The following is a 72,089-nucleotide window of genomic DNA, read 5'->3' as shown; positions in this document are numbered from 1 at the left end:
GGGGAGAGGCATTCTGAGCCATGGGTCCACCAGCCCCTCCCTTTGCAGCCCAACATTCTCAGCCCACATGTAACCTTCAGCCCCTGCCCAGAGCAGTCAGTGTGACAGTAATAACAGTAGTCACAAGAAAATGTAACCTCGATCATGCTAACAGCTTTTGAAAAGGAAAATGCTGGGGATATGATTTCAATTAAACTTCACGTTGTCTGACTTGTCTCTGCGCACAGCCAGAGTTCACCTCCTCATGCCCTCTTACCGCCTCTATTCAAAACGGAGCCAACAGAAGGGGCCACTTCAGTGTTTGCTCCCACCTTGAGGAGACAGGGTCCATGTGTACCACATCACTTCCCATTCCCCAGTCGGCTGCGCTCCTCCAGCTCTGGGGAATGGCCTTTCTGTTAACCTTTCCTCAAGAGACTCACAACATAGTGAGAGAATTGTGGGCAGATACAGTTTGAGTTTCTCCTTCTCCTTCCCTCTCTCTCCCTATGCTTTTTTCTCAACCTGTCCCTCCTATTTTTTTGGTTTATGAAAGAACAATTATAATTTAAAAATGGAAATGTTCCCAGACAAATGGAGCCTCATTGCTTGCTCTGGCATGTCTGTCCCCATGTGAAAGACCTCCATGATCTGCTTCATTTTTTACTTGAAGATGGCTTTTCCCAAATGGGCTCTATCAATAGCAGGTGTGCACCAGTCAGCCTGATAAAGATGGGAGAGGGCAGGCTAAACCAGCAACTTGATGCATACTGCTCAAAGCAACAGGATTTCTGTGGCCCTGGAAATCTCCAATGTCCATTTCAACAAGATACTGTGGAGTTGGCAAGTGAAGCCATTTGGTGTTAAGTAAACAATCAAACCTATACTTCCCTGGGACTCTCCTCCTCAGCTCTTACTCCAATAACACTTACATGATTTTTACCAAGCCACTCAAATGCTACCTGTACAGAAGCTTTGCCAAATCTTCAAAGGATCTCCAAAATGTTCTCCCGTTATGATTAGAGGAAGTATTCTTTGATGGAGTTTGATAATTGTGTTCAAGAAAGCAAAGTCAGTAACTGTTTCACAGAGGGTATCTGTCATTAACACGGGCAGAAGGGTTAACTGGGACTTTGATAGTCCAAGAAGGTTTTATCATTCTAATGGTATAATATTTCTGTTCCCCATAAGCCTCACATTTCAAAAATCCACACATTAAAGCAGCAGCAGGAAATGAGAGAATATGATATAAGTGAAGATTACCCCATATATGAAGCACTTACCAGAGTAGGACCAAAAATGCAGCACATATTAGACAATACAGTAGCAAAATCTCCGCTAACTTTGTTCCCAGCATTGCATTTATTCCATCCGTTGGGTCTTAAATCTCTCTGACTTGGCTTTAATTAACACCCTTTCCACAGATCACTCCTGAAAGGAGTCTTCATGGTCAGAGATCAGTTTCCTCAAAATTAATTATACCACCAAAAACATTCACAACAAAGATAACATTAGCTTTTTCTTTAACATTAGACAGATGTGTATGCATCATCTCCATTCATACTAATGAGCTCTCCAAAATAAGAAGCCTCTTGCAGTAAATGGCAGTTAGCATAGAGGCGCATAACTGGTCGCAATACAGGTAATAAGAGCCTGCAGAACGTCCAGCCCTAAGTAGGATATCTATGTCGCATCTGCTTCTCCCATGACTCAGGGATCACTGCTTGAAAGAAGGGGCAGAAAGACTGTAAAACCCATTGGCAATGGATGAGTACAAGGAAACAGTGCAGTGGACGCAGCCAGGCAGTTGCACATATGATCTCATGGTAGTTGTGACAGTTGTGTACTCAAGACCTTGCATTCTCAAGCCAGATAAACTTCTAGAGAGGTGGGTGAGCACACAAAGTCCCACCCTGACCTGAGGAACTGTTGGTAACTGGTAGCATCTGGAAGAGGGAAGTAGTTTTCCTTAAACTGGTGGCCTGTTTCCTACATGTCGACCATGCTCCATTGGAAAGCTGCACAGCTAAGAGTATATAGGCGGTGCAAACTGGACTTACTGGCTTTCTAAAGATAAAAAAAGAGCACATGAAGGTGGATGGGTAGGAAAGGGGATGTCTTGGAGAGCTTGGGGAGAGTTTTGAATATCATCAAAATACATGGTACAAAAATTCCTCAAAGAACAAAATAAGTCAGAAATTTTAAAAATACCACAGGAGTTGACAATGTCAAAACATAAAAGTTAGTAACCATTGTCTCTAAATAATACTTGCACTGAAATAGAGATGCTTGTAATGCTGTATTCTAAACTTTTAGAAGTAAAGAAAGCACTCAGGAGGCAGAAGCAAGAGGATCTCTAAGATCAAGGCCAGCCTGGTCTACAAAGTGAGTTCCAGGACAGCCAAGGCTACACAGAGAAACCCTGTCTGGAAAAAAAAAAGAAAGAAAAGAAAAGAAAAAAGAAAAAGGAAGGAAGGGAATGACAGAGAGAGACAGAGAGAGATAGACACACACACACACACACAGAGAGAGAGAGAGAGAGGAGAGAGACGAGAGAGACCACAGAGAGAGATGAGAGAACGAGAGAACGAGAGAGAGAGAGAGAGAGAGAGAGAGAGAGAGAGAGAGAGAGAGAGGTTAGCTCAGTTGGTAAAGCAAGTGCTTTGCAAGTGGAGAATTGGAGTTTGATCCCAGAACCCTGCTTTTGTGTCTGTTTTTTTTGTTTTGTAATCTAACACATAGTAGTATGCTTGTAATCCCAGCACTAGGGAGGCAAAGACAGGTGGATTCTGGTGCTAGTTGACTTAACCTCCTTGGTTAGTTATAGGCCATGAGAGATCCTAAAACAAAGGTAGACATCACCTGTGGTCAACATCTAAGGTTTTCCTCTGGCCCAATACAATCATTCCGGTCCTTACAAAAAGGGACAGGAACTTCAGAATCACAGAAGACGTACAGCGACAACCATAGATGTTACAATGACTGAGGACACTAGACAGTGGAGGAAGCTTCTATAAAAACAGGAAAAGACAAAGACATTGATTTTTCTCTAGCGACTCCAAAGAAATATAGCCCTGCTGAGCTTCGAACCTCCAGAACTCTAAGACGTAAGACTGTGTTGTAAGCCATTAAGTTAGCAGTGGTTTGTGTCAGTCTCATTAGGAAAGTATTGCAAAGAGAAAAGCCCCATGATAAGGTCATCTTGCTCACTTTTGCTTTTTCTGTTTATTGGATCATTAGGAGTCTCTCACACTCATCAGCTAAGGAAACATTTGAATAGTCTTCTGGGAGCATCCCACCTTAGGAGATGCTGGAGTTATTGCCACACCAGACATTCACATACTCGTGGTTAAGAAGAGCTCACACACTTTGTTAACTACTTAGCATAAACTAAATTAATCCTCTTAATTTCTCTATTAAACTCCAAGCTAAATACTCTTTGAAAGTGCTGCCTTGTTACCAAACGAGTCCCTCTAACTGTTGACTTAAAGGTCTTAGGATCAATTATGTTTATATAGTTGATTTGATGAAGTCTGAAGTGAGGTTTAGTGAATCTTGGAAGACTATTTGTTAGATTTCCAAAGCTGTGTGTTTCTACCTCCTCCAAAGACTACAGTGAAGACATAAGATAGATCTCCTTCAGACTGGGTAATCCGTAGGACCCTAACCTTCAAAGTCCTACCAGGGCAGCACGCAGTTTATCTCCTTTTCCAGCTGGGCCCAACATCCAGATGCCTTTATGCCTTGGCCCAGAAAAAGAGCAGCTTGCAAGAATATGTAAAACCCAACATACAACACAATAACATTCTCCAAAGAACTCCATGAATCTTCTACTAAGCCTCTCTTACACGAGCAAAGGAAAAATAAAAATGGTCAGAAAATTTAACTCCTCATGGAGAAAGCACCCAAGAGTCTCCTGAAGGTTCTCAAAGAGCAGGATTACCCATGAGAATACTGCCCAGATTTGAGCACTGCTTCAGTATCTTACCCTCATTCTTGGCAGGGGCAATTCAGCCTTTGGGTATGGGGATGAAGTACCACCATTCTCCCTGTTTCTGTTACCTTTTTAACACATCGCAAGATTGAAACTGGTATTCATAAGAAGCTTAATTAAGACAGCCCACCTATAGAAAGACCATCTTGGAAGACCAAAGGAGGATGTCATTAGAAACCCAAATGGAAACATGAGCTTGCAGCAAGAATCTCAACTGCAAGGCTGGTAATTTGTTTGAACTGCATGTCCCTCTTCCCCTGTGCACCAATCTCTAGTCATTGTGGCTTCTGACTCCCTAGTGATTTTGGATCCATCTTAAAGGAAACTCCAAGACTCTCATCAAAAGTTGGACATGTAAGCTCTTTGCTCATCTTACTCAGGAGAGCATCCAAGTATGCATTACTCAGTGCTGAAGGTTCAGGTTACATCTGTCTGAAAACCAGGGAATGTGGTGGATCGCCTACAACTATGGTGTCAACATCCCTTCTATTCTTCCAAGCTCGTGGTGCTCTTCTCATGCACCTCCCATCCCCAAGAAGCTGGCCGCCTTCAACCACCCAAATGTAGCAGCTGGCTAACTTCTTCTGTCTGTTCCTTGGAATCTACCCTCTAACTGAAGACATGCAAGGCAGATAATTGAACGGTGAGTGACCACATGGAGAGGGGCCAGATGGAGTTAAGCCAGGGTTCCCAGCCAGACCTGGGGCAAACAAAGATAGTTTCACAAAGCTTCAACCAAACCAGAGAGCTGGGAAATAGTAAGCTGTAGCTAAACTGAGTTTGGGGGTGATTTGGGGTACAGAAATTCAAATAGAGACTGGGGAGGGCAAGTTTTCTGAAATTCCTTCTTGTCCTAAAAGCCTCTGTATGTCACTGTTTTCCTTCCATGGTACTCATCCGAAAGAATAAAAACCAAGATGTCGGTGTTTCTGGGGATATGCTTTTACCTAGAGGGCCTCTGCGGGTATAACACCATGTTTGCCACTGAGAATTTAAAGGCAGAACCCGTTTATGTGAACTTTGGAGTCTGGCATCTTACCCATAAAATAGGAGCACTAGAAGGGTACAAGCAGCCTTGATACCGAGAGCTTTTTAAGCAGAGAAAGAAGGAAGAAATAGCCGTTATAGAAATATTGGGTGGGTAACCAAAAGAGGATTACGTTATAATAACAATGAGGATTGTATTTCATGAAGTCTTTAGTTCAGAAGTTCATGGCTAGAAACAGCGTCCCCCTTGAAACAGCAGAGCTCTACGAATCAAGCATGACTTTTACATCTCTGGTCTCTGCTCCGGTAATAAGCTCTGGTATGCAACTGCAGGCCACCTGAACAATAGAGAAAACATAACTTGGCCCAGCGACGTAGGAAAATGGTTGCCCACCTGGTGTGACTTAGAAACACATGGTGCTCTCAGCAACACCAGCTGAAGAGCAGAGGTAGGGGCTGCAATATATCTGGGCATCTAGAATGGAGCAAGGGGGAAAGGGAAATAGGTCAGATCCTGGAGGAGAGAGAACAAAAATGAGTCTCGACAAAAAGAGTTCATGGGAGCATTCCAGACAACAGCTCCCAACACGCGTTCACAGTTTAGATTCCAGCATTTAATGATGTCAGAGGTTCTTAGGCAGGGCAGGTTATCTGGCAGAGGTAGAAGGCCTGTGATTCTAATAATGGCAACCACATTGCTCCAGCTGTCCTTGCAAGAAGAACAGGCACTCTGACTCCAAGGAATCCACTCAAAGCAACCAATTTCACCTCTGGGAGGCAAATGAACACACTACAGTCACTCTCATCTGGGACAAACAGGTAACCTGTGCCCAGCTTGTTACTCCAGGAAGGACCCTCAAGCAGAAGATGGACTGAATGATCAGCCTGGAAACCGAGCCTAGACAAGTTTCCTTTGCTATACTTTGAGTAACAAATCCTTCCCGGCTCTGGGTCTCCATTCCTTCATTTGCAAAGTAAGAGTTGGGCAGAAAGACCATTAGAGAGACCTTCTAAATCCACACTTCTGTATTTTTAAAAAGCATTTGATATATTTTCTTCTTTCTGAAAACTAACGTGAAGTTGACTGCAATAAATTTCTACACTCCCCTGCTGGGATATACGATTTCAGATTGTTCCTCTTGTTTTGAAAAATTACAACAGCACAGAGCACAAAATGCCTATCCTCAAAGTCAAGGCCGTAATAGTCTGAGCGAGAGGCTAAGAGTTCACCCAGGGCCTCATCTAATGACTTAGTGCTTTATTGGTTGGTTTTTATTAGAGGTTTCGGTCAGATGCTATGCTGTGGTCAGGACACTTTCTGTTTGGTCCTGGGGGACATTTCTTATTGAGATGTTCTTTGTGGCATAGAGGGAGAATAATTTGATGTTTATGAGTGTTCCAAGGACACTTGAAAAGAAAGTACCTCATCTCCAAGCACATAAAATGGATCCCTCATGTGAAATTTCAGCTTGTTTTATACCCTCATCCCTTTGGCCTTTCCTTGTTTTTTCCCCCATCTCAAATTTTGTCATTCTCCACTTTGACTTCCATAAACTCACAGTGCCGCAGTTAAGCCTAGCGTGATTGCGCTATTGACTTTTTTCCTCCATCATTCTAAATTTAAGGACTTCCTGTGTGGATATTGTTTGTGGTATGTGAATCTGTAAGTCCATGTTTTCGTTGTTTGTCTCTAGCTATCAGTATAAGATTATCTTCTGGGTGTCTATAAATTTTTTGGACCTATTTACGTAGTTTTAATCTTACCTTCTACTTTATTTGATACCAAGGTCTGCCATCTGATTTATTTGGTTTAGGTTTGCCTACACGTTGATGCCCACTGATTGATTTCTCTTATGTCACCTTTCCTCACTGCATCTCTTACCATACACACTAATATTCTACTTAATTTAAAATATTCTCTTTTTGATTGATGTTTTTCATTTTGAGATAAAATTTATTAGATTTATCCTTGTTTCTGAGATCTTATATCTTATTTTAATAATTTTTCCTTTTGTTGTTCTCTTACCATCTCACTGCAGTGAACAATTTTCTTCTATATTTATTTATATTTATACTTGCAAGATCTTTCCTGCATCTCTTTGCCTTTTGGCATCTGTATGTGCATCTGATGTGCGTGCATATTTATATGTGTCTTTGAGGAGGCCATGTGCCGCCTTTGAGGATTCTCCACCTTCTAGACAGAAACAAGGTTTCTCCCTTGAACTAGCACTCCAGGCTGCCAGTTCAGCTAGTCTACCTACCTAGCTCACTCCAGGAAGTGCTTGTCTCTACCTCCCACAATTGGTCTCTGAATTCTCCTGATTTCTGCATGGATTCTGAGATCCAAATCCTGATCCTCATACTTGCAGGACATGTGCTTTGCCCATCAGCCCAGCTCCTGGGCCTCTTTACTGTTTTCTCTTTTAGGGGGTTTTCTTATGTATGGTATTATTCTGTAACATTTATTGCTAAATTTCTTCATTCTCTTATTTTCCTTCTCCTAGAAGTTCTGGAAGCTTTTCATGATCCTTTTTCATCATCCATTGTTTTCTATGGTGTCTTCAGCCATTTGCATTCAGAAACCATTCTCAGTTTTGTAACAAAGGACTTAGGTAAGACGTCTACCCAGCTTTGCTCCTTTAAGACGGTACTGTTCAGGACCAGGGCTTCCAGCTGAGACAAGGCATCATCAAACACTTTCTTATGTGCTCTTTTCTTGTGGTGACTTTATTTCACTGTGTCAGGTCTTTAGTGGCCTCTTCATCAATGCAGATGGTTCTGAAATGTCACTCATTTTGTCCTGCCCAGTCCTTCAGTGACGAAGATATGCCTTTTTACCTTGTAGCCAATAATTACTTTGCCGACTTAAATGTTCATGGATGCCTCTCAGAGCCTTCTGTGCTTACCCTTTAGCCCAGTTTCTTTGGTCAGATGCTGAAAATGGCTAAAATGCAGTTCAGGCTCAGTTGGGAGGGTTATGATAGACAAAACCACATAGATGAGGTGAAAATGGTGCTTGGCGAAAACTCGGTTACATGATTTCAAGGCTTGTGGGAACTGCTCCTTAGTTCTTGATTCCCTGTAGCAGTGACTTAAGAGTCTAACTATCCAGAATCAAATTATGCCTTCATCGTTTTCTCTGGAACCCATTTTCATCTTCATTTCTTCATCAAGAAAATAGTTAAGATACCGGCATCTACCTGATAAGATGACTGCAGGTCATACACAAAGCTCCCTATACATATTATACACAAAGCTCCCTATACATATTATACACAAAGTTCCCTATACATAGTATACACAAAGCTCCCTATACATAGAAGAGTGCCTAACGCATAACAAGAAAGATAACGTTACCTGATATTGTCTCATATTCAGGTAGAATTTCAATTAGGTTTATGAGAACCTGATCTGTCTGCATCCTACTTATGGAAACTAATAGAAGAAACTACAGATTAAAGAAATCAGAAGAGAAGCAGTAGAATTCAATTACCAATTCAGACAATGAGCGTTCCGGGTATAGAGAGCCAGGACATGAAGAGTCTATGCTTAACCATAGTTAAAGTTTCAGCTTAGGTTAGAGGATAGCAACAAAATCCCCTAGCAGGGTCGCAGGAAGATGCCATCACCTCCACCAAGACCTACTCTGCTCTGCAAACTGCTCTTGGAGATAAACTTCATGGTGGTATCCAGTCTCCACTTGGAGGACTTACACAGCGTTATCGGGAGTATTACTCAATGACTGTAGTCCCAAGAATATTGCTGAAAATAGCAATAATCTGAATCTAACCACATCAAGGGGATTGTAAGCATCCTGAAAGATGATAATACAATGAGAACTTTATAATCAACTATCCATGAGTACTCCGCCATCTGAAGAGTTCCACAGGCTAGTTTTCCTTGCCTCCCTCTCTCCACTTCTCTTTTTCCTTCACCCGCTCCTTCTTGTGTAGATATTTTCCCCCAAACCTAGCCTCCCAGATGGAAGGGGAATAGGAAAAGATGAAAAGTCCATACCTTGCAAATGAAGACTTGTTGATAATCTTTTAAAAAGTAAATAAGCAAATTATTCGATTGACATGCCTTAAATTACATATTTGTTTTGTTGTTTGCCATCTTCTATGACAACCGTGCATTCAGTATGAGAACTGTTCCCACAAAAGAAGGAACGGCGATTTTTGAGACAATAAACATTAAATAAAAATGATAACTTTCCATGCACACCTCTGACCTGCCAAATCAACAGCATTGACATTCAAACTATTTAACAAGTTCTTACTTGTTAAATATGGGCTACCAGAGCAGACACTAGCTAGAACAATAGACGGATTTGGGGAAGCTTCCTATTATACACAATTCTGTCATTGTATCTGCTGGCTTTAGAGAATACTGAGATAGAAGATACCTGTGTGGCAAGGCTAGCATGCTAGCACTTGTGTTGCCCCCAAAGTGCCTCTCCCCTAATCAATATGGACGTATTTGTTTTTACTCTAAGTTTGAGCCTTCCATTGTATCTGTGTGGTGTGCAGACATCACCCTTCAGTGTTCACTCTATTGGAAAGGTTTGGTTTGGCATATTTTCGCATAGTGTGTTCGCTTTTTAGGTGACTTTGAAAGGAAATAGTAAAAATTGGTTCTCATACTAATTGCTTGTCTAAAAATTTCTGGAATTTTTAAGATAATTTCCTTCATCGTGAATGAAACATTATAAATATCTGGAAACTCAGAAACAAGATTATTCCCTGCATTTGATGGTACCTTTGCTCCCAGAATGCCCAAGAGCACCAGCAAGAATTCAACATTTGCCAGAAATTATTCTGTATATTGTGGTCCACAGAAGTAAGCATCAAATATCTGATTTTGCTGTGTCTAAACTCTAGTGCGAATACAACGACGAGTGTCTTAAGGTTTGGCTGTGTTTGCTTTGTTGTTGTAGTTCTGGAGTTTTGCTTGCTGTTTAATCAAACTAAAAACCAGAACTGAGTATTGCTCATAAGCTCCTAATTGTTTTACAGACAAACCTTGATGTTCTTTCTTAATCTCTATTGGAGTCTGCCCAGCTAAAATAAAGCTCCATCCTTATCAATGTGGCTAAAACCCTCTCACCACACACATGCAGTCCCTCCCTATCTCCCAAATGATACATTCTTTAATGAAAAAGACCACAAGTAGTATCTCTAAGATATTTAGACTCATTTTGAAAGTATAGTACCCTTTTCTGGGATCATTATTTTTGTTTTCCTCTCTTTTTCACAGTTATCATAACTCTCTGAATCTTTTTTCTTTTGAATAAGCTCATTATTAAACTTATTACTAAGCTTAGTCTCAGAAAAAAAAGATTTTCCCACTGTGTTGAAGACTTTAGAACCAATTGATCTTGAAAATAATTTTAAGATATTTTTCATCAAAATTATGTACTTATAGGTTATTCAAGGAACAAGTAGAATTCTTACTTAAAACCAAAAGAATCCCAGAGCTTTTAGGAAACATTAAGATAGAAAAGAAAACTACATCTTCTGATAAGGTATGATCCAGTTCATTCTTTGCCTTTGTTGCTTTGTCTCTCTCTCTCTCTCTCTCTCTCTCTCTCTCTCTCTCTCTCTCTCTCTCTCTCTCTCTCTCTCTCTCTCTCTCTCTCTCTCTCTCTCCTCTCCCTCCTCTTCTCTCTACTCTCCCTCTTCTTTCTCCTCCTCGCTCCCCCTCTCCCTCCCTCCTCCTCTCTCTCTCTCTCTCTCTCTCTCTCTCTCTCTCTCTCTCTCTCTCTCTCTCTCTCTCTCTCTCTCTCTCTCTCTCTCTGTGTGTGTGTGATTGAGACAGATAGAGAAACAGAGGGAAACAGAGACTCACTGTGTAGTTCTGGCTGTCCTAGAACTTAGTCTTTAGACCAAACTGGCTTTGAACTCACAGATATCTGCCTTCCTTTGCCTCCTAACTGCTGGGATTAAAGGCAGCACATATCAAGTCAGGCACCTAGCCACACTTCCTTGAAAATGGCGGCCATCTTCCTTGAAAATGGCTGTCGTCTTTCCTAGAGCTATTCATAGATGAAGGTCAAGGTCTTTCCTTCTTAAGCAGCAGGAGGGAAATTCTTTGCAGACTACTCAATGACAAAGAGCATCTTTCCAGGCTCCTGAAGGCTAGATGTATACATAATAAGCATGTCCATCTTAGGATACATGTAGTCCTCATCCCACACACATGTACAAGGTGTGACATGCATAAAATCATGAGATTATTTGGTGCTTTTTAGCTAATGTGGCCATTATTCATCTTCAAATATTATTGAAACCAATATATACAAAATATTCCATACACTTGATTTTAAACATGGCAAATTATTATTATGCACTTATTGACACAAGAAAATTTTCTTGTGTCCTTTTTATAGTATATTTATTATTTGTGTGTGTGCCCGGTTGCATGAGTTTATGTGTGCCACATGTATGAAGAGATTGGTAGAGATCATAAATGTCATCAGATCCCCTAGAACTGAAGTTACTGGCAATTGTGAACCACTATGTAGTTTCTGGGAACAGAAGCTGGGTCCTTTACAAGAGCAGCAAGAGCTCTTGACCACTGAGTCATCTCTGAAGCCTCTTTCCCATATTCTTTTCCATAGCCTTCCTCTGCTTCATCTTTTTGATATGGCAATAATATAGAGTAATAAGTATTCATTGGCTTCATTGGTTTGCACCTGCCTTCTTCATCATCATCTCCACCACTACCACCATTGTGCTTATAACTGTTTTCCTCTTAAATGAAGTTCAAATGCCCTCTTCTTATCAAAGATTCTTGATCCTCTACTCAGATTTATACCATCCCCACAGTCTGCACACCTCTTTTCTCTGCTCATCATTTTTTTAAATTTCAATTTGCTTTAGAGGCAGTTATAACAAACAAACATTGTTATCATTGGTAGGCTCACCCATTAAGTGTTTGAGCTCTTTGAATGCAGGAGTCAAATCTAGTTTGGAAGAATACCTGTCCAAACTGGCAATGCTTTATGCTTTTCCCTAACAAGGGATTGGTTAGCATTGTTCCTTTTGTTATTTAATGTTTTGGTATCTGAAATTAGCGCTCTCAATTTTGTAGAAACTGTTCTTCCCATACAGAATGCATGACTATCACAGAAAATGGCAAACAACAATTCAAGGCAGGCCAACCAAGTAATTTGTTTAATTAATTTTTGAAATACAAGCAATCTTCAGTTTGCAATCTATAACCCTTCCGTTTTTCCACGTTACTTCCCCTACCATATGAGGGCATTAACTAGGGAGAAAACAATATATCAGAAGAAGCGAGAGCTAAAGAGAGGGATAGGTGAAAAGAAAGGGAAGAGAGAGGAAGAAGGGGAAATATCCTCTAGAAGTCTGCATATAATTGAGTAGCCAAGTTTGCTGGTTTTGTCAGTTAAAGTGGCTTAGAAAGTAGACTCTTATTTTGTTAAAGGTTTATTGCTTGATCTGGGCTTCTGATTTTTGTACTCTGTATTCATATTCTATAACTTACTCTACAAAGTTAAATGTGCTCACTTTTCACATAATTATTTAAGATAGTGACTCACAGACTTGCTAACAGTCAACAGAATGCTTTGACAACTCCAGAATAAACTCATGCAGCCATCCAGATGTGAGCTTCTTTGTATCTCTTCAGAAATAAATGTCTGGGTTGTGTCTGATATTTTCACAGACTATCCTCTGACCCCTAAATTAAGTTGAAAGTATTGTAGGAAGTAATGAAAGATTTGTTTGGGTTTCAAATCCCCAAACCTGACCCTCTACCTCTCCACCCCAAACTGCACAGGAAATTTCTACAGTAAATCAAAGCCAAACGTGTATTTAAGACAGAACCAGAGGAAAAAAAGAAAGTAAAAACTGGAAATAGCCAGTAAGTTCATTTTTATTGTGATTTAAAGATAATCTGTCAACACAGAGCCAACTCGGGGAACTCAAGTCATTGATTTCTTGTGGTAATGATATAAATTTTATAAGGAAACTCAGCTATTCCATCTTTATCCTGAGTTACTCAGGATACGCTCAGGTTCCCTGTTGCTAGAGCAAAGAAAAAACAAACCTCATGTGCCACTTTCAGGCCAGGGGATTAATGTCTCGGGGTCCAGAAACCAGTTCTATGCCTTCATTTCCCCCTTTTCTTCCAGTTCCTACATTCAGGCATTACCTTTACACAGTGAACTCTGAAACTTTCACTTTACAACCACCTTTGTCAAGACCAAGACTATACATCAGCTGAACTTCTCCAGATGCATTCTCCCCGAGAGTGCTGCCAAAGATCTGAAGCCCCAGCCAAAATCCAAGTTCCACTTGCATTAGACACCTGACTGGCTCCATCATCATCATATCAAATAGTCCATGTCTTCCATTTGAGAATTCCTTCCTTACACACAGTTACTGGCCATGGCTTCTAAATCTTGGACCACATTTCTCATTCAGTATATAATAGTCCCCTATTACCTGTTCAAATAACCACATATATAACTGCACTCAAACCACAACTTTGGTCATGGTATTCACCTGCCCAAGCATGTTCCATGTCTTCTTACCTCCTTCATCCAATCCTCAAGACTAACCAAACGGCTATAACCTTGTCTACATACAGTCTAGGTATAGTTATATTATACTCTTGTTGCTCACATGTTCTATGAAGTTGTAATGTATCCTATACCATTCACATCCTTTCCCTAAGCTTTGTATTTCATAGATGTCAGTGAGTTCTTGTGAATTAATTCATGTGCCAATCCTGACCTTATATCCTTGAATATGTATGCACCAAACTGAACCCTGCTTTCATTGCATACCACTTCATCCAGCTTCCCCTGTTCTAAATTCCTGATAATTCATCCAAAATTTAATCTTAAATGTATCTTGCAATAGCCACATGAGAAGTAAATGTTACCGCAAAGTAGCTGGAATGGTATACACTTAACCTATGTTTTAAAGACACTTAAAAGCATGGGTAAGGCCTTTTAAACCCAGTTAAGTGTACTTTTTAAACATTTTTACCAACCTAATTCTAAATGCATCTCAAGTTTATTGAGATGTAAGCCTAGTTAAATCTTTATAATCAGACCAATGTTATTCCAGTAATTCCAATGTGGCTTGATTTCACATAATTATATTCTTCATTCAGCTCCTCTATGCCCTTTGACCTGCTCCCTCATAGAAATTCTTGAGCCTATGTGACATCAAATTTCACTACCTTTTTGTACTTCATGTTCTCAAAAACCTAAAACTGAAAGATGAAGATGCCTCCCTAGAACTAACAGTAGTGGGACTCTGAACCTTAAAATTCTGCTGTAGCCTGTCTGTGCCTGGTAGCCCCTCATCTATAAAAGGGACAATGAAGATGTATTGCACTGAAGATCCAGTGTATCCATTGCCAAGTCATCAAACTCAGAAGCATTGATCTGCTTCCAAGCTAGACAGACCAGTTAACAGCATCACAGAGAGTAAATCTCTGCTCTCCTGCTTATGGCCAGTGGGTATACCTTAGGTGGTATCCACCTTGGATCAGGCTTTCCACTTCGACCTCAATTTCCCAGTGACTGATGTGACACCTGTTTTCCTGATTGTCGTCCATAAATCTCCATCAGCCACTGTTGCCTGTGACTCAAGAGCAGAGTAATTCAGAGAAGGCAGACACTGATGCTTGCAGACATCCTCAGACTTGTGGAACTGGTGTGGTCAGCTGTATGTCATGGGGCATTAATTAAAAATAACCTGCATTTCTTCAAATGTTGCCAGTGCTCACTCACCCTCCTTTATGGTCTCCAGGTCATAACCACACACACACACACACACAGAGAGAGAGAGAGAGAGAGAGAGAGAGAGAGAGAGAGAGAGAGAGAGAGCGAGGGAGGATGAGGAGAGAGAGAGAGAGAGAGAGAGAGAGAGAGAGAGAGAGATCTGTTCCTCTGTTCCTTTAACATCACACATATGACCATAGATTTTCCCCAATGTTCGTAAATCCAAACAAATAATGCCTAATTAATCTTTGCAGGAGAAAGGAGACATTTTCCCATACAAGTTACCACCTGAGTATTGTAATGCCCCACTCAATTTGCCTTACTAATCACACAACCAAGGAATTTGTGAAGAGACTTTGAGAAACCCATAATCCCTTGGAAAACAGCCACTTACTATCAAGTTACTTTGGCCTACATGTTGCCCCTCAGGATATATTATGTTGGGAAGGACTTTGGGGAGAAGGTGGTTAGGGACAAATGATGATCAGGACATGTTCATGCTTACTCATGTACTTCGGGAAGACTGGATGCATTAATTTCATTCTATAGATATGCTTTCTAATCTGTTCAAGGGCATTAAACTACGCATACAAGGCTGCCATTGAATAAATGGCCATCCTTGGGAAACTGCTGCTCAGTGTGTGAGCCAAAATGTTTTTTTTACACAGTGTGCATATCACTGCTCATCCTACCCTCTGGTTCCAATTCTCCTCTTCTTTATTCTTCAGACATAAGCATACAACCTACAATGACAGCTAGGTGAGGCCACATTTGTGTCATATACAGGTGTGGTTGAAAATCTGTACATGTAAAAGCAGGGATGGATGGAAGGAAAATCTCTGTAGCCCCTTCCTAATTTTGATGTGAATGAATAACTTTCATAAAAATAAACAGATCTATTTTAAAGTGTCCAAAAACCCTTATTGATAATAATTAAAACAGATATGTCCATATTTTTTACTTGGTGACAGATATTACTCTAAGTCTTATGCTTGTGTTATTTTATTTTTTATGAATCTAATTGCTAGTTTTATCTGCATCTGGCTGCTGCATAAACTTAGACAAGGACGAGTTTAGTTAGTTGCATAAGGTCAATAACTGAACTGTGTCCATCTATCTTTCTGTGTTTGTTTTCAAATACGTGAATGAGGCTAGCTTTGAACTCCTGCTTCCAGCACAGAAGCACTAGAATCACAGGCTTGCCCCACTGTGCCTACTTCAATTTTATTTCTTAGTAGTTGTCTTGGTCTTTTCTGTTGTTTCTGAGACTTTGTGTTAAACCTTCGCATGGGAGAATACTTATAATATAAAAAAGAGGAAGGTGCTTCAGAGTTTATCTCTGGAAGAACCTCGAAGCCCAGGAAAGCTCCTCAGTGCTTTTGTGGTGTAAGCTCTGTTCGGGGGCTCTGGTCCCTGTCTCCTTTCCAGAAGCACAAGAATCTAGTGGCAAAATCATCCTCTGTAGTATGGCCATAGCTGTGCTCCCCTAAATTACATTATAGGTCTGTTAATGACTAAATACGCCCAACTTTGGGTGCAAACTCTCATATTAAGGCAGCCTGAAAGCATCTTTTTGGTTTTTTGTTGCCATTTTTGTTTTAGGCTACAACTTTGTTAGGAACTGAGCATGCTCAGATATGTTCCTGGGTACCATCTTTAGGGCACAAACTGAGCCTGTCCAAGTGTTCCCAACCATCATTTAGTCTTGCAGAAATAAAGGAGTACCATGACCTAGAGCTAAGCACTCCCCAACATGTGTCTCCCGTCCTTCCTTTTTGAACTTTAAACTAGGAATATGCAGTAACATACTCCTTACCTGCACATACTCAGGAATGTTTTCGTCCCAAAGTGTTGGTCTATGTGAATATGTGTAGGATTCCCTCATTTAAAAAAAAAACACATTCCTTTGAGAAAGGTATTATTTTTAAGTAATGCCCACCCTCCCCTCACCTGCTCCACTTTCTCTACTCTTCCGTTTCTTATCTGTGCTTATTTTAGCTTCTTGCTCTCTAATATGTGAACCCAACTCATTCAACTATTGATCCAAAGACCTCTTACATAAACTCATAAATATATAGCACCTAAGAGGTTCTTTTTTTCCTGTGGTGTCAGAGAATAATAATTCCAAACCCAACTAATCCAGATAAAATACTATTGAAATATTGCTTGTGACTTCCACCTTATTGCCTTCCTCTCCTGCAGGTAAATACCTGTGAGCTAAACAGAAAGCTGTGGCAGCCAATACTTGGCTCAACAGATGTTTTTGCTAGTGGTAGGATTCAGGGGTAGGCTGGAATTTGGAAACAACTCTTTTCAAGGTCCTCGGGATCTCCAACACACATATGTGTGATCCAGACCAAAAGCAGGAAAAAATGACTCACCTATGACTGGATACTGGGTTCCTAAACATTTCAGTCAGTGGTTCTCAAAGTTCCTAATGCGTTGACCTGTTAATACAGTTCCTCGTGTTGTGGTGACCCCCAACCATAAAATTATTTCATTGTTACTTCTTAACTGTAGTTTTGCTACTGTTAGGAATCATAGTGTAAATACCTGTGTTTTCTGATGGTCTTGGGTGACCCTGTGCAAAGGTCATTTAAGCATCATAGGGGTCGCAACACACGTGTTGAGAACCACTAATTTGAGGAATTCTTCAGCAGCTCAGAAACAAACTAGCTGCTTCATTCTCCAAGTTGCTTCTGCATAGTTTAGCAAGTCACAGTAAAGTAAGGAGAGTAGAAGACAGGAGCAGAAAAGACAAAATTTGAGTCATAGGTCTTCCCAGTGGCAGCCACTTATACCGCCTTGGAGGGTTAAAAGCATCTGTACCAAGGAAAAGCAAGTACACCTAACTGCCAAGTTAGTTTCAAAATTCCAAGTTGTGGAAAAAAAGTAATATTGGGCCAAATATTAATTCTACAAAATAGAGATACCTCTCTGTCATTTTGGAGGTCATTGATGGAGGAGGGTCATCAGTATATCTGTTGTTTCACTGGTTAATTAACAAAGAAGACTGCTTGGCCTGTGATGTCAGAACATAGGTAGGCAGAGTAGACAGAACAGAATTGTGGGAGAAAGAAAGCAGAGTCAGGCAGACCCTTCATGCAGATGCCATAGCTCTCCTCTCCGAGATGGACGCAGGCTAAGATCCTTCCCAGTAAGACACTACCTCATGGTGCTACACAGATTACTAAATATGGGTTAAAGCAAGATATGATAATAGCCCATAAGAGGCTGAAACTAACGGGCCAGGCAGTGTTTAAAAGAATACAGTTTCCGTGTAATTATTTCGGGGCATAAGCTAGCCAGGCGGCTGGGAACGGGTCGGCAGGAACACAGCATGCCGTTCCTTCTACAAGTCATTTTCCTTCTGAGTCCTTCCATTGCCACCATTGTCAAGGACCACTTAAACTGTGAGCCCTATTAGTCCTGCGCCATTCTGGGGGGCTGGTACTATTCCTTATGCCCTGACTCCACCTGTCCACACCAGATTCCTTCCCCATCCTAAGCCTGAGGTAAGGACTTAGAACATATTCTTGCAGCAATGTATTAAGTCTAGAGATGTGAACAGTCTCTGAGCCCTAGAAGCTAGCCAGATGCCTCTGAATGCTGACTCCCATGAATCATTTCTTATGCCATTAAGTACATGTACTTGTGGTTCACAGAGGTCTGGGTCTCGATCCAGTTACCTAATGTAGCCAGAATTCTTGAGCCATTTGGGCATTACATTGTCCAAAAATATGTTTGTAGGATAAACAAATGAAGGAATAAACTATAACTATATCATGGGCTAGATGTGTCTGGAGAGCTAGCATCAGAACAAAACCCACATATGTTCCTGGGGAGTACTGTTAAAGTAGAAGCACAAAGAAAAGGGGTTTAAACAAATGACATGAAGAGAGAAAGTATATATTATGTAAATATGCAAATGTGGAAATGTGGAGACTTTGGGGAAAGAATGGACACTAGTTTATGAACATATATAGAGATAAGCACAGAGGTAGGGAGAAAAGGCAAGAGAGAGAAGAAAATCAATGATAAAGTGGAAAACTAAAAGGAAATATTTAGTGTTTATAAACAACCATGTGTGTCTGTGTGGAACTGGAGAGAAAGAACAGAAGTCTTTTACAGAACAAATGAAATGTCTGTTTACCTCGATTCCATTTATTTCTTCCATCGACGTTCTAATCATTTCCCAACTTTCAGTCTTCCTGTTTATTGCTTCAACTGTGGAATGGAACACAATAATTTACTTATTACTGATACAAAAATGACACCATAGCAAAATGAGGAAAAAATGCTGATAGTAAAATATTTAAGAAACAGGACTGCATCAGGATTGCCCAAAAGCTCTGTAAACCAATTCCTAGACACTTTTGACCATTGCTTTAACAACTGAAATCACCCAATATGGTTCAGTATCATATTTAATTACTTATCACCAAACTAAATCTATGGAACCACAGCAGAAAATGACAGCTAATGACTGTTAGTAAAAGTGGAATTAGCCTCTCTCAGGCTTATTGAGTTACTAATACAGAGTGGTCAACTTCAACATGATATATACCCACAAACAATAACAATGGACTCAAGAGATTGTATTTATAAATTCATGCATATACATGAATATATGGATATGTAAAGATAAAAACCAATGAAAGGTTACCAACTTGAAGGGGAACATGGGAAAGGCAGGAGGGTGGAAAGATGGGGAGAAGTAATGTAACTCTATTACAATTTAGAATACATTCAAAGTAAATAAATACTTTTTTAAAATCTAAACACAACCAGGTGAGGAAATAACATAAATATCTCTAAACATGTATGGGTACAAATGAGAATCAAGGCCAAGATTCCAAAGGAATCACTCACAGAGTAATGCTTAAGGCTGGATTCCCTAAAATATCAAGGGTTCCCAGACAGTAGGCATTTATAGTCTTTAGGCTTTTCCATTATCATTCCCAGTCCAGCTGAGGACAGGTTCAAGTGAATGGTTCACTCAGCTATGCCTGCATCACACGGCATCACATGAGCTGAACTAATATCAACAATTACATCAGGAAAAATGTATTTACCTTGGTTTCCTGCCACCGAAAATTGGTCCAAAATGATGTTAAACATACGCCTTTCATTCCTCCTTCTATTGAAGGACAAATAATTTAACAGGTGGGATTCAGAATTCCAAGGAGGGTTCTTTATTTTTATTTTATTTTTACAGTAGAGTATTAAACATTCCACTTTTGCTCAATGGAATCTGGAACTTTTCTTGACAACCCTCAATAAGCTCTATTTATTTTGCAAAAGCCCTCCTGAAGCTCATATTAGCAGTAAGTTGGAAAAGCCTGGTGAGCCAGACTGCTCTCTTTCATGTTATCACTACAATGTGCTGCTTCAACAGAAAGAACAAATTCTCTCACTCCTCCAAGAATTGATCCAGACAGCAAGGAGAGAGGAAATCCATTCTACTTTAGCATGGCAATTAGTCCAGACTTCATACAATATCATTTCAGTCTAGAATTTTCATCATCACTGCCAAAAACATCAATGGAAACATTGCGTGACTTTCACTTGGTTTTCCTTCTCAGAAGAATAGCCATCTTGTTCCAGGCCAAGGCAGAAAGAAGGGAATTAAATGGAAAGGCCAGGTATGGCATTCTTAACTAATTCTCACTGTGTTATTTCTTTTTCTTTTCTTCAGGTACCATGTGACTATTTAAAATTAATTTTTAAAATTATCATTTGTAACTCTTTTAAATTTCTTTTGACAATTTAGTATCCGTATACAATAAAATATGATCTTATGTACTTCCGTCTCTCCCCTCCAATTTAAACCATGGCCTTCATGACTATACTCCATTCCCAACTTCATTTCATTTTTTTTAAATAATTCACTAAGTAAGCCCTAAGTGCATTTAGTGCTGCAAGTTTGTGCATGGGTACAGGGTACTGAAGTCTGGGAAACTACCAATGGCCGCATCTTCAATAAATACTGTTTGTTTTCCATTGCTACACTAAGCACTGTGACCAAAACCAACTTAAGAAGGAAAGGGTTTGTTTGGCTTATGGGTTATAGTCCATCATCCAAGGAAGCTAAGGCAAGAACCCTGGTATTAAAACTGACACAGAAACTATGGACAAATGCTAATTATTGACTTGCTCCCTTTCTCAATGCCTACCCACATTTTATACAGCCCAGGATCACCTGCCTAAGCATGGTACTGCCTATGTGGGCTGGGCCCTCCCATGTTAAACATTAATCAAGAAAATGTTCCCACAGTCATGTCCACAAACCAGTTTAGAAGCAGAAAATTATCAGTTAAGGTTCCTTAACTGACAATATTTTTTTTTTCAAGTTAATAGTTGGAAGCTAAGTAAGACATTCTAAGCTACCACTCACTACCGATAGCTTCTAAGGCCTGGAGATCATCTGCTGTGTTTACACTTAAATTTTGGCTGGCTTGATCTTGTGAATGTCTTCTGCAGGCAATCATGGCTTCTGTGATTCATAAGCACAATGACCACCCCATGTCCAAAAGCCTATTATCCCAATAGCCTTCCCCAACCTTGGGATTTTATATTCTTTCTTCCTTCCCTTCCATGATGTTCTCTGAGTTTTAGCGGGGAAATGCTTAGCATAGCTGCTCTGTTTAGTGATGAGTACTCAGGGTCCTATTCTTAGCACTTTGACTAATGCAGTATGATTTCTAAGTTTAATGATAATTGTTAATGGAAAGACAGAAACTCCTTGAGATGTTGCTGTATGTTGAATACTGTTTCTCAAGCTAGGGCTCTCCAACCATGTTCCTATCGGGTATGGTTGTTACTCCTCTCTTTCTTCTACTTAACTGTCATATATAAACAAGAGATTAGTTGAGAACTGTGAAGTTTATGTTAGCTATTAGTTAATGAGTTACCCAATGATCTACATGAACTAGAGAGTGCTTTGTTGTTAAAGAAACTTTACTTAATTAGCAAGCCAAAAATATAATTTGCATTAATAATTTGTTCACCTAAATTCTAAAATAAGTGAGAGAGATTTACAAGCAAGTCTTCTACTTTGGATATAGAGAATCTCTCCACATGTTAAGTTCTCTTCTAGGGCCATGAAGCCCTCTTTATTTAACCAGTGCACAGAAAACCATAGAAAGACCAAAGTGGGCAAAAAAATACTTTAAAAACCCAAGTTTGGGAAGGATGCTGTGAAACAGCATCTTCTGGAGATGACTGGGTTGTTGCATTTGTGAAATCACAGTATTAGTCACTGCCTATAGGACACCTTCACAAGATCAAACCAATTAAAATTCCAGCATAAATATGTGAGGAGCCTACAAGGGCCCACTCCTAACTGAGGAGCTATTGGCATGGCTGGAAGAGCCCATTTATCTCAGGTATGTATGTGGTCCTGGGTATGTTGCCCATGCTGTAGAGAATGGTCTTATATGTTTAAGCATATGGACAGCCCTATTTAGACTCAGTAGGTTATAAAAAAGCAAAGTAAGTTGGGAGAGAGACATGATGGGTCAAGACTTAGGAGGAACTGGAACAAGGAATAGAGAGTGGATATAATAAAAAATATAACATGTCCATGCAATGAAATTATCAAATAACAAATAAAAAATATATTCTCAAAATATCAACAAAAAACTGCCCATGAGATTTCTAATCATGACCCATTGCTCAGAACTTAATTATCTGAATACAAAGAAGGCTGGGTAAATCAAAACAACTCTGAGATACCATCTTACACATTTTAGGATGGATAAGATCAAAAGTACTAAAAAAGAAAGCTTATGTTGGAGAGGATGTAGAATAAGATGAATACTCCTCCACTGCCGTGAAAGTGCAAACTTGTACAACCACTTTGGAAATCAGTACTGCAGTTTCTCACAAAATTGGGAATCAATCTACCCCAAGACCCAGCGTTACCATTCCTGGGCATACATTCAAAGGATAATCATACCACAAGGACACTTGCTCATAGCAACATTACTCATAATAGCTAGAACCTGGAAACAACATAGATGCCCCTCACCTGAAGAATGAATAAAGAAAATGTAGTACATTTACACAATGGAGCATTACTCAGCTATAAAAAGATCATCTTGAAATGAGGTAACCCAGACTCAGAAAGGCAAACACAGTACGTACTCACTCATAAGCAGATATTAGGTGTAAAGGATAACCAGACTATAATACACAGCTCCAGAGAAGCTAGGTAACAAGGAAGACCCTAAGAAGGACACATGGATGATCATCCAGGGAAGGGTAATTAGATGACATCTCCTTGGTAAACTGGGGACAAGCTTGGGGGTCAGTAAGGGGAAGGGGATGGGAGATGAGAACATGAGAAAATGGGATGGTAGGGGGCAGGGAATATGGAGGAGGGACAGAATGGGATACCAATGAAAGAGAGAGCCAATATGGGGTTAGGAAGAAACTTGATGCTAGGGAAATTCCCAAGAATTCACAAGAATGATCCCAGCTAAGGCTCCTAGCAATAGTGGAGAGGGAGCTCTAACTGGCCTTCCCCTGTAATCAGATTGGTAAATACCCCAACTATCATCATAGAGCCTTCATCAAGCAACTGACAGAACCAGATAAAGAGATCCACAACCAAGCACCAGGCCAAGTTCTGGAAATCCAATCAAAGAGAGGGAGGATGGAATATATGAGCAATGGAAGTCAAGATCATGATAGAAACATCACAGACACAGCTGAATCAAGCTCATGGAAACTCAGGAACTCTAGACTGACAACTGTGGAGCCTCCATGAAATTGATCTAGGACCTCCATATGTGGGAGGCAGTGGTGAAGCTTGGACTATATGTGAGGAACCTGGCAGTAGGACGAGGATCTATCCCTGATACATGAGCTAGCTCATGGGGGCCTGTTCCCTATGGTGGGATGCTATGCTTAGTCTGAATGCAAGGTGGAGGGGCTTGGTTCTGCCCCAACTTAATGTGCCAGAATTTGTTGACTTCCCATGGGATCCATTATCTGTTGGGAGGAGTGGATGTGGGTGGGCATGGAGGGGGAAATGGGGAGGAGTGTAGAGTAGGCTGGAGAACTATAGATCAAATGAAAAATGAAATTAAAAGAATAAATTAAAATTTAAAAAGAAGGATAAGGAACATTGCCTGCTTACAGGTAACAATATTTAGTTAACAATAGGCAGCCAACTAGGACATTCAATTACCACAAGTACTGAGTAATTATATTTTGTCTCTGTATGTATATGGGTATGATGATGATGGGAACATATACATACATTACCAAAATATCTGAACCACTATAGTTTAGCTTCAGAATCATTCAATTTAACATCTGTACTTTCAGAATATCTAATGAAGACAACTTATAAAGTATTTCCTACTATCTTATTATCTTACTTAACAGAAGAAAAGCATACTGCATATTGTTCATGAGTGTGGTGGAATTCTGCCAGGTGAGACTCAGAAACTGAGACTCATCACTCAAAGTACTGTCTATGGACCAGCAGCACTAGAAGACCCTGAAAGTTTCTTAGAAAACGCAGATCCTCAGTCCTATCCCCAACCCACTGTACCATATTCCCCATCTTAACTAAATCCCCTGGTGACGCCTACGTACAATAACCTATTCACTTGAACATCTCATGGGGGTAAATAATGACCTGCTATACAAGGAATTCCAAGGCTAGGGAGACAACTAAGGAGCTAAGTGCATTGGGTGTCTGTCCTTTCCAGGGACTCAGGTTCAATTCCCAGCATCTACATGGGGGCTTATAATCATTTGTAACTCCAGATAATTCAATGACCTCTTCTGGCTTCTACAGGCACTGCACATGAGACCTGCAGGGACATATATGAAGCCAAAAATTCATACACTTAAAATAATAAAACTTCTGTGAAAAATAAAACATTTTATTAAAAGGAGTTTCAATACACAAATAATATGACAAAAAACAGGTTAAAAAAAGGTCAGTGATATGTGGGGAAAGGCCATTCCCAGAGGAAACAGAAATGAGCAATAAAAATAATAAATATTCAACCATTCTAGCAGTTTGGGAAATATAAATTAAAGAAACTTAACAGTATCACTTTTAACCCATCAGATTGGCAAATATTTTAAAATGTGATAATGTCTACAACTTTTTTAAATGGTGGAAAGAAGGTGTGGTCTTTAAACTATAGGTCTTGAATTGTCATGAACTTTCCAGAAGACAATATTTAAGCCCCTATTACTTTTCATCTTACTGATTCTACTTCTAGGAATCCAGTCTAGAAAAAAATAGTAAGATGAAAAATGTCTCAGGTGGGCAATGGCTCTTCGCTGCTCCATCTTCACTGTAAAAGATGAAAGGAACCTCTGCATCCAGCTACAGAGAAATAGTTCAATACCTGTAACAGGAAGCCATGCAATCCGTGAGAAAAGCTAAGTGGGATGGACAAAATGGCCATCACACATTACTAAATACCTGAAAAAAATACAGACGAATACAATTTGAATATTCCTCTTCTGGAATGTTTGGGATTTTGGATTCTTTCAAACTAAGACTAATTAAGACTATTTGGCTATATACAAATTATCATAAGGGGGTCTCCACACAAAGACGACTGCATAGGAAGGAATTTTCTACTTGTAGCATTATGTTCTCACTCAGAAAGGTTTTTCTTTAGTTAAACTGAAGTACTTTTGAATTTCAAATTTTGATTAGGAAGGGTAGAGGGGGAGAGAGGGGAGAAGGGGAGGGTTGGGGAGAGCTTGGGGAAGTGGGATGGTCGAGATGGAGGAAGGACGGATATGGGAGCAGGGAAGGAGATATCTTAATTGAGGGAGCCATTTTGGGGTTAGCAAGAGGCTTGGCTCTGGAGGGATTCCCAGGAGTCCACGGGGATGACCCCAGCTAGGACCCTGGGCAGTGGAGGAGAGGGTGCCTGACCCGACCTTGTCCCTTAGTCAGATTGATGACTATATTGAATATCACCATAGAACCTTTGTCTGGTGACAGATGGAGATAGAGACAGAGACCCTCATTAGAGCACTGGACTGAGCTCCCAAGGTCCAGTTAAAGAGAAGGGGAAGAGAGACTATGAGCAAGGAAGTCAGGGCCACCAGGGGTTGGTCCACCCACTGAGACAGTGTGCCTGAGCTAATGGGAGCTCACCAAATCCAGATGGACTGGGACTGAACCAGCATGGGATCAAACTGGACCCTCTGAATGTGGCTGACAATTGGGGCAGACTGAGAAGCCAATCATAATGGCGCTGGGATTTGTCTCTACTGTATGTACTGGCTTTTTTGGGATCCTATTCTATTTGGATGCATACCTTCCTAAGCCTGGATGTAGTGGGGAGGGCCTTGGACTTCCCATAGGGCAGGGTACCTTGCCCTCAGGAGGGGGAGCAGGAGGGAAGTAGGAGGAGGGCAGAAAGTGGAAATTTTGATTAGTATTATTTATAAAGTAATAAAAAGGATAATATTACATGAAAGTAAAAAACATTGAGCCTGATTTTCTGAAAAATGACCATACTGACATCCAAAGGGGCTGTAGCAGCTTGCACTCCTACCAGAGTGTTCCCTTTACCCCACAACCTCTCCAGCTTAAGTTCTTATCAGTGTTTTTTATCTTGGCCATTCTTACAGGTGTAAGATGAAATCTCAGAGTTGTTTTGATTTGCATATCTTTGATGACTAAGGATGTTGAGCATTTCCTTAAGTGTCTTTCAGCCATTTTAGATTCCTCTGTTGAGAGTTCTCTGTTTAGGTCTTTACTCCATTTTTTTATTGGATTCTTTGTTCTTTTGATGATCAATTTCTTGATTTCTTTGTTTATTTTGGAGAACAGACCTCTGTCTGATATGGGGTTAGTGAAGATCTTTTCCCATCCTGCCGTTTTGTCTTGTTGACCATGTCCTTTGCTTTAGAGAAGCTTTTCAGTTTAAGGAGGTCATATTTATTGTTTCTCTCAGTGTGGTCTCCTGTGGCAATGTGTTCAAATGTACTTCACACTTTCTCTTCTATGAGGTTCAGTGTGGCTGGCTTTACGTTGAGGTCTTTGATCTATTTGGACTTGAGTTTTGTGCATGGTGATAGATATGGATCTATTTTCATTCTTCCACATGTTGATATCCAGTTATGCCAGCACCATGTTAAATATGCTCTTTTTTCCATTTGATATTTTTTGTTTCTTTGTCAAAAAATCAGATATTTGAAGGTGTGTGGATTAATAATTAGCATGATTCCACTCCTATCATTCTATATTATTTTAAAATGATATAGAATTAAATGTTTTAAAATCTCAATAAGCACTAAAATAATATATTTCATAAAATAAACTTTATTTTATGAAAATTATACCAAAACACAATTTATTAAGGCTACTATATAGGTTATTACTAATTCATTTGTTATGTATATTATGACATTTTTGTGAAGTATGCAGTTTTGTGATTTGTGTGTTTATGTATGCGTGTGCAAACACGCATACATACTCAAGTCTGCATTCTCAATAACGGATGATATATGTGTGTGTGTGTGTTTGCACATGCATACATATTCAAATCTGCATTCTCAATAATGGAGGATATACATATGTGTGTGTATACACACACACACATATACTCTGCAAGTGTCAGGACAAAGAAAAGGAATAAATTATATATTTTTCTACAGGCATGTATACATTTCATATTTCCAAAAGCACAAGGTGAAACTATCAATGAAAGGGGATAACTATTTCCAATTATCCTAAATCAATGTGGATACCCAAATCTAAATAGAAACCCAGCCTGCCCACATTTGCCTCATTAATTGCACAGCATTCTTTGTTTCCATTGACCAAGGGCATTTATTTAGAATCTGGTGTAAGAATCTCCATTCATTTAGCTGTCAGCATTACACACACCATGGCCAGACTAGTCCTTCATAAACATCTATCTATTATTTCATATATCACCACTGAGTATCCAGAAACATCAGCTCTGTGCCAACAATTCCATGGGAATTTGATAATGAAGAAATGTTAACAGTTCTAGCTCCCAGTCTTATCAGCCTCCTACTGAAAACACTTAAACTGTTCTGTACTAGGTAGCAAAATAAGTTTGTTATTTGGTTTTAAATAACTTTTTTCCTCTCGCTTCTTGTCCAGACTGGCCATAGTGGCCTTTATGCTGCCTTATGTAAGGTGCACATCTTCCTTCTGTGAGTCCACACACCTAAAATTCTACTAATTACAGCGTGCTCTCCTCCACCCAATGCATGCCACCCTCATCAGTGCTTTTGCCAAGCCCAGAAACCTCCAGCCAACATTTTTTTTCTTTTTCTTTAATTTTTTTTTGTTTTCATTTTGCATACCAACCCCAGTTCCCCCTCCCTCACCTTCTCTGGGCCTCCTCCATCCCACCATGCTAACCCCCATCCATTCCTCAGATGGTGTAAGGCCTCCCTTAGAGGGTCAACTAAGTCTGGCATATCAAGTTAAGGCAGGACCAAGCCCCTCCCCCCTATATCAAGGCTGAGCAAGGTATCCCACCATAGAGAATGGTCTCCAAAATCCCATTCATATACCCAGGAGAAGTCATGGTCCTGTTGCCAAGACCTTCCACCAACAGATCAAGACATGTAAATGTCATCCATACTCAAAGGGCCTAGTTTGATCCCATGCAGGTTCCCCAGTTGTCAGTCCAGAGTCCATGAACTCCCACTAACTCGGGTCAGCTGATCCTGTGATTTACCCCATCATGATCTTGACTCTCCTTGCTCATATGATCCTCCTCCCTCTCTTTAGCTGAACTCCAGGAGCTCAGTACAGTGCTTGTCCAGCCACTTCTATACCTTTATTTCACCTCATTGTGAGTCTGTCTTGCTTCAGCAAGGAGAGAGGGAGCCATGCCTCTGCATACTCTCCCACCGCCATGTGCCATACCAAAGCCTTACAAATGATTAGCTGAGACTGGGCAATAATTAATCACAATATAATTCATCATTTTTTTATTTTAAAAAGGCAAAAAAATGAACAAACAGGTTCTCAATACAAAGCCTTAACAGGGCCTGGAGCTCATTGTCCAAACCAGGATGGTCTTGAATGCAAAGATTTCTGCCTGCCTCAGTCTTCTTGGTGATGAGATCAAAGCCATGTACCACCATGCAAAGTGTACTTTTTAATTTTTTATATACTGAAGACGGTACAGACAATTTGGGGGTTTCCCCTATGAGGAGGTAGTTACTTGCCCTAGTATGCAGACAGAACAGCAGAAACTGGTGAACTTAACTGATTCTGTCAAGCTTACATGGCTCGCAAGAAGTAGTACTAGGCTTCAAACATATTTATGAATGTCTCCAAAGCCCATGCCCTTACTCTGTACCATATTGCCTTCTAACTTGCCACATCCATGACCTCATTTAATTCTCAAGTTGCTGTCCTGAGAACTATTTGTTGATTGATTGATGACATTTTCAGTAGCAATGTGGTCCAGGGAAAGGGTTCCCACAGCTAAATTTGATGAAAGGTTCCTGCTGTGCTCAAAAGAGCTAAAGCTGCTTCAAAATCTCATTTCCTCAGGAAAAAAAAATCATCTGTCTGAGTCCCGGGACTTGCATGATACATAATGGGAAGGTTTGCCTAGCTGTGAAGTCCAAATGAAGAAGACTCTCCACAGAGTACTGTGGTCAAGGTATCGAAGATGGAAAACAAACAATATCAAATCTGTAAAGGAAAATGGCCAGTTCATCTACAAAGACAAATAGGTGAGAATAGATAGCATCGGATCTCCCATCAGAAACTCAGAAGGCCTGGAAAGGATGGAACCATGCATTCATCCCATGGAAGCCACCAGCTACAACCATGATGACTAAATCCAGCAAAGCTGTCTTCTCAAATTGATAGGGAAATGGAACATTTGAATCAAAGTACAAGCTAAGGAATGGAATAACCAAGCCAGGACTTCAGAAAACACTTAAAGGAATACCATACATGGAGTCTCTACTGGAAGAGCATGGAAAGTAATACATTTTATTAGATAAAAATGATGAACAAGAAAGAACCACAGGAGAATTCATCGTATCTGTCTTAGTTAGCGTTATCATTGCTGTGATAAAACACCATGACCAAAAGCAACTTGGGAAGGAAAAGGCTTGTGTCACTCACTTTTTCCATCATCAAAAGCAGTGAGAAAAGGACCTGAAGAAAAGCAGGAGCCTAGAGGCAGGAGCTGATGCAGACGCCATGGAGGGCTGCTGCTTACTAGCTTGCTCAGGCTGCTTTCTTACAGAAACTAGAACCACAAAGGACTGGGGCTTCCCACGTCAATCACTAATCAAGAAAATGCTTGCTTGTGGCTAGATTTCAGGGAGGCATTTTCTCAGTTCAGGCTCTCTTCTCTCTAATGACTCTAGCTTGTGTCAAGTTGACGTGTCAACTAGGGCAATGTGTGAAACAGTAAACCAGCAACCCCTCTAATAATGTTTGGGGCATAGGAGAATATAGAACAATAATAATTCTACCAGTCAAGTAATACAACAAACAAAAGAACAGAATTCAAGCTATCAAGAAAATTGGGCATGAAGACAACCTGTTATAGCTACTATAACTATATAGTAGATGTCATGCCACAGTAAGCCAAAGAGATAAATGAGACTACTACAAATTAATAAGCAAAAATCATCAGGAATATATATTAATTTTAAATATATAGCCACCAAATTTTAGGGTGTTCACTTTCATAATTTTGTATCCAAATCACCAGTAGATACAAAAGTCATACAATCCCTGATAATTATAGTTTATCAATACCCCATTTTTATCTTGAGATATTTCATTCAATTAAAATCAACAAGTAAAATTCAGATTCTAAGAACATCATTAGTAAGCCAGACTTCAGAAATAACTACAGAATATTACATTCAACAGATATGAATATGCATTATTCTTAGCAGCCTGTAGTACCTTCTCCAAAACAAATTGGGGTAGAGAGGAACAAGACAAGCAGGTGGGGGGGGGGGCAGTGGAAGGCAGTGGAAAAGAGTAGATGAGAACAAGGTATAATGATGTATATGAAAATCATAATGAAACCCATTGTCTTATACGATAACCTTAAAAATTAATTCCAAAAAGGAGGAGTGCTTCATGGTGACCCAGGACATGTAAGACTTTGCCTCAAACCTAACAACCTGAATTGTTCCAAAAGTTGTCCTCTGATCCCCATGAACATCTGGCCACACCTATATACATACATCACACATGCACAAATATCACACACAAAAAACATGCATAATGATAATTTTTAATTCACAAAAAATACCTGAGACTGAGATACTGAGAGTCCATCCCCAAGCCCACAGTGAAGATAATGCGCTGGCACCCTCAGGTACTCTGCTCTCAGAACTTCCATCAGTTAGTCACTGTGACACATGAGCCATGTGCTTTCTGGAACATTCTGCATTGACTTCATCTCCTGAGAAACATGAACCACCGGGATATTGGAATAAACCACTGAATTTCCTCAGAGCCCTGAACACCAGGATGTTACTAGGCAAACACTAGTTGCCAGGTGTTGCCAAACTGAGATCCAGGCTACAATGGCTTAGATCTGAAACATTCTCCAAAAGCTCGTGTGCTGAAGATTCACCCCGCCCCACGCCCCCCACCCCATGCAGCAGTATTCGGGAGCAGAGCCTCTGAAAGGTGACTGGATCACAAGCAATGGTTTCAGCCTTTCGTGAAATCAACCCCTGAGAGGTGGTGGAAACAAATACACGGGGCTCACTGGGAGGTTTAGGTCCTCAGGGTCATTCACACTGGTGCTATATTCCCTCTTCCTCCCTCTCCTTCCTCCTTCCCCGCCCCAGTCAATCCTCTCCCTTTTCCTTTCTTCCTTCTTCCTCCACTCTCTTCCTTCCTTCCTCTTTTCTTCCCTTCCTTTCTCTGTTCTTCCCTTCCTCTCTTTTTCTCTGTAAGTCTCCCTTCCTCCCTCTCTCCCTCCTTCTTCCTCGCTCTTCCTACCTCACTCTCTCTCTTCCTCCTGCCCTCACTTTCTCTCCCCTCCCTTCCTCTCTCCTTCTTCCTCCCTCCATCTCTTCCTCCTTCTCTCCATTTCTTATTCTTTCTCTCTCTTCCTCCCTCTCTTTCTCTCTCTCTTCCCCCCTCTCTTTCTTCCTCCCTCCCTCTCTCTCTTCCTCTCACCCTCTCTCTCTGCCCCCACCAAGGTTGCTATCATTAGTGACTCCTCAGTCTTGGTACTCAGGGCATCTTTCCTGCTGCTATTTGTTATTTTTAATTCTATTCTTATCTTTAATTTCTTGATTTAAATCTGTCTTGGAACTTCCATCTAGCAAACACCTTAATTAGGGCCAATTTGTTTTCATCCCAATAAGTTATAGAATCTTAAAGTTGATAAGAATTCAGGAATCCAAGTCAGTCTACAAGCTTCAGATGGGGGTGGGGATGGGGGCGGGGGCACTACCAAGACCATACAAGTAATTGTGAACAGAGCCAAGCTAACAAACTCGGAGCTCCTGGCTTTTCAGTTGATGCAAGCCCTTTGCTAAATTTCTGTTTCTCAGCTAAGATAGATGAGAAAGTACTGCGTTCTTCTGTCAGTGCCATGTGAGGACAAAAAAAATCAATTTTGCTATAGATATTGTGCTTTCCCACATTTTAACAATAGCTAAATGATGGTCTTCCTGGGAAATCTTGGCTAGGTTCTACCATGCCTCAGAACATGGTGTAATGTTTACTGGTCCAACCGAATTAGTACACTTTGAACTGTGAGGTTCAAGGTTGCAATTTGTTCTCTGCATTAAGCTGTCCAGTTAAGGGGCTGGTGAAAGCCGATTCATCTGTCAAGTCTGAGGCCACAATTAGAGGCTGAAGATGACACAGCAGAGAGAATAATCAGTCACTTTAATGCCAAGACTAGTCCCTTTTTTGTGAAATAGACAGGAGTTAATTAGAGCTAAGTATTAGAGGAAACCCAGAAGAGAAAAAAATAGTCTTTATTGATATGGTAATATGACAAAAGGCTGAGGGAATACTGCAAAAAGAGGCACCCAGGGCTCCATGGTCAAGAAAGAGGGCTGAGCAATAAAATACTAAAATTGAAATTTCAGCATATCTAATTACTAACACGATGAATTTGAGCAAGCCTTAGCTTAGGTTCCTCGTGAGGAAAAGCAGACATAATAAGAGTATCTATCTCATAGGGTGTGCCTGAGAACTCAATTAGTCAATGTAAATTGCTCAAAACAATGACTAGTTTGTGGTTGGTTCCCACAAAAAGCCAACTCCTTTTCCATTAGTGCAAGGAGAGAGCGTTTGGCTTCGTGGTGAAGTTGCAAGTGTTGAAGCAGCCTGAGTCACTAAGCAAGAGCCGCAGAAGTTTGCCACCTCAACTCCAAGAGATGAGAGAAATGTCCCATTCTTCTTGGAGCATCCAGAAAGAATGAGAGAGACTCGGGGACTCTTGAGAATAGCAGAATGATGTTTGGCAGTTTCTATTCAGAAAACATCCACCTGCCAGTGAAAGCATCCCAAGAGTAGTGTGGGTGCCCTGATGACCTCACTGAGTCATTTGGCAATGGCCAGCCAGCTTTGCAACCAGTAACATACTCCTGCCTCTCTCTTCACCCTTACTATGGAGCACTGTGTAGTTGCTCAACCTGCAAAAGGAGAAAGTGGCTTAAATGACACTTTGCTATTTACAACTTAGCTTTTCTTTGAAGTATTCTGTTTAATTATATTTCTAGAGGAACTCATATGTGCCAGGCAATGGAAGATACCTAAGAGTATTCAATTTCAATAAATGACAAATGCCCAGAGCTCCCACTCAGAAAGATGAAATTTCTTAGCTTTCTCAGGCAGGTCTTCCTAGACCACAAGTTAGGCATAGAAACAATGAAACCAGGCCTTTCTTTCCATATTTCGTTCCATATTAACACTCCCCATATTAGCTTTCACTGGAGTTTATCACAGATACAATGGAAAAGAACTGAGATTCTGCGTAGCATGAATAATAAATACCCTGAGACAAATATTGGGGTTCAAGCTGAAGATCAGAAAAGCAAAACAGTCAAGCCACTAGAGAAGTCTTACTTTTACCAAAGCTGGGCGACTGCATACTGAGCCCTGAGCCTCTGTCTTCTTTAGTCTCTTATTCCCCTCTAGCGCTGGATTAGAGGGGTATAACTCCTTAGTACTAGGATTAAAAGTATGAGCCACCACCTGGATCAGTTTCTGCATTGATCTTGTGCAGCCCAAGGTGGCCTTGAACTCAGAGAACTCCATCTGCATCTGTCTCCCAAAACCTGGGATTAAAAGTGTGTGACACCACTGCCTAGCCTCTAGTGGCTTAGTTTTATCCTCTGATCTTCAGGCAAACTTATTAAAACATAAATAAAATGTCATGATATTTCCCTTTTTGTCTAAAATAAAAAAAGAAAGCTATAACTAATATAAGAAAAAACTATATATAATAAGTATATATAATATGTACAGGAAATAAATTCATCAACAATGTCTAGTCCATTTGCATTTGACAAATTCAGAGAAAATATTCCATATCTATCCTATCTTGTGAGTCAAAGTCATTTACCTAATTTACTTTCTACCATAAATTGCTTTTTGTGTCTGGTGAATAAGGAAAACTATTATTATAACTATCTAGTCTTCAATGCCCTCAAAGAGCCAAGAGTGAAATATTATTGAGTAAGCAGGAAGCGTGAGCAAGCAACTTCTGAAATGACAGAAAGAGCTGGCTGCCTGGACAGTCACCGGAAGTTCCACCGCAACATCGGGGTGTCCATCTTTGGTCTACAGGCCTAGAATATCTGACAGACTTTTTAATGAAGCAGGGTTTTTGAACGACTGCTCCACCTTGTCTGGACAAGACTTGGCAGTCACTCTCTTTTATGACCTCAACTAGGGGGCAGAAAACTCTTGGTTCCTGGTTTTTGTCAGCTTATTTCTTTTCTTTCTCTTTTTCTTTCTTCCTTTATTTTTGCAGGACTGTGTTTATTTGGATGTCTGGTACTCTACAAAAACACTGACTGCTGAATTTTATTGATATATTTTCCAGGTGTATTAGTATATAATCATTGTGGTAGTTATTCTTTTTCCCATAGCCCTTGTCATCTACCCAGCTCTCTGGTCTGGCTGTGGGTCTATTTTACTATGATCCATGGGAGGCATCAGATGAAAAGAAAAGGACAAAGAGAAAGAGGTTGAATTGTATATTGTGCCTCTGTTAAACTTCAATTCTCACACCTTCTTTCTTCTGGGTTTGTCTTTGCCACCTGAGTTCTAGTTCCTGTGCTGTCAATTAAGTCCATAAGTCACAGCTCCCTTGTCTCACTCATAGACATTATGGCTTTCTATGGTTCCCAAGTCCTGGATACATAACCCTTATTTGTTACTTTAAACTCCCCTCCTCTAAATTCACTTTCTTTATTAAATTCTTCTCCAGTCAATCAGACCTAGATCCTTGGCCTTGGAAAAGATTTCCAGAAGCCGTAGGCACCAGAAGTAACCCTCAAGAGACATCAAAGCTAAAAGAGATGTGTCTCTAGCATCTGAATAAAAGCAAATAGAAAAATTAGATTCACTGAACAGTGTTTTTTACAAATATTTAATAAAGCCTGTTTCATGGAGTGGAACACACCCTGATGATGTAACACAGTCAAAAGCCTGTGACTGTGATGAGGGGATCACAGGCCCTAGAGCAGAATACACTATTTATATTTTAATACATGCACATGTATCCAATTTGCTTCCTAGATATTTATCATTATGCCAATGGGCTGGTGCCACTCTCAGCCTTTGTCTGAGAAGCTTCATTGTATGAAAGAGTTAATGCAGAGACTCATAACATGTCTAAGTGCTGAGAATAAGCTACTACTGGGTTCTGAGTCAAAACTGAGATACCTACACTATTGTCTCCAAGGCTGGTAGAATTTTGTGGAAGAGGAAGTGGAGAGAATTTGAGAGGAAAAAAAACAGAGAAGAATGCTACAAAATTGTATCTTCTGGATTTCATGGCCATTACAATCATGAACACACAGCAGCTGTGGCCACCTGCACAAAAGAAGGCATGAAAGAGGAAGAGATTGGGGAACAACAGGAGTAAGATGGGGAAAGACAAGGTATAGGGTACTGAATGTCACAGCACATTGTATATGTGGTAGTTTGTATGTAATTGGCCCAATAAGTTCACTGGGAGTGGCACTATTAGAAGGTGTGGCTTTTTGGAGTAGGTGTGGCCTTGTTGGGGGAAGTGTGTCACTGTGGGGGCAGACTTTGAGGTCTCTTATGCTTAAGCTACACCCAGTGTCTCAGTTCACTTTGTTTCTTGCAGGTCAAGATGTAGGACTCTCAGCTCCTTCTCCAGCACCACGTCTTCCTGCACACCACCACAGCACACCATGATGATAATGGACTAAACCTCTAAAAATATAAGCCACCCAAGTTAAATGTATCCCTTATATATAAGAGTTGTTGTGGTCATGGTATCTCTTCACAGCAATAGATACCCTAAGATAGTACACATGTATGAATTTGTTAAATAATTAAAATAAAGTAAGAAATATGGCTAGTATAGAAATCAGATATGGCTAGAATCTGATGGGGTTTCCACAAAATGTATGTATAGCAATCTTTGTGGTATTAGATACCTAGTATCTGTCCTTTCATCCCATTGCCATTTGGCAACCTAGAAGGACTCAAAGAACTATAAGATTTTTTGATCCATTGATTTGATCTTTACCATACCTCTCTCCTTGTCCTAGGTGGATGAACTGCCCTATGTTCATGTCCAATTAATGAATCATTCTTAATGCGGCTTCACATTCCTCTCTGTGAGTCTGAAACACTCATTGGATATTCCTCTGTGAAAACTAAAGGTATTAAGACATGTCTTTCTGATTATTCTTAAGATAAAATGCAGCCAATAAAACTAAGTGTGAGACCTACAAACCCTCTTGGGTTCTAGACGACATTTCTTCCGACATTACAAAGAAGGGAGCGGGAATTTAGAGAGGTGAACTTACCTATGAAACTATCACACCGTAAGAATGAGTTCGAGGCTAAATTTATTAGTACAACTGGATTTACTGAAGCCAAATCTTACAGCAGAGGGTTAACATCAAGCTAATTAGTAGAAAGGGGGGATTTGGACTTGAAACCCCAATCCCTGGCAGCCTCTGTCCGGGTGTCACTTTGAGCCTCCACAGATCTCTATGTGCACCCTTTCCCCGACAGCCAGAAAGCTAAGCTTATCTGTGGTATTTAAAGGTCCAAGAAATTGGGCAAAGTTTCATCATAGCGATGGAGAATGTTGTCTGCTTCTGTCAAATTTCAAATCTTGCAGTGGTTGTCTTATTTTCTTAATATCTTACTTTTTAAAAATACAGTCTCTAACCCCATTAAGAAATTCCCTCTTGTCTCCAAAATGGTCCAGGGAAAATCTAGATAGATCAAACATGGCTGCTCAAGGTAAACAGAGAGAATAGACCCTGAACTGTAGATTCTCTAAGCCTGCAGAAGCATATAATAACTAACAATTGGGGTCATAAGAGATATATAGAAGCCATCTGTCTGCTCCACAGGGAGGTAAACACTCATCTACAAATTCAAGGTGATGACCTTAGGTAAGAAGCCCAGCCCCACCATGCTGCTGTCCTAGCTCCAGCTGCTTAAGGAAGTAAGATCCACCTTCTGCTGCATGTCTTCATCATCCCTACATTAACTCCTCTGAAGTCTTCCCTGAAAAATGCTGCCTCCACTGACCCATCCCTCTATTGTCAGAAATGCAGGGGATTCCTCTATGGTGTTTTGTGTTTCCATATTCCAGATCGATCACTTTGGAAGCGTGGCCCCACAATGTTTCACTTGATGCTCTGTGCACAGGTGGTTAACAGATGCTAATCAATGCATGGACATCTCAGGCTAACACACACAGAGGTACAAATGATCCACACACAACACTTAATATCAACTGTCAAATTCAGAGATTTTTACATTCTGATTAGGGTACTGGTGATTCTGAGGTTCTGAGGGGGTGCAGCAGCTTCCTAAGCCTTCAGTCCATGTCAGAAGTGAGCCCCAAAGCATCCCCCAAGCCGGGCGGTGGTGGCGCATGCCTTTAATCCCAACACTCGGGAGGCAGAGGCAGGCGGATCTCTGTGAGTTCGAGACCAGCCTGGTCTACAAGAGCTAGCTCCAGGACAGGCTCTAAAAGCTGCAGAGAAACCCTGTCTCAAAGAACCAAAAAAAGCAGCCCCCAAGTGTGCATCATGTTACTGGTATATCCAGATTTGCTTCTGGGTGCCCTTCGGTCTCGGGCATCTGCTTGGGAATGGGTTTGGCTGATCTGTATCAGATCAGAATTGGGTCCTATTCTTTCCACTACCCTTTTTCATACACACAAGCACCTGAGAAGAAGAAAGAAAGAGGTGGTAGTTCTTCCAACTATAGCTTTGCTTAAGTTAGAAATGGGGTCTTTGGGAGTTACTTTCTTAAATCCTAACTGTCTAATAGGCAGTATCCTTTCAAAATAGAAAGAATAACTGAAAAATGGCCTCAGTATTGCATTGAAAAAGAACACATCACTACAACTCCTTACCTGCCCCTCCTTCCTCCTACAGAGCCAGTAAGTACATGAATCCTTTTGCAAATTCCCAATACTTGTTTATTATTCTCTTTGCTCACTTCAATTAAGTGCAGCCAATAAATTGCCAACCTATGTCCTACCTTTCTAGAAAAATGAGCCCTTCCATGAATACTTCAACAGAAAAACCACATATGGTTAATGTTTACACGGCAGTTCTATTAAGTATTTTATGGAAGATCTTGGCAAGAAGCTGGTTTGGTTGGAGTAATGTCATTTTATCCAAGAAGTTCACTGTGAAAAGTTCAAGATATTAAGAAAAACCATACGTAAGGGTGTCTTACAAGCTTGGGTCACGTTTGGGAAAGTACACTCTAAAAGTCTGCTTTCTGAGAGCTTTGATTCAACCAGGATATCTAAGCCCAAACTGACAAATATCAGCAGCATACCCTGATGGAGAGTCAGCCAGTACCCGTAGTGGAAGAACCACACCACCAGCAGCATCATGGGAAGAATCAAGACCTAGTACCCAGGTACTAGTCACAATAACTAAGTTAGAGACTCAGCCTAGACATCCATCAACAGATGAATGTACAAAGAAAGGGTGGTATACATAGACAATGGAGATTTATTTAGTTATAATGAGTGAAATTGGGACATCTGGGGGAGATGTAACTGGGAAATCATGTTAAGTTAAATAAGGCAGACTGAGAAAGATAAACACTTCATGCTTTCTCTCTAGTGTGAAAGGGATATAGAAGGAGGAAGAGCAGGAAAATGGGGAGGAAGAAATAGAGAAAGGACAACTAGGTGAAGAGAAAATTAAAGAATATGGAGTGTTTGAGGAGATGTAGCATACAAACAGGAGGTGTGAGATGGAAGAATGTAATTAGGTAGTAACATGTTGATATGTGGTATGTACATATATGAAATATTACATTGAAACCCACAATGTTGCACAATTAATATACACTAATAGAGAAAAAAATCAAGAGAATGCAAAGCACGTCCTGCTGATAAAGACTATCTAATAGAAAATATCATCTCATAGTACTGCTTACTGATGAATAACAAAGCCATAACTATGCCATGCTGGTTTAACACATCTTATGTGAGACTGATTAAGAACTGACCTTCACCAGGCCATGCCATGGCCATTGCCCACAGTGTTGGGGCTTTTCTGAAATAATTACTGTGAGTAAAATTCTATTCCATGACTCTTTATTTTTTAGTCAGTTTTGATTTTTCTGAAAAGACTATGTGAACACACTACTAGACAGGGTCACAAGCCCACCTATAGGAAGACTGGGTCCACATCTCTGTTCCGATGTCAAATTATTGTTGTTTTTCAGTTTATGCAGTAAGCCTTTTGTCCAAAAATTCTTCTATACAAATGTATGCATATCATGTTAGCCCAACAAACTTTTACTTTACACAAGGGATCTGTAGAGAAGGACGGATCTAATCCCTGTCTCCAGAAAATGAATCTGCATTAGGGGTATGCCTTAGTCAGTGTGAACTGATATAGCAAGCATGACACGTGCTATACAGCAATGTCTTGGGCAATGCTAGAACACAGATGCAATGGCATCCACACAAGATTATAATGCAGCTAAAATATTCCCATTGCCAAGTGATGGCTTAGTTATTGTAAGGTCATAATACAATGTGTTAGTCACATATTCATGATGATACTTTTATTTTTTTTTAAAAAAAAAGCCACACAAGTCAACTGCTTATCAGTCATGAGGCATGGCACAGAAAATTGTGTACCTACTGTGCATGGTATTTAACAGTAATAAATGGCAATGTTACTAGCTTATATTTTAAAAACAGAGTCGTCACTTGAGGCTAGACTTGGTCACCACCTCTGATGGAAGATGTCAGAAGACAAAAATATAAAGATGAAAGTGGTTGATCAATTTCTTGGAGCCAGAAACATGAAGAGGAGACAAGAAGAGGCAAGGAGACAAGAGGGAAAGTAGAGAAGAATGGGGTGGGGACTAATCACTAATGGTTTAGAAATTTCTTGTTGACATGATTAAAAATATTCTAAGATAATTATGGTATGGATTATACAGCCCTAAGAACATAGTAAGACTAACTGGATTATAAACTTGAGTGGGTAGTATATTATATGATCCATATATTTCAGTAAAACTTCTCTACAAAGAAATAAGTTGCCAGTATGACCCCTGGGCATTATCAGAGCAAGCTACACTCTACCAGTCTTTACACTGTTCATTTCACAAAAGTCTGAGAAATGAACGACAAATTTATACAGATAAAGTCAATGCACAAAGTACAATGAATCCCTTCTTTGGAAAGGATCCCTCTCTTCCCTCTCTTCCTTGTCTTCTGATGATTCTTTCCGTGAGCATTGTTGGCCCACAGTTGAGGCATCCACTGATGAAGATGAAACCCCACTGCCTTCATGTGAGAGTGACTGAGATCTAATTAAGAATCAGAACTGCCACTAAAGACTTGTTAGCCCTAGACGTTTATCAGCAGAGTTAATCTACCCCAGACAGCAGACAACCTAACTGTAGAATGAAGTGAAAGGAACCACATTTTATTTTACCTTGCAAGAGAATGGTATGATAAGCTCTGCTGCCAATGGCTCAATCCACGATATTATAATTAAATTAAAAAACAGTGCCTTTTGGTCCTACACATAATCACAGTGCTTTTATGAATCCAAATGTTGAAACTTGTGATCGTGAACATCTTGTTCATATTGATTCTGGCACCTTCTAGAGATGTTGTGTATATCTCTCTGCCACCCACTAAATCACCCAACCTTGCCACTTCATCAGTGACTCCAAACATACAAAGAAAATCTGCATAAAAACCCCTTTCCTATAAAACTAAGACCACCATGTGCAGGAATGTTATATGGGGAAAGCACTTCCAAATGAAATTGTTTTTTAAAAAAAAGTATTTAAACATGGATTATCTCATTGTTTGGGTATCAAATAAGGAATAACTTTGTATAATAATGAATAATTTTAAAATGTTATGCTCTGTATTCCAAATGGAAGAGATCCCAATATAAGCACCTGGAGGAACCAGGATTTAATTAACTGCATAGACTCCGAAACTAGTAGAATTCCTGGAAAATGGAAAACCATAAATATTTGTCCAAAAACCAAATGGAAGACAGGAACACACTAGGGGGCCCACACAATAAGTCCTCTGTGCCAACATTAAATAAGAGTAACACCCACACCCCATTCCTTCTTGTTCCCTATGCATAAACACATATGCACACATGTGCACACATAGTCAACTTTTCCAGGATATTATATGCAAAGAAAAGGAAACACCAGATATGGTTTTGTGTCTGGAATTACAATCCAAAAAGGTTAAGGAAGGCTCAAACTTCTTACCTGTGCAGTCTTGTCCTAAGAGATGGTGGGTTTGGGAGAAGTAGAAGTAGCAATACTCCGTACTATGAAATAGCTTTAGGTCATAATTTGAAACTTCAAATGGACTTACAATGGAGTGCTGGAGAGAAAATTTGTAATTAAAAGTATTTACTGCTCTTAGAGAGGACCTGAGTTTGGTTCCCAGCATCTACAAAGCAGCTTAAAACCAACTATAACTTCAATCCTGGCACCCAATGCTCTCTCCCTCTTCAGGCCTATGAGTTCACTAGGCACACACAAAGTACATGTTCACATATAATCATAAAACAAAAATAAATAAGTCTCTTTTCTAAAACAGCATAGGAATTGGAGTCATACATTCAACTCTCTGCCCATTTAAATATATTTTGTTGCTTACTTGTTAGATGCCAAATTAATATATAAAATGTAACTATTCATAATTCCATGGTTTTTCTCTATTCTAGCACAATCATGGGAATGGACATAAGTACTTTGGGATGAATCCTACTACCAAACAGAGACTAGATACTCTCAAACCAAAAATTCTAACTGTTTGTATGTACTTCCTAAACATCTTTCATCAGATACTGGCTAGTGGAATACTAAAAGCAACCATCATTTTTGTATATCACTGGTTTCATTAGTTCTTGGTTCTCATAGAGGTCTTGAATTCCTTTGCAAGCAGAAAAAAAATAGATTTCCTCTTTGGGGGTTCTAAAACTTCATACCAAAAGACAAAGTGAAATATTCCCGACCTGTGTCAGTGAGTAACTTGTCCTGAGTCACTAGAGGACACCATTTTAGAAAACATGGAGACACTTGAGTATTAATAAAAGTAATTTTTTGGTTAAATAAAAAGTCATGTGGTTTGACCCTTGATCTTGGAAGTCACTGCCAGCTAGAGAATTGTCTCAGTGACCAAAACATCAATCAACATCCATTTAAGATTCAACAAGTTTATTTTAAAAGACAGAAATCCTTGTTTGTTTAATGAATTCAGATTTTCTGATCCATACTTTAAAGAACAGTATTAATGGTAATATTTCTCTAGGGTATTAGTTTTTTCAATACTTTTTCTCCTCCCAGTTATCACTTTCATGACCCCCCCATACTGATACTTCCAGATAGACAAGGAAGACTCCAACATTCTTACCTTCTCCTCAGATGTAGAGGCATCATGGATTAAAATGTGATTCTTCCCAATATTATATAATAAAAGAAGGTGCTAGCCCAAGCTGTGCATGCAAAAGAAAGATTTTGAAAATCAAATTTGCCGTCTATCACCTACTGAGAGCATGAAAAGATCTGAGATTGCAAAGACCTAGAATAAAATAACATCTCAGACAATATGCTCAGCATCCCAGATTGGAGTCCTTATAGAAGCAAACTGGAAAGGTATAATTAGTATGGAGGGAGAACAAAGATCTTAATGGAGGAGAAGACACAGATGAGATGGTGGGGAGAAGGAGAGTACTAAAGAGGGAGGTTTAAGTGGGGTGGGGGGAAGGTATACAAAGGTAGGGCAGCTGAGGGAGTGGGGAAAGATAACCAATACTAACAATTATTTTTAAAAGTCCTATGTAAATCTATTGCCTTGTAAACTTTCTAAACATACACATATAAAAGAGTTAGATTGGGTCTATTCTACGTGGAGGGCAATGCTTCTTCCAGAAGCCGGAGGTTGCCAAATAAAAGGCCCAATGCCAAGTCAGGAATATCTCCCTTTGAGTTCTTGGTCAGAGGGGTCCAGAGAAAATGAAGATAATACAGACTATTGCATTGCTCTTGGATGCCTAGCAGAATTTGAGGTTAAGACCATGTTGTTGAATATGCCACACACGTTGGTCACAGGATATGAAGAAATTAAGTTGATATTGCCCAGGAAGCTTCCTGGCTAGTTTTCATATCAAAAGTGCTACACAGAATACTGGAGGAAAGTCATCAACAATGGTCTCACCCATCTATAAACCCTATAAAACACAATAATAACTGATATGGCAAGATGCAGCCATGGGTGCAAAGATGGTGCAAATATTAAAGGGTAACTAGCTGCTTTCTAATTTGATTTAGGGTCCCCTCCACAGGAGGAAATGCATGTCTGATGCTAAAAATATGACCAAGAACCCACAGGAGCTCATAGGCATTAGGAGTGAAACTACTAGTATTACTTTTCAATTATGTAGTCTCAAACTGTCCTCTAAATTCACATCTTAGACTTTATCAGATAAGCTTCTTTGTGCAGGAGACAGCAATTAAGACAGAAACTTATAATTGGCCAAAGTATAAAAAATAAGTGTCTTCAGCATGCTCAGCACAATGCAACATCTATAACACGTCCCTTCCCCAAGGCTTGGGGACCATCATAGACAAATGTAGGAAAAGAAAGATTATAAGGGCCAGAGGGTGGAAAGGGCCAGAAAAGAAGTGTTTTCTGTACATTATAGGACTATACTTATGATCTCATAGCAGCTGTCTGTATATGACTTGCAGACAATAATAAATATTGTAGCATAGAGGGCGCTGGGCTCGTGGACTCCCCACCTACCCATGGCTGTGAAGTTATTGAGAGCTCATAGCTTCTTGGGGAGGTAAAGTCAGTTTTTTTTTAAGTGCACGCCCTTGTTAGGTTGACCTCACATCTACTAGTATATGGGCAACACAAGTCGGACTCACTGAACTATTTTTTAAACTGATATGGAAGTTGGGTGGGTATTAGGAGTATCTGGGAGGAGTTGGGAGACAATAGGAAGTGAATATGACCAAAATAATTCTCAAAGAATCAACATAGACATATTTATAAAACATAAATTGATCAGAATATTTTAATTAAGAGAGACATAAAACTTTTCCCGGTAATTATGATAAAGTTGCCACCAGGTAAACTTAAAGACACCATGGAGGGGAAGAGAATTTTTTTAGACTCATGCCACATAAATTTATAGTTTTTCAATAGTTCAAACATGACACAGCATACATCCAAACCCACATTATATAGTCAGAGTGCTCATACTTACAGCCAACTACAAACAGGCTGATGTCCAAATTACACATTACAACGTAAGTGAGGCACCATACATTTTCTTTGCATGTGATAATTTAATCCTCAGAATTAACCTAGAGTCAAAAATAATTTTTCTCTTGCATTAGATGAAGAGACTGAAGTGAAGAAAGTCCCTTTTCTAAGGTACGTCAACAAGAGCAGGTCCAGGATTAGAATCAGGGAGTCTGCACCTGCTACACGTTTGCATGTTGCCTGCCTCAGCTGTACAATTTAGTAACTAGATTACAACTGCCTCAGTTGTACAATTTAGTAACTAGATTACAAGCTCTGAACCCAGATGCCAGGACTAACTCCCATTCTTATGGAACATACTTCCATATGTTCTCTATCCTTCTCTGAAAAAGACTAACTATAGGAGCTACATCTACTACACATATAAATATTAAGTCAGTCTGTCCCGTGAAAGTATTTTGAAGACTAAAGTTTACATGAGTAAAAGCCAAGAGAAAGTAGAAAATAAAGTACAAATTAAGCACAAATCCTATGCAAGGATACACATTAAATGCAGAAAAATCAATCAAATAGAATATAGATTTTGAAATGTAGATCCTCCTCTCTACCAGTTACTAATTGCCTTTATGACACATGTACAATGCCTGGATCAGGATTCTCTGTACCTACAAATCTGTGGGGACATGGTCTGTAGTGTGGAGCTGCGGGCCGCGTTCCCGCAGCCCTGCTCCAGGCCGCCTGTCTAGCTTCTGCCCCGAAATAACAACACACAAACTATATTCATTTAAACACTGCTTGGCCCATTAGCTCTAGCCTCTTACTGGCTTACTCTCACATCTTGATTAACCCATATCTAATAATCTGTGTAGCACCATGAAGTGGTGCCTTACCGGGAAGATTCTAGCATACGTCCATCTTGGGCCGGAGCTTCATCGTGTCTGACTCAGAGCGGAGAGGCATGACGATTGCCTGAGCCATCTACCTCACTTCCTTCTTCCTGTTCTCTCTACTCCACCCACCTAAGGGCTGGCCTATTAAATGGGCCAGTGCAGTTTCTTTGTTAACAAATGAAATCAACACAAACAAGACTCTCCCACATCAATGGTCCAAGAATGGAGTCCTGTGAAGGGAATTGTGAGTACCTGTGGAAAAAAAACTCCAAGAAAAAAAGACAAGAGTCTTGTGACCTCAGTTTCTTTGAAACATAGAATTGCTTCCACAATGTGTTTCATGCTCCTCTTGGGTATAGCTGAGAGGAGTGAGTTTACTTCAGATCACTCATTTTTGCTCGCTGTTGTTACTCAGTTGTCTCTATAGAAAGACATATGTTTTTGTCATATGTAGCTTACCCTTGTGATTGTATTCAGCTCAAACTCATGAGAACTGTTCTCATGTGATTTCTCTTAACCCTCAGCATATAAAATGTCCGTTGCTCTGAATAAAATTGACTATCGCATGAGACTTCATTCCATCTCATTTATCAACTCTATTCTCCCAGGTTCCTCTACCTCTAGACCAATAAACACAGTTCATTAAGGAAGACCAAACCTGGATCAAAGGGCAGGAAATTGCCCCAATTTTGGCTCTCTGGAGCCCTTCCTGATGTAGAAAACAATATTCTCTGTCCCTGATACTCTTCCTGCTTAGAACCTTTACTGATGGCTGGTCTTTCCTGAGGGACCAAAAAAGTTACAAGAACTTGAATTTCAAACAAGTCAGATAAACTAAATGCTCTAAGACCTGAACTCCAATCCTGAATCCTCCCCCAAACCATTAACACTATCTTACTTTGGCCCTTCCCATCTCTCGCAGACTCTATAGTCTCTCCTCTTCACTGCTTCACCTCCCCGGGCACCTGTGGACTCCAACAGTTTTCTGCAATGCTATAGCCACATTGTCACATTCCCCTCCCCGAAACAGAGATGAGGTCTGTCCATATAAACTAACCATTGAAAGCCCAGTGTGGTGTGCAGTCCTCCAAACCTTGCACCACAAGTGAGTTCAGCAGATGGAGTGCATCCCTATAAGGATTGGTACCAAGGCAGGCAGGCTGGCCTGATACCTGTATTCTCTAGCATCCCTACCTGACCTTCAGTGGCCTGTTTCCTCTCCCCAATGAGCCATTACAAGAATTCCACTTTACTAATTATGTGTCTTGGCCATTAAAGACAGTTGCATGAGAAGAAAAAAGATGAGCTATGGGAGCCAGCCCTCCATGCCATGGTACTTTGAACCATGGCACGAATATGCCATGTAACTTTGTGGACAAACTCCTTCCTCTTTCTGTCTTCCCTCAAGCCTCTTTTATGTAAGGACAGGATGCATAAAGATACAACAATCAAGCCTATCATTGTTCTGCACCATGTATGGAGTCAGGAGGGATTTAAATATGACTAAACTGTGTAAAACGAAGACCGTTGCTTTGTAGCATTTTTCAATATTTGCAAAATTTTCTCACATGGTGTTAAGCTTGTGAGTTTGTTCTGTCTAAGGTCTTGGGGCATTGGCATTACTCATCATAGTAGCATCGTATTACTCATTCAATAAATAAGAGAACAAACTAAGGGAAGCTAATGAATCAGATCAGGAAACATAAGCGTTAAGAGAGTTTGGATCAAGAACAAGGTATCTGGATTTTAAGCCTGGTCAGCTTTCCTGACCCCACAAGTTAGAGCTGGTATTTGCAGTCAAAATTGGCACAGGCCAGCTCCTAGGCACAAAGTGAGGTCCTCTACCCATTAGGATAGGTAATAATACTCCACTGCCTCTCCCCAGGTCCCAGTAGCTTGTTGGATTAAGTGGGCTTTTCCCACTGGGTCTAGTGAACCTCAAATAACCTTCATTCTGTCTAAGCTTCCCTCGGTAACTCCAATCATTTGGAGAGAAAACAAATCCACACCCAGAGGAATTTAAGGTGTTGTTTTAACTTTGCTTACCATGCATAAAAATTAAGTGAACCTGAATTTTTATATAAGTCAGACAAAAAAAGTTTTAGGCATATGTTCCCCAGGCAGATGCCCTAAGGCCTAAAGCTTAGCTCCAGGAAACCCTCCCTCCAACTCTCCTCCCCTTTCCATCCCTTCTTCATCTTCCACAAACCTGAGGTTCTCCTCCTTTTAGCCTTTAATCTCTCCAGCCACTTGTGACTCCCAGAAGTTCTTTGGGTAGCCTGCTTCCTCTCACTATAAGTCTTCTATAGTGAGGAGAAAATTATGTTCCATCTCTCGCTATCCTTGGTCATTTTGCTCAATTGCATTAGTGTTTGTGGTACATCATGGTGAGAACATGGGGTACAGCAAAGGGGCTCATCTCTTTGGTGGGAAAAGAAAAGGGGCTAAAATACCACCCTCACTTCGGAGTTCTGAACACAATTGCATGCTGTCTTGCTACTATATCTACCCTGATTTTTTTATATTAATTTTTACTATTTCCCTATGATGTGCCATGCCAAAAACAAAGTCTCTGCCATATTGCTCTTTGGAGCACACTTATGATCCAAAACATAATTGCAATGTCTATCTGATTGTAATATTTATCTCTTCTGGTGGACGAAATGCCTACTTATACCTAGCATCCTTTTAGACTAACCTGAAAAACTGAGGCTTCACAAAATGTTTCTCATTTCTTCTTTATAATATAGGACATTAAAACTAATTTCGGGGATGATCATGGTCTAGAAGCAAACAAGTTTGAGGTAGAGATGAATCCACAGTCTATGGTTCTTCCTCTGTTTTTGTACAGCATTCTCAGTCAAGGGTAGTCCCAGTGACTCAAAAATTCTATTACTTGTTTGGTGAGCTGAATTCATTACTTAAGTCATAAAATAAAGGATCAGCTAGTTATAGGCAATAGCAAAACCATCTTCCTAACCTTGATGAAATTACATTTAAAATACATTAAAAATGGCTTTCTTGCTATAGTGTGTGTTGCCTTTTTGCTTTAATGTGTATGCTGTGCATGTGTATGAAGAGGTATATAAACATTTCTGATGGTGTACACGCATGTGAGACATCTACTGGAGAAAACCGGGTGTCATATAGCATATTCCACTTTAACTTTTGAGTCCAGGTCTTTCACGGAACGTGAAACTCACAATTTGGGTTGTGCAGACTGGCCTGGGAGCTCCTGGGATCAGCTTGTCTTCACCCCTTGCCCTTGGGATCACAGGCACAAATGGCTATGCCTGGCTTCCTTTGGGGTACTGGGCATCCAAACCCAAGCACTCTTGGCTACACCGCAATCACTGTTCCCCCGTGAGCTATTTCCCAAGGCCCTGTATGGTACCTGGCATACTCTCAGTCATCATGTCTAGTCTCATTACCATCCTCATTACGCCACGGAGCAGCTGCACAAGTCTTGCTTTCCAAAAATAAGCAAAACGATGTTGCATAGGTTTCCATGCACAGGTTTAATAGCCATATGTCCATTGGTAGTTCATGGGCTTTTCCCTAGCTTATAAAACCCAACTATCAAGTTTGGGCAGGAATGTTATCCCTATCTGCTGATGAATATGTGTATATTCAAGGGTTTTAATAAAAATAAAACAAAACAGTCATAAAATGATAAAACAACATAGCTACGAACTGGTTATCATATGCAACACATACAGTATACTATATATATGCATACATACATATATTTCCACGACAGAAATCTTATTGTGTATGCCCTTATAGTCTTCTTGTTTTGTTCCCAAAATCAAGTACAAGTTTTGTTAGCATTTTGTATGGCTAACTCGACCTACCACATTTGATGTAAATACCTAAACACACAAGTACGGGAAGAGTAATTCAGAAACATTCATAAAATTCTGTTTCTCCACAAGTTGTTCAGAAGAATTCGCTTCTGCTCTCCTAAAACACTAGAGTGCTATGGTCACACCCAGTGTCTCTCTGTTCACAACTGAGCTCTGCATCACTCAGCCCTGGACCCCTGGCTTCTAGAGGAAAAGGGTCAACAGACTACCCTCCAACAGTAATTGGTTTCCCACATGCCGGTCTCCCAGGAGCTCTGGACACCACCAAAACTAGCTCTCGAATGGCCTGGGAATGGTACCGATAGAGGTTGATGGGTCTGAAGCTAATCAGTTCCTGAACACTGCCATTGCGGTGAGAGGGGATTGTTGGGAAGGCAGTAGTTTCCTGTGGGGCTGAGGGCAAGGCCTGCTCAAGGTCAGACTTTTCAGCTGACTGGACAATCTGGCTTGGCAGCAGGAAGCCAAGGGCAGAAACGCTTGGACACCAGCGCACTCCTGGTCCTGTTGGTAACTTCATTTCCCAAACGTTCATAATTAAACAGCTCTTATTGAAGTGATCAGCACGAGCTCCTTAGCTTTGTTTTTGCAACCGGTATCGTGTTTATGGAGCCAAATATTAGAGACTTTGATACTGAATACCTCCTCAGATGTGTTAACATTGGCATGCTCTGGAGATTCTGAAGATGCAGGGCTGCCTGGGCAAAACCTCCCCTTCAACCTCCAGTCCATCAGCCCCCTTCTTCCACGATTCCCCAAGTCACAGAACAGCTGCTCTCCTGAGAGACTCAAGAAAGTTCTCCCAGAAGTCCCAGGAAAGGGTGTGCAATAGAAACAGAGGGAAATGTGAGCTCAAAGTGTCTGTCGAACCAGAAGTTTTCAAAGAAAACATTTCTTAAATCTTGTGTCCACTGCTGTTTCAGCAGGCTGATTAGAGTGGATGGGACTGGGGGGGGGGGGGGGGGAGAGCTGTCTCCAGTCACTGCAGCAGGAATAGCAAACAAGACTTAAAAGTAAATAAACCAGCCCAGAACTGGCATCCCAGAGGCCCCTAGCCAATGACCTCCTCCTATATTCCCCTGGGAAGGATGGCCTGCCCACCCTCTGGGACCAAGGGCTAAATTACTGGTTAATCAGACAAGACATTAGTTAGGCTCTATTGCTAGAAAGTAATTAATCAGGGAAAGTCTCCAAACAGGAGGAGAACAAATAAACAAACAGGCATGGGTAGCCCCAATAGGGCTCTAGATAAGGGTGCCATCAAGGTGTCCTGCTGAGACAGATGCCATCGACCTTGCTCAGTTCCCCCTTGGCAAAAAGACTGGCATTCCTCACGTTTGCCCAGACAATGCAAAGCCAAGCCAGCTCTGAATGGGAAGGCGAGAAACTCTGGACAAGTCAGTTGAAGGGAGTCTCCAGTGGGGATTTTATGCTGAGCCTTGCTCTAGCTTTCACATTCATATTTACTGCCATCAAATTCTGTCTTTTTTCAACATGTCAAGCAGGTTCTACACAGATTTCCAACCTCCTACTCATTCATAAACAAAGCGGGGACTCTCGGGGTGTTTTTAGTGTCCAAGACATCCATTCATTTATCCCCTTGAGACTCCATCCAGCCTGAAAGACTTGGGAAGGGCTATAAAGACTCCGGATCTTCTGAAGTTACTGGCTGCTTCTTCAGTGTTAATTTGGGAGCAAGGGAAAGGAGAAAGGATCGGAAACCACTACAGTTAAATCAAGTGGAAAGTATTTGCCATCAGACCATCTTGACCTGACCTATCACATCAAATAGAGTCATTTGTCTGAGTTGCATCTTTCTCTTTCTTGGAGGGATTTAAAAAAAAAAAAAAGAAGAAGGAGGAGGAGGTCAGCAGTGCTGAGAGTGTGTGTAATATAAACATGGCTGTGTTAGCTCAGCGTCAGGGAAAGCACACCCAAATGTAAGTCAGCACAAACACCCTCGGCTCTGAGCACCAGCACAATGGTTTTAACCTAGTGACCTTCTCTTAAACAGCTCTACAGCAAATCATAATTAAATAAATACCACTTAATAGCGGAGATCTGTCCGAGTGCCAGATTATCCATCGAGAAACAGAAGGCTGAATGAATCATTTAATCGTAATTATAAAATTAAGGTAGCTTCCAAATACTGTAATAAATTCAACCTCAAGTTAAATTTACAAAGCGCCACAAAAAAAAATGAGTTAGAGGAATTCTGGGACAAATCGGAAAAGGCAGTGGATAAGATACATGGAAGGAAAGAAAACACTAAAAATTGAAGTTGCTTTGTTTTGTCATTATAAACTAGAGTCCAGTGGGCTTTCTTTAGCCTAGGTGATTGAGAATGTCTTCCCAGAGCTGGCATATCTGCCAGGAACCATAGAAAGCAAGATCACATCTGTGATGAGGGACAACTATGGCCTGAGGGGCAAGAGAACTGGAGCCAATGTCTGGCTCTGCCACTCTCTGGAGCACCAGGAAGGAAATAGCTAGAGTGGAGTCAGGGCAAGCTGTTACAGTTCGTAGCTGATCCTGAGTCACCAGGAAAGCACTTTTAAGGCCCAGTGACCAGGTCAGTTTTCTCCTTGGAGGCAGAATTGGCACCTTCCTCCCTCCGAGCTTGTCTGCCTTCTCTCTGGAAAGTCTCACCCTCTGTTTTTTTTCTCTATTGTTTAACTTTGACATGTTTGATGAGTCTGATACTTTTATCAAATAAGTATCAGCGCTTATTTTGTTGAGCAGACAACAGGTACACCTTTGTGATCTCCAACAGAGTCCAATCACGCATAAATCTCATGCCCATAAGACCTTCATCCCCTCAAAACCTGATGTTCAAGTCTCTGGAGACATTGGGGTTCAAATGAAGCTGAGTCTTGCAAAACCATTTCTTCTTGGGGCTTCCAATAGCTCTATGGGTCTAGTCTTTGCAGAAAAGGCCTCAAGTTCCTCTCCTCTGGCTGTACATCACTGCTGTGGTCTAAGAAGTATCCCACCCTGCTGGAAATACAATGTCCTTTCACTGGGACACAGGTAACAAACACTCTGGGCTGAGGAGCACCCCTGCTTCCAAAAAAGGTAACTCAAACTTCACCTCTTATTGATGAGTACATCTCTCAGCCTTTAGAAGGACAGGTTTTAAGCACTCTCCATTTCGACTCTTATGCACCAAGCACATCCAATAAACAGAAACACAGTAGACATGCTTTGTTACATAGCCAGATGCTAGGCCAAACACTCAACTATATCTGAGGGTGCAGTCACTTAACGGTAGACATGTTTTGTTGCATAGTCACTGAGATGCTAGAACAAGCACTCAGCTATATCTGAAGATGCAGTCACTCCTGTAAAGACATTCATCACAGGAGATAGATGAGCCTTTCATGTAATCCTGGATGAATATAGCCAAGAGGTAGTTTCTCTTTCCCCTAATCCATTCCAAAGGTCTCCAGAATAAGCATTCATCAAACCAAGATGTTTGCAATGACTCTTTCTCAGAGCTGAACCAATGGCAGCTCAGACTCTCCACTGGAAGTTTCTGCCCTAAATCATTCTGATGTGCTCAGACTATGCTTAAGGGTTTCAAAACAGACAAATGCCCTCAACTGATTAAAATGAAGATAGCTGACGGAAAGCTTTCCCTGTCTAAGGGGCTATAACTGAAAAAGATCCAGGCAAGTCGATCCGGGTGAAAACTGGAAGACCTCTAAGTGATCTGTAAGTGGCTCAATGAGAGGAACAGAATGATGTCCATGCAGGACAGTCCCTTATAACTGGCAGACTGTGTTCTCTGATAAAGAAATTTCTCAATGTTTTGCAGTACAAAGCTTCACAAATCTCATTCGGTTACTCTGTGTTCATCTCACCCAGGAACCACTGTGCACAGAAAAGCAGTCCCTTGAAGAATGTTTCATGGATTAAACCCACTGCTATCTATAAACATGAAGAAAAGTCTCTGTGAAAAAAGATGGGGGAAATGCTTGTTATTTGCTTGTGACCCAAGGTGACAAAACAAAGGCCAGTGGATGCAAAAAATAAAAAATAAAACTTTCAACTTGTTATAAAGCTTTCTGTGAAGTATAAAAATCTGATAAGGAGAGATTTTCGAAGAGCCACTGTGAAATCTGGCTTTCCAGCAGCAGAAAATTGAGTGCTTTTCAGAGCAGGATGGGACTAGTTCAATATCAGAAGAGAAAACCAGGGTGTGAACCAAACCCCCTATCTGTCTTCATCCTGATAAACAGCCAGCAGATAGAAGTTGGTACTGTTTGGCAGCTCCCATCTTACACAGAGGTAGCCTTGAAAGCAAGTGAGACCTGAAAAACTTTACTTATGTTGAACTCCTTGGTGTTTGTAGTTTTGCATGTTAAATCAAAATGTTTGTTAAGTGACTCCTCGGGTCAGAAAATGCCAAGCATGACCACATGGCTTCCCTCAGCAGCTACGGCGACAATAAGGCTGTTCTGCTACACCCATTGAAAAAGAAGACTAGGTTACCATTGCACTACAATCTGTACACGAAATGGGAGGAGGACTAGGTCCAAACCCTCCTAATCTGATGAATCCTTGCCATAAATTCAATCCAAGGAGTCAGTCTGGGTGGCTGCTGTCTCTGAGCATGGGGAGGGAGCTACTTTATGAGAGCCTGAGGAGACAGCAGACTGCTGAGCACTCAGAAAAAAAAAAAAAAAAAAAAAACCTAGTAAAACAGCAGCCAGTGCAAAGTATGCAGAGCCACCTCCATATCCAGAATGTCCCAGAGAACCCAGGGCACAAGTGAACAAGGGAGTAGAGAAGAGATTGCTTTAGGTTTTTAGGTGTGGAACTCTGGGGCATAGGTGGTGGCAGTACAGTAAAGTATTCCTAGAGAACCCTCTGAAGAGCCTTCTGCATGCCAGGCATTCAGTGGGGCACCACGCCAGGCATTCGGAATGCAGGGGCACTAAAATAGATTGCTACTAGTTTGTATAGACGGCCATATTCTGGAAGACCCATTCATCAAAGAATGAGGTTTTGCCAATCCCAAACAAAACACCATACACTAGACCACTAAATGAATCAAACATCGATTTTCTTTGTTTGTTTTTTGATGGTGTTGGTGATGGTGGATTTGGGGGGTATTGTTTTGTTTTTCTTGGGGGGGGGATGGGTTTTTTGGCTTTGTTTTGTTTTTTGCGTTTTTGTTGTTGTTGTTTTTGGGGTGATTTTTGTTTTTTGTTTCTTTGATATTTTGGTAGTTTAGCGAGTTGTAAGTTCTGGCTCAAGGTCCCACAATACTGGTTTCTCAGTTGGATCTCTTCATGACTTATAGAAAGTCATCACCTTACTGGGTGCTTACATGATAAGACAAAGGAAAATCTAGTGTTTTTTGTTAGAAAGGATCCAAATTCTAAAACTCTACTGGGTCAGAGTTAAGCTCGTATGACCTCAACATTGATTAACTTCATGGAAGCCTTAACTCTAAATACTGATAATAGAGAATTGGAGTTTCAGAACTTGAATTTTTTTCAAGCAAACCACAGAACTCCATAAAATGAATTCCAAGAATAGTTAAGGCGTGTTACTGAATTTAATCTAGCGCTCACAGAGTGGCTCATTTCCCAGGGTAGCTTGTAGTGTGAAGGAGAATAATCAAAGGAAATAGAACAGACAGTGGATCTGCACTGTGCGGAACAAAGAAGAGCCCATTTGACAAAAAAAGGAAAGATAATCCACAATAGGATGGTAATGAAGAGTCCTGGCTTAGAGTTTGAATCCTATCTCGAGTCCTACCAGTGTGGGAACACAAGACAAGCATTTTTACTCCTTTTTAGCTTTAGTTTTCTTAGCTATAAAATGGAAATAATAGTATGATTGACAGAGTTGTGAAGATTATCAAGCTAATTCCACAAAGAGTGTTCCTGGCAGAGAGAAACTATGAGTCTATCCATCACATATGGCCTATTTGGGGAGGAACAGTGGTTCAGTGGGGCTTGAGCACATCCAACATCAAGGAAAGGACATGGATGTAGATGAACACTAAGCTGAAAGTTTACTGAATATAATTCTAAAGTTAGACTTAGTTCACGGAGCTCAAAAGAGCCTTTGGAAGGCTTTAAGCAACAGTGACCTGAGAGACCAAAAGTTTAGGAGATCATCAATAAATAGCCCCTGGTGATTGGTTCCAAAAGTGGAATGGACCCAAAGTGTGCTAACAGAATGTCTAGGCACATCTGGCATGGCCTAACCAAAACCATGAGCTGAGACAGTCAGAGTCTACGTGAAGAATGTAGTACAAGCTCTCCTACCCAGAGAAAGAGAGTTATAGAGAAAGCAAAGGTCTCCCCTGACTATGGGTAGATGAAACATACACAAAAAATACCAGGATTCCCTGAAACATGGCCTGAGTAGTCATTAAATTGGCCCATCACTTGGTTTACTGCAGAAAAAAAATTCTTGTACCACTAACTTCTTAAAGGAATAAGGACAACAAATTTAATGGCTATCATAGCCAAACTAAGAGAATACTGTGTATACTGCCAGAAATGCAAATTCAAACAATGGTACCTATGAGGGCCAATAGAAAAGGCAGTAATAGCAAAAGTCCTGCTGTTTGTTAAGGACTGACAAGTGAAGATTATGGTTGTGCTAGCTGTCTCAGACTCACTTTTTGTAGTTGCTTTGTATTGATATATAAAAAGCCTTTCCTGGAAGAACGGGAAAATGTGAAGTTTAATATTAAACAAAAATTATCCCTTAGGTCTTGGCTACCTCCATTAACCCAAAATGATGGATTAATTTTATTTCAAATGTCTTTTGTGGAAATTCCCAGATGTTAGGAGTACGATTGAGGTTATAAGCACTATGAAGACCCCAGTCATGAAAAAAACAATCCAACACTTAATGTTACCTTTTCTAAACTGTGTCAAAAAAAAAAGCTTGTAAAAATGGATTAAATCCTGTTGCTCTAACCCACATGACTAACCTCTTTCAAGAGCACTTTAGAAGGTTAACAGGGGATAGAACTCCAAAGTGTTTACTAACGTAGAAACTGAAATAGCAAGGAGTCATGATCAAGATAGGGAAGAGGGGCTGATGAGGATCAGCAAATGTTAAATTTCCTTCCACAGAAGATTTTACTTACAAGAACTAAGGGATTGGGTCCTATTTTTAAAAATCTGGAAGACAGAGTGCCCTCAGATCTAGTCTATTGGATATGGGTAGTATTTAATCTTACAAACTATTTATTATTTCCTTAAATGGCAAAGTATAACTGCTGTGGGATAATGGTCTTTTATCCTGTCATTTGTATTATTTTAATAAAAGGCTGAATGGCCAGTAGCCAGGCAGGAAGTAGAGGTGGGACAATGAAAACAGGAGAATTCTGGGAAGAGGAAAGAGTCAGTCTGGGCTTTCACCCAGATGCAGAGGAAGAAAAATGAGAATGCCTCACTGATAACAGGTACCAAGCAACATGGCTAACACAGACAAGAATTATGGGCTAATATAAGTTATGACAGTTAACAAGAAGCCTGAGCTAATAGGCCAATCAGTTTATAATTTAGTAGACCTCTGTGTCTTTATTTGGAATTGAATGGCTCTGGGACGGACAGGTCAGAAATCTAAGTCAACAAATGGTGACAGCTGCATCCACCTAAAACCTGAGAGAGTTTAAGAAGGAATTCTAGACACAAAAGAACAGAGTTAAGCACAGCTTATTGATAGCAGCACTTTCTCAGATGGGCTCTGTTTGCTAGAGACAAGCACATCTCATTTAAGAGAGGCTTCCTGACTCAGCTTTCGCTGCAAAATCCTTGCAGCTCCTTTAAGAGGCCCCACCACCAAGCACTTAAATGGTGCTGATGGATAGCCAATCACATGCTTTTTAGTGGTGTCAGGGACCTTGAAAGTCCACAGAGTTGTGGCAATAGACATGGCTCCAGCCAGTACCTCTGCCATGAGGCTAGACTCTCAGAAACCTAAGGAATGGGGTGAGGAGGGAAAAGAAGGCAACAGCAAGATTCTTTCTGTCTCCATGGAGACTGAGATAGACCAAATTGAGAACTGAAGAAGTTAGAGGCTTGTCTTAGTCAGGGTTTCTATTGCTGCTAAGAAACACCATGACCAAAATGTAACTGGGAAGGCAAGGGCTTATTTGGCTTACACTTCTGTATTGCCATTCATCATTGAAGGAAGTCAAGACAGAAACTCAAGCACGGTGGAAACCTGGAAGCAGGAGCTGATGCAGAGGCCGCGGAGGAGTGCTGCTTACTGACTTGCTTCCCATGGCTTGCTCAGTCTGCATTCTTATAAAGCCCAGGCCCTCCAGCCCAGGGTTGGCACCACTCACAATGGGTTGGGACCTTCCCCATCAATTACAAATTTAAAAAATGCATTATAGCAGGACTGAAGTCATGGAGGAGATCCCAGGTTCTGGAGAGAGGGCTCAGTCAGTAAAGTACCTACCACACAAGCCTTATACCTGCTCTTAGACCTCCAGTGTCCACATAAGAAGCCAAGTACACTAACACATGCCTATAATTTTGGTGCTGGTGAGGTGAAGACATAAGGATCCTAGGGACTTGCTGGCCAGCTAAGTATAACTAGTATGCCTAGATTCAGTGAGAGATTTAACTCAAACAAAATATATTGGAAAAACTGGTAAAAAAGACACGTAACTTCAGCCTTTTTCTTCTGCATGCACACATACCCAAACACACCATGTATGCACACAAATGTGCATGTACTCGCGTGTGTACGCGTATGCACACACACACACGACATTATAGTCTTCATACTCTCAAAAAATATTAGTGCCTCTTCCCCCTTTGAGACCAGAATCCTGGGATTTCTAGTTACTTCTTGAAAAAGCTATCTGTCCTCATTCACTCACAAGATTCCTATCGTCTTCCCCTCTTGAACAGTAACCCAGGCTACTTACTACCACTTAATTTAGATGATTTGTGGGCACACTTCAACTCCTCTACCTAATTCCTGACCCAAAAAGGGTCACGATAAGAGGCAAAAATAGATGCTTTTAAGAGAGGAAGAAAGTCCTGTAGCTTTTCCCACAGCATGCAAATGAAAATACCTTTCAATTCCAATTGATACTTTCTCCCAGAATTTGTGGAATCCCAGAATTCCTTTCTTTTCCTTACTGCCTGATGCCCACTATCAAGCAGTGTAATGATGGCGAAGTGGTCGCTGCTGGCATGGTTTAGCAAAGAGTTCACACCCATTCCTAATGGAGACCTTTATAAGCTGAAGCAAAGATTAATTTAGAGATTGACCTGGAGTTGGAATTGATTATGATTATACAGTCCGTCATCTATGTTGTCTTTAATGGGAATGATAAATAAGGAGATAGCAAGTAGACTAAAGAGCACAAGAGAGGTCCCTTCAAGGTGAAGCCTTTTGCTTCGAGAAGAGTAAGATGATTCCTCCAGAGGTGCTCTTCCAGTTGATTCCCTGACTCTGCTACGGCAGGGCTTAAGCAATGTAAGGCAACACCACTGGCCAGGGATCTCCTAACATCAAGCAGAAAGCTCCCAACAGCTTTCTAAGCACAACTAAGTAAATGACTGGGAGGTTAAGGCTGGACTGTTTCTGCACTGTAGTGATTCTGCCTGTGGGATAGCCATCTATAGAATATTCACAATGGAGTCCATTGGCATGCTCATGTGTGACTTTTCTTAGCTACTGAAGTCTCTCACATATCCTAATCATCAGTAGGTCCATTTTCTTTTTGTTGGAATTCCCTCTATCCAGAATTATCCAGTGTTTTATCAAACCAAAGGTGTCAATCCACATTTAGAACTCCAAATTAAGTGGCAGCTAGGGAATCTCATTCTCATTTGAACTACGGTGCCTCCAACATTTTCTACAAAACCAATTCTACCATATCATATCTTAGGTTTCCCACAAACTTATGTAAGCATTGTGTGATGAACCTTAGAGCACAGATATAGTTCTGGCTTATAGTCTAGCGTAGGAAGCAGGAGCCCCAGGTTCATGCATGCAACTGGACACACATGTACACACAGGTGCATACAGACACATACACAATCAGGCAAGTGTGCTGGACACCTTTAATCCTAGCACTTGGGAGGAAGAGGCACACAGATCTCGGAGTTCAAAGACAGCCTGGTATACAGAATGAGTTCTAGGTCAGCCAGGGCTACACAGAGAAACCCTGTCTCAGGAGAGAATAAAAGACACATACACTACACAAACATATAAATAAATAAAATTTATCAAAAGATCAAATACGAACACTCTGTCTTAATCTCTAGGCAGAAAACTATTCTTCTGTTGCTGTTTTTGTTTGCTTGTTTGAAGGTTGAGTTAGGTAATCATAGATTTTAAATCTGTTTTTGTTAATTTTTCTTGGAGGGGATCTGCTTCTAGACTGTAATCATGTGTGATCAACAGCCTCTTTCTAGGGGCTGTCTGAACCCTAGTTTCCTGTTTGTGCAACTGGACCTGTGAGTCTTGTCCAGGCCTCCAGAAGGAGATTTTTTTGCATCCCAGGCACAGTTTCCCCTCCCTGCTCTCCTTCCAGTCTCCCCACCACCACCCAGCCCTCCTCTGTTCCTACCCCCATCCACTCCTCCTCCGTTTCTGTTTAGAAAAGCGTAGATTTCTCATGGATATCAAGTTGCAGTTAGACTAAGCACCTCTCCATGTATTAAGGTTGGGAAAGGTGACCCAGTATGAGGAGAAGGGTACCCAAAGCCAGTAAAAGAGTCAGAGACAGCCCCTGCTCCCAGTGTTAGGAGTCGCACAGGGGAACCAAGCTACCTAATGGTAACATATATGCAGAGTGCCTAGGTCAGTCCCATGCAGGTTCCCTGGTTGTCAGTTCAGTGTCTTTGAGCCTCTTCAAGCCCAGGTTAGTTGATTCTGTGGGTTTTCTTGTGGTACCCTCGACCCCTCTGACTCTTACAGATTTTCTTCCCCTCTTCCACAGGATTCCCCAAGCTCTGCCTAATGTTTGGCTTTGAGTCTGCATCTGCCTTCATCAATTGCTGGATGAAGCATCTCTGATGACAATTGAGATAAGCAACAATCTGGTCACAGGAGATGTCCAGTTCAGGCTATATATCCACCACTATTGCTAGAAGTCTTAATTGAGGTCATCCGTGTAGATTCCTGGGAGATTCCTTGAGCCAGGATTTTACCTGACCCAGAAATATACCCCCTTTTCAGTAGTCTCTTACAGTACTCTCTCCAGCCCCTGCAACCTGATCTCTCATGTTCCCATCCCCACCCGCCCACAGTTTTCTCATGAAATCTCTTCTATATCCCCTCCCCAGGGAGACTCAGGCATCCCCCACTTGAACCCTTCTTGTTAACCTGGTCTCTCTGGGTCTGTGGATTGCAGCATAGTTATTCTTTATTTTACAGCTAATATCCACCTACGAGTGAGTACACACCATGTTTGTCTTTCTAGGTCTGTGATACCTCACTTAGTATGATTTTTTTTCTAGTTCCATCCATTTGCCTTCAAATTTTCTGATGTCATTCTTTTTAAGAGCTAATACTCTTTTGTGTAAATGTACCACATTTTCTTTATCCATTTTTCAGTTGAGGGGCATCTAGGTTGTTTTCAAGTTCTGGCTATTAGGAACAGAGCTGCTACAAACATCTTCATACTTTAATACAATTTAAAGATTTTGTATAAATCTTTTATATAATTGTTTAAGTTAACTCAGAGATGTGGAGTATTTTTTAGAAATTCGAAAGCTTTTCATCTACATTTTATAACTTTTTTTACCTGACCATTGGCCACTCCTTCCACAAATAACACTGAATATATTTAAGTTAATCTGAGATCCAGCAAATTTATTGGACTTTCTCATTATTTATAACAGTATATCTGGATTTGCCCCTTTTGCCCACAGAAGGTTTTCTTTGCTTTTAATCCTACCCATTATTTCATAAGTATGGTAGATCTAATGAAAATGAGCTACATGGGCTCAAATAATTGAATCCTTGATATCTAGTTGGTGGAACTCTATTGGGAAGGATTAGGAGGTGTGGTCTTATTGGATAGGGCGCGTCACCTGGGATGAGCTTTGAGATTTCAATAGCTGAGGCCAGACCCAATTTCACTCTCTGCCTCCTGCTTGTAGATTAGATGTAAGTTCTCAGTTCCTGCTTGAGGGTCATAACTACCTGCCTCCTGCAATGCTTCCTACAATGACGATCATGAGCTAACCCTCCAAAACAATAAGCAAGCCCCAATTAAATGTCTTCCTTTATAAGTTGTCTTGGCCATGGTGCCTTTTCACAGAAATACAAAAATAACTAGGTTATGGAAAGTACTCCTTTTAGATTTTTAATAGAAATTTTTCAAAAGCGCTATCTTAGTGACTACAGGGTATTATGTAGATTAATCTCTAGGCCGAAAACTATTCTTTTGTTGTTCTTTTTGCCTGTTTGTTTGAAAGTTGAGTTAGTTAATCATAGATTTTAATTTTGTTTGTTGGTTTTGTTGTTTCTGCTTCTAGACAGTGAATGCAATGTGATAATAATAATATTAATAATACAGACTATAATAGTCACAATAATAATACACATTATTATTATGTGAACTCAGAAGGAAGATCTGACTATTTTAGTGTGCAATGTATTCTACAAGGTAGTTACATTGTGAGTACAATTCACACAAATACACACTTAGTAACTACAAAGTGAGTACTTCACCTGGATCCTTGATAAATTTGTAAATAACTACTAGTTACCCTCAACCTGCATTTCTCACAATGGAGATAGTGATAAACACAGAGAAGTGAGACATAAAGGCTATATGAAGGCTCATAAATACAAGTCTTTCTAGAATTTACATTAAACAAATACCTCACGAAACAAAATGGAAGAGTGTTTGCTCCGTGGCACCACTGACAGTAGTAAGCAGGAGGAACTCACTCAGAGTCTTCTGGGCTGCAAACTAACCCCAGAATAACGTCCGTGTCTAATGCCACACTGTGTCCTATACCCACTTCTGTGCTTCTGCATCCATCAGCCTTTGTCCTCCTTGTGTCCCCGGCTAATACTGGCTGCCACGTTAAAGTCCTCTAGCAGGAAACAGTTGTGAAAAGTGTTCCAGGTTCACTGAGCTATTCATCAGCTTTTCAAAAGTGGCAGATGTTTCCCCTGTGCTATTCATAGCTCCCCTCGTGTTACCATGGACAGGAAGAGCCTTGAAGCAAGTGAGGCTATCTCCAGCTAAAGCAGCAATATTATACCCTAAAAGAAAACTATCCATTTACAGGGACTATGTCACAGTTTCAAAATCCTTCTGCCAATTTTTAAATCAATGCCATGACCTACCTTGCATGGAGGTCAGTTGGAATAGTCATAGCCTTTCATAGCCCCAAAGCCTTTTCCTGTTGCTTCTCTTAAAACTCATCCATGAGCAGCTGGAAAGCCTCTATAGCTCCACCCAGAATAAAACATGAGAGTCTACTCCCATCTCAACAAAGAGCCATGAACAAACCCCAGCCTCTTCCACCCCCACCTTTGGAATGAGCCGAGGGGTCTGCCATCACCAAAGCCAACTCCGATGGGAACTAGCTGGAGAAAGACAGAAGGAGGGACCAGATCTGCGACATGAATCTTGCTCAGTTCTTTTAAGGCAGCCACATGTTGCCACGTGGTTCCCATTACAGCCTTGCTGTAGCGGCGATTCGCCTACTGAGGCACCCAGGTGGAGAATGAGACGCAGGCCCTCTGCGCTGGGAGCCTAGAGAATGTTCCCAGCATATCACAATTACAGAAACATCTGTGCCCAACAGCTTTCTGTGGAACTGCTGCGGAAATTTACAGTGTTCAGTTGCCTTCAGAATTTCTCACTTCTCAGCCTAAGACAGGGTGGTCCCCAGGCTGCAAGTGGATTGCAACAGGAAGTGAGAGGGAGCACTCTCCCGAGTTTGGATAAAATGTGGCATAAGGGTGCCAAGGGTGAAGCCTCCATGCTGTGAGCTTTCACCCACGGATCATGGTCTTCCTTCTCTCTCTTTTCAGTCAACATATGCCTCCTGCCCATCACGTGAACTGACTACCAGTGAGTAAGAATGAGGCCAACAGTTGGCCCGGAGAGAGTCAATAACTTATTGAGAAATAACCAGTGATTTGAAATTTTCTTAATAATATATTATTTAACTAGGAACCACAAGACAACTGCATGTTCTAACAAGCATGTAAATAAATTCTACTGATTTTTGAAGTGCCATTGATAAGAATGGTAAGCAAATTAAAGGTCAAAAACTAACCACATTAGCATATTGTTATAAATAAAATTTCTCCAACCCTCCTCCATATTCACTAAGAACAGGGTCCTGGCGACTATGCGTGCTAAAACTCTCCAGGTGTTGCTCACTTTAAGACCAGAAGCAATCACCTAGCTGCTAGGTACTCTCTAGTACATAGACAAAAAGAAGCAAAATTTCTAGTCAATAAGATATCCGAAACCATGTGCCTTACTTTTTCTTCAGGAATATCAGGAGAGCTAAGGAGTGGGGATAGACTGCACAGTACCATGTGACAGAGTCATAAGCACTTGAGAACATGAGTGGACTAGAGATGGTGGGATTAGGGTGGAAGAGCCGGTAGATGGTGAAGTAGAGAATGAAGAAGTTGATACATGATTTGGCAAGAGTTAAATAATGGAGGATTCACATATGTAAGTTTTTAATGCTTATATCTTGTTCATCTTGGATATCATGCAAATACCTCCAATCAATTTAAGGATAAACTCTTGTTATCCTTTATGCATTTTATGTAATGACTCCACAGTGGGGAGCACTAACCAATCAAGGTTTTGTGGATAGATAGATAAATGATAGATGATAGATGAATAAAGATGATAGACAGATATAGATGATAGATAGAATGACTGATTGATAAATGATAGATGATGGATGGTAGCCAGATGATTGATAGATGATAGTCAGATAGATAATGATTGACAGATAGTAGATTGATAGATAGAATCACCTACCTATGCTTTAATTTTACTTCTACTTATTTCTCTTTTAAATGTTAAAGCTTGGCGCTTAGATGGCATTTTAACTGAAGGCAAAAATGTGTAGCATAAATGTATGTTGGTTAACTTTGTCAATCTGATGTCATTTAGTATCACAGTGGGAAAAAAATCTCTGGTCATATTTGTGAGGGATAAACTATATACTCGGTTAACTGAAGTGGGGATCCGTACCCTAAATAGGGGTGGCACCATTCAAGGGCTGTGATCCTGAGCTGAATAAAGAGGAGGTGAGTTGAGTAGCAGCATTCTCCTATCATTCTGCTTCCCCACTGTGGGTGCACTGTGAGCAGCCAATCCTGATCCTGTCACCATACCTTCCATGCGGTGGACTGCACCACCTGCCACTATAGGTCACGATAAACCCTCCCTTCTTCCAGTTGCATTCATCAGGTACTTTTACACAAACAGACAAGTAATTAATCAAGAGGTAAGCCAGCTTCTTTGGTTAAAGAGGGCAATTGGGCACCAACATCTATTTGAAGCCTTGAAAGTGTTCAATAGCATGCCAAGAAAATTTATACCATAAAACTAAAGAAGGCAATGAGGGTAGCTAAGTGGTAGGGAACTTGCCTGGCATGCACAAGAACCCTGGTTCAATTTCCAATACTAAAATAAATAGGGAAGGTAATGATACAAACCTGTATTCCTCAAACATTTGGCTCATCATATTCAACCAACAGACTCATAAACCTTGCTTACTCTACCTCTATCCTAGTCAACCCTCTAAAAAAAAAATCTTTCTTCTGAGGATTTAATATAGCTTTCTTGATCTGACCGCTAACTTTGTTCTGACATCTGAAGATAGCTGAGGAAAGATACTTTGTATGTCTTATAGGCTTCTCTAAGGCAGGATGAAACCCTCCAGGGTCAAAGTACTGTAAAGAGATGTCTGAATCTTGAAAGTTGACCCCTGGAAGATGTCAGAACATTATTTAATCCATTGACATACCCAAGACTTTTGATGTTCTATTATTCCCTGCAATCAAGAAATCATTGCTCTTTTAAGAGAGAAAGAAGGAAGGGATGGAGGCAGAAAGGGAGGAAGGGAAAAAGAAAAATATATATATTTTAAAAGAGAAGAGACAAGACAATTGTACACAAAATTTTAGTAAGTTTTATGATAGTGCCTGACCCAAACAGTAAAGTAAAACATTAATTGTGAAAGAATGAGTTTAGGTTTTGTTGGTGGTGGAAGTAGTAATTAGTTGGTCATCTGCCTGCTGGCTTCATTTAATTTGAAGGGGTTTTTTTTTGTTTATAGTTTTCTTTTTTATTTTTTTATCATCGATCTGAAGAAACTCATAAGATAGAATGTAGCAATGGATTATATCTTATTAACTTCGGAAAATCAATTATGATCATATATTTGATGTGAAGAAACAGGAAAGACTTACCTGTTAAGCTTCATTCCTTTGGAGCATATATAATTTTAACTGGAGTATATTCATTTTAACTGTTGATTAAATTTTAAAATAATCAAGTAAAGTCAGAAAATTCTCTTGAGCTCTGCTGGGAAGGGTCTTTCCCTATGCTATGTTTGCATGTTAGCCTAAAGGACAGTGTCTTAAGGGAACACCAATCCCTAAAGCACAGAAGCAGACTGTTGAAAAAAGGAAAACCACATGGAGTTTATGTGGAAAACCACACAGAGCTATTTCCATCAAAATATCAGTTTTTGAATCACAGAGCATGAAGCTCTAAGGACAATTTTCTCAATTAATAACTGAAATAAGTAGGGGATGGTAAGAGGAGAATTAGAAAAAATAAATTAATTAACTAGCAATAATTTTACCTAAGAGAGATTCAAAAACTATATGCCTATTTAAAGTTGTCCAATATCATTAGGCATGAAAAACCCTAGTTACGACAATGTATGATACTTTACGCTCACTATTTAGTGGAAATTTTGAAGTAAAATACTGGGGGAGAAATTCAGAAATGGAAGTGCTCTCTATTCTACCAACCAGGAATAGTTGGGTTACAGTAGACTTTAAAAGCAGCCAAGTGTAAAGTTGAGTCTGTATGTCTGAGACGCCTGCAGAGTTGCCCTAACTGAATGTTCAGGTTGCACTCACAAAATGATTTACCAACAATAGGAAATTCCTCATGGTTCCAAGGCTGGGAAGTCCAAAGTCAGAATGCAACACAGTGAGGGATGTCTTTAGAGATGCAGCCAGACGATTATGATAATGTTCTACAGAACTGTTGCATTTTATAAAGACCACAAACCCTCTTCAAGGGTTCCACTTTCATAGTCTGCTCACCAGGTCTCATTTTATAATGAAGATTTCAATATCAGAATTGGAGTGTGTGAATGTCTGTACAGGAACAGAAACCAGGTATTTACTATTTCATAAACTATAACCTACTATTCCCCTTCATTTGCATATGGCCATCAGCAGAACTAGAACTCAACCTGCAACTTCAAAACTAACACAGACTACTCATCAAAATGTTTAACTTTTTCCAGATCACTCCACTTGACTATTCAAAACCTGGGCTTGAACTCAAATAATCTACTTTCAATATCAGAGTTTTAATCATTATGTTCTTTGGCATTATCAGTTTACAGAACAATATGTCCTAGACTTTTCCATCTCATCAAATATTATATGATCTATAAAGGGAAAATTAAATATACAGCTGTAAATCTCCAAGCACACTGATTTTCTTATAAAAACGCAATCAAAGATAACACTAAGTAAGGGGAATGGATATGATTAAGATGCATTGTATACACAATGAAGCTTTCAAAGAATAAAAAGATGGCAGCACTAAGGAAAGAGCAGAAGGGGGAGGAAAGGGCAGAGGGAGGAGGGAAGCAGTGAAGGAAAGAGGAAGGAAGCAAGAGTAGACAGCAAAGGAGAAAGGGCATCGCAAAATGAGAACTGCTCCTTTTGGAGCTGCACGTGCCCGGTTTAGAAAATGCACGAAGCAGAAGTGTAAACGAGAAAATCTGTTTTCTCTTCGTGGCTGCAGGCCCCAGAGCATCTGGTCTCATTAAAGGTGCAAAAGTCGAATATCCTATTGAACATTTTCTTTGGTGTAGGAAATTAAGTTAAATTAAAAACATGACCTCTCTCTCAAACTGGCAAAAGCCATCTAGCTCTCCAACCATGATCGTATCCTTCAGCAATACATCAAAACCAGACCTCGCTGTGGGACTTCCACAGCTGAGCCATCAGGTTCCTCTGAGACGCCTGTTTATTTGGCTGCATTTGGGCAAAGAGGATCAGGTTCTATATAAAATCCAAAGGAAGAAGGTGATATCCGCCCTGGGAGGAGGGTTTCAGGTCTTCCCGAACGTTTCACAGGCTATCCACTCAAAGTTAGAGCAGCTAACAGCCCTGAGGGTTGCTGCTCCCACTCTTCACTGTAAGACAACATTGTGGCTCAAGGGGATACAGACAGGATTGTTTCTGGCTGAGCTTGAGCTATGAACTCAACTGTAATCCTATAAAGTCCAGCACGGAAAGCCTTGGGGAGTGGAGGGAGATTCCAAGCAGCAACAGCACTCAAGATGCAAAGGTTAGACCCTCTCTGCTTTACCCACCAAGCCCCGAACAGAACCCACTCTTTTCCTGTATTAAAGTCTCCTGGGGTAGAGGCTGTCATTATTTCTGTTTCACCAGCCAATCAACAACTCAGAAGCTCCTGCCCTAGTGTCTTTCTGAAGAACTTTCTTTGACCCAAAACAAAGTCAAAGAGAAACAGGACTCTCCAAAGAGCAGAAAAGCAGCCCTAGAGTCGCAAGGAGCAGTTGCAGATCGGCAACAAACTGACGGGGTTTCTTCAGAAGCCAAGCTCCAAGGAAGCATTCAGAAATGGAGATGAATAATTTATGCATAAGAAAGTTGTGGTCTAACAATATATCATTAGGTAAAAAACTCTAGTTACCAACAAGAAGTTTTTTTTTTCAACTAGCTATTATCCATTACGATTTGTCCTCATTTTATTTCCCAGTGCTTTGATAAAATGCTCGAATAAAAGCACCTTACTTAATTAAGGGAGAAAGATTTACTTATCTCACGGTTTCAAGTTTTAGTCAATCACTGTGAGAAAGTGAAGTGAAGGGGGCAGGAACCTAAACCCACAGTCAAAAGTAGAAGCAGAATGAATGCATGTGTGCTTATACTCAGCTTACCTATCCCTACATGAGAAAGAGAGAGAGAGGGAGGGAGGAAGAGAGAGAGAGAGAGAGAGAGAGAGAGAGAGAGAGAGAGAGAGAGAGAGAGAGAGAGAGAGAGAGAGAAACACGTGCATGTGAGTGTGTCCAGGACCCAAACCCAGGGAATGATGGTACCTATTTTAGGCAGATCCTTCCTTTCACACCAATTGACATAATCAAGAGACTCCCATACAAACATACCTACAGGCCAGCCTAATCAGGGGAGAAAGTGGTGGTGGCCAGAGCAGGAAGCTGAGATATTCAACACCATCTTCAATGTCAAATATGGGCAGAGAGCAAAGTGGAAGTTGGGTGAGACTTTAAACTCTCAAGGACTACCCCTAGTGATTTATTTCCTCCTAAATTTTCCACTGCCTACTGGGGTCCAGGGGTCCGAGAGTTCGAACACCTGAGCCTATGGAGGACATGCCTCACTCAAACTACCACAAACAATGTGATGGAAGGGGGATTTATTTTATCTCATGGTTTCAAAGATTTCATTCCATGATTGAGCTCACTCTCACCCTTCTGGGCCTGTGAGGCAGTAGAACATCACAGCAGAAGAGCAGGTAAAGGTGGAGTGGAACTATTCAGCTCACTAAATTCTAGAAGACGAGAGAGAGAGAGAGAGAGAGAGAGAGAGAGAGAGAGAGAGAGAGAGACTTTCAGCAAGAAATAAACCCCCAAGTGACTCATAGATGGTCACAGAAGAAAGAATAAGTGAGTATTACACGCTTGGTCCTAAATAGGACATCAATATTGCCCCCTGGGAGGCCCAGAGAATATTGTGGTGGAGGGGAAGGAAAGCTTGCGATAGCTAGATGATGGGGAGGAGCGCTATGTGTGCTGTATATGGCATAGTCATTATAGTCATAAACACAAAGAGTGTTGGTGGCTATCTACACAATACCTGGGGGACACGAAAATCATACGAAAGTAGGGGGATGGGTAGGAAAGAAAGGAAATGGGAGAAAAGGTATACATTTGATGATGCACACATAAACACACAACCCCACACTTCTTCCAGCTGGAACTTACCTAACTTTCATTGTCTCCAAATCCTACCATTACGTATGAATGCAACCGTGAAATAATGCACTGGTAGGTAGGAGCCCTCACGAGCCCATCAGTCCTCCATAATGAAACTCAATAGCCAGGGACTGAGATGTAAACATTTGGGGGCTAGGGTACTTCACGCTTAAAACATAACAAAAGAGCCATGCACCTCCAGGGAAATTTTTGGCATAGGAGTTATTCAAGTCAAGAGTATGCAAGGCTGGGGCTTGCAGCTCATGGTAGAGTGCTTCTCTCTTACTTAAGGAAGTTGAACATCATCAACTTCCTTGCTCTAAAAATCAAAAAAAAATAATAGTAAGGATGAGAAGGAGGAAGAAAATACAAAAAAAAATGAAAGCTGGTAGTTTAAAAATATATTTAACTCATAATTTTTAGAAGCATCTCACTTCTGAAAATCCCTTAAGAATCACACTGGGAAGCCCCAGTCCAGCATTCATTTATATCCTTGACTTTTTAAATCAACTTTGTTTCTTGAGACAGGGTTTCTCTGTGTAATCACCACACCTGGAACTCACTCTTGTAGACTAGGCTGGCCTTAAACTCACAGAGATCTGCCTGCCTCTGCCTCCCAAGAACTGGGATTGAAGCGTGTGCCGCCGCCACCACCACCCAGCTTTTTAATTAGTTTTTAACTGTTAGTTCTTTGAGAATTTCTTACATATTTTGATCATATTCACTCCCCCAACTTTTCCCAGATACATGCCCTTCCCTACCACCCAATTTTCTGTCCCCCGCTCTCCTTTAAGGCCAATTTATATTGCTAAAATATTCTTGGTTATGTGGTCATTTTACACTGAAGTGTGGTCAACTGATTGGGGCTATATGCCTATAGGAAAATGTTTCTTTCTCACCCATAAACTGACCATTGCCAATACCTTTACCACTAGGGGTGGGATAGTGTGCACAAATCCCCTTTCTATGCAGCTATTTGGTTTAGCTTGGGTTGCATGAGCTTTGTCCATGCTGTCACAAACTCCCTGGCTTCGTATGGCTTCCCTGTTGTGTTCAGAAGACAAAGTTTCTTTTTAGTCAGCCACTATTCATGGTTCTTAAACCCCTTTCATCCCCTCTTCACAATAACCCCTGAGCGTTGGGAGAGAGAGAAAAGTACATATGCTCCTTTTAAGTCTGATCCTTCTACAGTTTCTTATTCTCTGCATTTTTTCCAGGCATGAGTCTCTGTGTTACTCACCATCTACTGCCAATAAAAGCTTCTCAGAGGAGGGCTGAGATGGTTTAATCAATGGGGACAATGATGATATTAAGAGTCAGTTTAATACTACATCCATGTAGTAGCATAATAGTAGTGGGCTCTCCCCTAGGGCCTGTGATCTGGTTGATATGATATCAGGTGTGTTTTCATCTTGGGAAGCAGGACTTAAATCTAATCAGAAAGTGGATGGTGACTCCCATGCTGTTTGTGCCACTATTGTACAAAGGGGCGCCTCTTGCCAGGCCAGTCATTATTATAGCTTGGACAAGCCACAGAAAGGAATTATTACAACTATTCTCCTCTCCAGTAGCTTTCAGGACCCTTACCAGTAACATGAAAGCCAGCTAGTTTGGACAAGGTTCATACCAGTTTGATCTCACCATGTTCTACAACTCATGTATGTGGTGTCTTCAGCAATAGGGTCTTACTGTCAAGTTCTGAAGGGTAACCAAAAACAATAATTTATAATGTTTAGGGAGTCTATGGGACCTAATTACCCAATAATTCCAAAAGAAATAACTCATTCCTGCCACTGGGCTTTTTATTAGTAGTATTATTAGTCTCTTGTGTCTTCTAAGGGTATTTTTGCCTCTGTGTGTTTGTGTGTGTGTACGCGCATGTTTCTATAGTAATTGGTTTATAAGATTATTTTTAAAAAGTCTTTTTAAAATTGACCTCAAAAAACTTTGCATGGACCTAGAGAGATGGCTCAGTAATTAAGAATACTTGCTCCTCTAGCGGAAGATCTGGGTTCAATGCCCAGCACTCCCAGGGCAGCTTACAACCATCTGCACTTTGATTTCCAAGGTATCCAGTGACCTCTGCTGCCTCTATACCAGGTACACATGGAGTACACATATGTACATTCAGGCAAAATATTTTTACACATAAATTATTTGCAATAGTATAAGTATAGAAAGCCTTCTTGTAGATCTTAGCTACCTCTTTAGCTTAAATGCATTGTGGTAGGAGGAAGTTTAAAATCCAAGGCAATTATCTAGAGGAGTGTAGAAAAACATGACACCCATACAGAAGGGGCCTCTGTTTAGAATGGTTGTCATCAACATTGTCACCATCATTGTCAAAGGAAAATACATGCAAGCCATAATATGCATTCAAACAGTAGTAAAAAAAAGTCACAGTAAGATAGGG

The sequence above is a fragment of the Arvicola amphibius genome, chromosome 2 (genome assembly GCF_903992535.2).
Source record: "Arvicola amphibius chromosome 2, mArvAmp1.2, whole genome shotgun sequence".
Lineage (NCBI taxonomy): Eukaryota > Metazoa > Chordata > Mammalia > Rodentia > Cricetidae > Arvicola > Arvicola amphibius.
The sequence above is the reverse complement of the archived record's forward strand: the minus strand, read 5'-3'. Positions refer to the sequence as shown.